Raw genomic sequence first — 70,861 nt, forward strand, 5'->3', positions numbered from 1 at the left:
TTTATAGGAAGCATTGATGATGAAAAATCCACTTCTGGATATATTTTTACTTTGAAAGGTGTCATTGTTTTTTGGTCTTGAAAGGAACAAGGTTGTATGACATTGCATACTCAAGAAGCTAAATATATAGCTTGTAACATGACTACGACTTTCAAGGTCTAGATTGGTTGCTTCTTGAATGAGTTGAGACTGCATATCTCGAATAAATCAGTCCAAATATTTTGAAATAATAAAGTTGCAACAAGCCTAATGAACTCTGGAGCTGATAACTCTAAGAGTAAACATATCAAGGTAAAACATAATAAAGAAAAATGAAATATCAGTTGATTATTTACCCTCGTTGGACATGGTAGTCGATCCATTGACAAAGGCAGTTACTAAGGATGACTTTGCAAGACATGTGAGTCAAATGAGACTCAGATATGTGTAAATTATCATGAGTGAATAGTTCACTTAGTGTGAAAAAAAAATCATGATGCTCATATTGAAGTTTGCAATATGCGTGAATAGAATACAAGGTGGTGAGTCTACAAATGCAAAAAGTACAGAAGAGGGAGTAGGATTTATGACTCTAAACGCTCCTAAATGCTTTATGGCCAAGTGGGAGATGTAAGGATCTGTGACCATAAAGGAAATGATCCATAAATAAGGGAGGAGTAAATTCTCCTTAATTAGGGGATCCAGGACCATTGAGAGAGGGCGATATCAATGGACTGGAATCCTATATGTGCATGGAAAGTCGGCCCACCTCTCATACACATATGGAAACTAACAAAAGCATAATATTATAAACAGAAATTAAATCTAATATATTTAATATATTATAATAAAAGAAATAAATTACATGCATGGCAGGCGTTTCACCAAGGAAGGGAAACGACTCCATCCCTAGATTGGTATATGAGGATCTCTCATTCTCTAGACAAATACAAGAAAATATATGCAAGAAGAAAAAGTGAGGCATTGCTTGACTTGTAGAGGCTGTGACTATTCCCAACCTCGGAGAGAAAGAGTGTATTAGCATGCTCTTTCTTGATCCATTCTCTTCCGGTCCTCGAACAACTACGATCTAAAAAATCAATTTTGGACTTGATCTTGACCTGACTCCAGCTATTGCCACATATATAATGACAAACTTTTAAAACTAACAATAGCCAAATTCTTGTAAGAAATCTCTTTTTTTCTCATGTTTTATCATCAAAATATTGAAAAGGAAAAATAAATTGAAACATACAAACAATAGTGTGTAGGAAACAAAAAATACATAATTATAATAATCAAATCATTTTTCTTGAGATATAGTTGATATTGACACAAATATCATGACAAAATCACAAAATTTTTATTAAAATAGTAATATTATAACTTTTAAAAATGTCATGATATTTTAACACTTATTTAAATAGAAACTAAACACTTTTAATGGAGATATGCAGGTATCAAGCATTATGAAGGAGCTCGTAGAGATAGTGCCAAGGGACGGTTTTAATGAAGATGAAATGACTTGGACCAAAGATAAGGCCTACTCACTACAAAGAAAAAAGGTCGTTAGCAGCATTAATATCTACCGCTAATTGTCATTAAAAGCATTTTGCAGCAATAACGTTTATGCCATGACGATGTCGCTAGCGCTTTAGCATGGGAGATTGTGAGAAAAGAAGGGGAGACTTGTCAGCATCACAAGTATATCTAGTGCAAGAATAATGCCTAATGAGGCTAAGATTCACAATCACGAATGCATTATTAATGCAAGATGGTTTGAAAAAGAAAAGGGATGCCATTAGCAAATAGATGTGCTCAGCAAGAAAGAAAAAGAATTGCATATTCATTTCTTTACAGAAAATGATTGTATTGTATGAGTAATTTGACTTGATTCTCCAAAAACCCTACAATTTTTTATATTCTCTTGATGTCCAAAATCACAAATATACGACATCGTTAAGAACCTTTTACCCTTCGCAACTGCAAATTTAGGCCTTTTGCAATAAAATTGAACTGCCTATCGACTATTTCCAATATCCCCTTAAATTCAGAATTGTAGGTTTTTTTATGCAAATTTAGACCTCACAGACTTGCATAAATTTATTTGCGAAATTTTGGTGAAACTGAAACCACTAAAATTGCAAATATTCTAATATTTTGCATAAATATATTTGTAAAACATCTCTTGCAAATATCCTATTGTTTCACATATACTTCCCGAAATCACATAAATTTATGTGTAAAACACTTACCACTAATTTCGCAAATAGCTTACTTTTTTGCATATATTTCATGCTCTCACATGAAGTTACTTGCAAATCTCTAATATCACTCATAAATATCATGCTTAAATATTTGCAAAATTATGACAAATATGCATTTTTTTTTTAATTTCTTGAATCATATATAAACCCGTTGTGGTATCCAACATGATTATTTTTGCATAATCTAAGGTTTTTTTCTTTTGTCTTTAACCTGCTTCCCTTTCAACAACTAAATCTGCTAAATGTTTTTGGAAAATATTTTCGATAACTATTCGTTAGAGGCATTTCATCATTGTTGAACCATTGATGGCATATTTTTTTGTCAAGCACAATGTTTCCTTTTGTTTAATGGCTGAATTAAACACTATTCCATTCCGTTTAATGGCTTAATCAAACGTTGCTTCATTTTTTTTAACGGTTGAATGAAATAGTGATCACTTTTTTTTTGCTTGAAATAAAATATATTTTTATTATGTTTGGTAAGCATAGTGTTCCTTTTTTTTAATGCAAATATGTTGTTTGTTTTTTGCAATGCTCGTTTGATATTCTATGTATTGTTGTTGTAGAAAAAATTGAATTTGTTTATTAATACAATATAGCCAATAAGAAGAGGGAGACTACACTCACATCATCTGAAATTTCTCAAGGTCAACTAAGAACTATGAATTGGGTCACTCTGATGACTTAAAATCATGACTTAGTATGCATAAGTGGGTAGAGAGGGAGCTACATCTATTACCAAAAATATGGGTGTTCGACGTTTTTCACAAAAAATGCACCATCAATAATAACATATAGTTGTGTTCAAGCAATGAGCTGGATGCACAACATGAATTGTTGTACAATAAACAACTACAAGTTTCGAAGTGGCCCATATCTAAAGCAGAATGTGCAGAAAAAGTGGAGCAATTTGTAGGCACAATTTTGTCTCCCATCTCGGAAGCATCTAAGGAGGGGGAGGGTGACCCATTGGCTAGCTATGAGGTTGTTGCTAACCTCAATGCTTGGATAAATGAAATCAGAGATGTGACCACATGTAATGGTAGTGGTGAGAGGGCGGAAGAAGTACCTAACCAAGGAGAAAGTGCATACTCTGATAAAGAGGTCGCAGCAGAGAAGAAGGTCAGGTGCTTGTGAATAGGTAAAAATTCATTGCAATTAATTGATTTCATTGATTAAATTTATATATATATATATATTGCTATTATACATTAATGAAATTGATTAGTTTATCATGTATGTGTATAACATGTAGAAATTCATTGCAAATGATTGATTTCATTGATTATATATATATATATATATATATATATATATATATATATATATATATATATATATATATATATATATATATTACTACTTTACATGAATGCAATTGATTAGTTTGTCATGTATGTGTGCAACATGTAGAAATTATTGGTTGGTATTACACCAATTAGTCACCCAATGTAATCAGAAATATTTGGAGTTTTTAAGGATTGCAATTGACTGATTTCATTGATAAAATTGAGATATATATTACTACTATACATGAATGCAATTTGATTAGTTTGTCATGTATATGTGGAATATGTAGAAATTCATTGAAATTGATTTATTTCATTGATAAAAATGAGATATATATATTTATTGTTGCTATACATTGCAATTAATTAGTTTGTCATGTATGTATGAAATATGTAGAAATTCACTACAATTAACTTATTTCATTGATAAAATTGAAATATATATATATATATATATATATATATATATATATATATATATATATATATATATATATACATATATATTGCTACTATACATGAATGCAATTGATTTGTTTGTCATGTATGTATGCAATATGTCTAAATCCATTGCAATTGACTGATTTTATTGATTAAATTGATATATATATATATATATATTGCTACTATACATGAATTCATTGCAAATTGACTTATTTAAGTAAAATTAATTTTGATTGTAGGATTCTTTGTCAATTCATTTAGGAGAGCCAACATCCTGCATGCACCGATTCTACTAGAACCAAGCACCCCAATGGTTTTTAAAACTAATGGAAGAAGCGAAGGAGTTGTTGGATCAAGTGTATTTTCACAAATTCTTAAAGATCACACCATGGAACATCAATCACCTCCTCTTAAAGGTCGTTGTGTGGTTTTAGAATCCGATAATGAACACATTCCAATTGGAAGATCTTGAGATGAACATCACGTTAGAGGACATGGTACAAATAACCAGAATGAAGTGCCATGGGAATCCAGTGAGTGGCACGAGGTGGAGAGATTTCAAGTAGTTGTGTAATATTTATTGACAAGCAGATGATAATGCGTTCAAAGCCGATAAGTTCAAGTTTTTATGGCTTAGGAGAAATTATAACCCTAGTAAAACAACGAGGATGAAGGCAAAACTATCGTGTGTTAGAGGGAAGGGCGATCAATATGCATAGGGTGCAACCACACTTTCACACATGTATACAAGTTTGAGTAGCACAAGGAGTAGAAGAAAAAACCTTACCGAGATGTTGATATTGTTAGAGGTATTTATTACTTCATCGCACTTAAACTTTTGATTTATAGTTATTCTTATACTTATGTAACGTCCCTTAAAAATCTAACTTTTTTCAAAACTCAAAATTTCAAGAAAATTTAAAAAATTTCATTCAAATAAAGTTTTACATGACTAACAAAAGTAATGTGTCAATGAGTTTATTTAGGCCATGTTTCAACAATTCTAAATATTGAATGACCTGCCTAAATGCAAGCACAAACGTATATTAGCCTTTCATTAGATCATAGACACAACCCGATTGAGGTTATTACTTTATTGGAATTTATATATATTGAATGCAAAAGATGAAATGTATTTAAGAGTTATGACTTTTGAGGAGTTACGTAAAAGTTGAGTTTTGCAATCACATTTTTATTCTTGCATAAAAGAAATGGCATCCATAAATTCATCTCATTCCAAAATTTTTACAAGTCCTTAAACAAATAATGATCCAAAATAGTAAGGTTTAATGTTTTATAAGTCTATAAAAATAATAATGTCTAGATCATACAGAGATCGTAATTGGTAAAAGTGTCCTTTCAAGTGCAGATAACTCATCCTTCACTTTAATCCTCTAGGATGATATCTGTAATGTTGTAAGGCATTAACAATGTGCCCGTAGAAAACCCAAAATCAAACTTGAAGAATACAAATCAAGTTTGTAATGGTACAACCATAGTGTGATTCTTATCATTTATAAAATGAAAGTTAAGAGAATCTACATCTATAACATCCAATCACTTTGCATTGCATTGCATTGCATTGCATTGCATTCATTCATTCATAACTATGACATTTATATATTTGTTCATTTTCATGACAATCATTTTCATCAATGAATAAGTAATCAAGCAATTCCACATTTAATTGTATAAGGTAAATTGGTCAAATCTCATTGACCGTATTAAGTGTGAGACACACGCACATGATTTTCAAATAAGCCAAGACATAAGAGTCCTTCACAAATATAATATATGTATTAACATATTGCATATTATAAGCAGGTCAAATCCCATTTGATGGTCCTAGTGTATAACATATGTGCATGCTTTTCAAGTCAAATAAGACATATCAGTCTAGGCAAATAAAACTATTCACATTCTTTTTCTCAAATAAGCATAACATGTTCATCTCATGACTATGACATGCACTCTTACATTTATGTAATCATTAGACTCATTCTTATGACCACATTATGCCCTTTGGCATTTTTCTTTCTGTATAGGAATAAGTCATTTCTTTTGATCTTTCTAGTGTGTCACAAGTACATGTATACCCTTTGGCATTTTTATCAAGTCCATGACTTGATTTATCTAATCAATCACATGACCCAATACATGTCATTTTCGTTCATATGTATATATTCACATGTCTTTTTTATTTAAATATACGTTAAAATGCAATAATATATGTAAACATTAGAAATTCTACATGTCTATATTGGTATGTTTATGCACATGATAAAAGTGATTCTGTAAATCTAATGCATTGTTTCTCTTGATTATTTTAGACCAATCTAATACAAAAAGAGGGTATAGTCACCTAGAAATAACCAATGAGATATTTATTATTCTATGTATTTAAATTCTCCTCGAGGGCTTAACTGGGTCTCTTCATACGATTCAACCCTGTAGCGAAGCGGTTGAGAGGACCCATGGTTCAGGTATTGGCCTATGTCAAGCCAAAATCAACGGACATTCAAATGGGCATGCATCCCTAACTCTGCAGATCTGTGATACTACCACCTAGGACTCATTGGTAGACTTGTTTCTTAACCTTCGTGTGATAGGGACAATAGGGGCCTCCAACCCTCATACATATTTTTTCATGTCTCACGCAACTTATACCATCTTTCTATTTTCAAAGAAGACAAGAGATTGGGATGGATCCAACCATCTCATTCAAATCAGAATGGATCCAGCCATCTCAGAGAGTCTGGTTTCACCAACACCTCATAAGGACCCGTGGCCCTAGTATTATCTTTATTTATAAGTCATGGGTCATATTTTAGTATCATTATTTCATAGTATAACCCTATCATGCCCTTATGCATGATTCATTAACAAGATGATTTTATGCATAATACATGTCATATTTCATTCATGCTTACATGCACATTCAACTATGCTTTTAGGCATGATACATGTTATAATTTATTATGCTCACCTACATGATTCATTCATTTCATATTCATATACATGATATATTCATTGTATACATGACATACTGTACATACAAACAATTTGCAAAAGCATTCAATTTAGGCATGCATTCATATCATTCATGCATACATTTATAGCAGACATGCATAAGCAAACATGTACCTACAAAAAGTACTTCATATTTTGTTATACTACAATCATGTCAAGCATGATCTCTGTACCACAACAAGAAAAACGCTTCTATTCTCATACATTTAAATCATGCTTCGCATGATCACCGAACTTCATTCAATATTTTGCATAAAACTTTGCATCATGTTAACTTACCATGGATAATTGCCCAATTCCTTAAGCAATTTCATTCACTTGAATGTGCTTTGTCTTTTAACCGCTTGTGATACTTAGTATTAAGTGTCATATTATTTGTGGTACCCACATAACAATTCATGCATTTGCATGGTATGAACATTTAAGCATTTAATACATGTCTAAACTGAGTTAACACATGCATCTATGCATAGTCAATTGTAATCATAAACAATGCATGAGCATTTGCACAAAACTAATTTTATGATATGTGTCTTAACATAGTTAACTATGCACATTCGCGCTTGCTCGTATGCATCTTTATGGTGCATTTTACACATAATCAAAACCAGAACTCAAATATATATAAAATCACTTCAAAACTGAGTTCTAAATACACATGATCAACATTTAAAAACTGATTTTAAATCTCATTCAAAACCATATCTAAATCTGGAATTTTCTTTCTCTTAAGCATTTTACCGAACACTTTGTGTGTGGCACAATTCTTATGGTAAAACTGAAATTCTAGAATTGATAACATGTAAAACCTAATGAAATATATTAATTAAATAATTCTAATTACATGCTTGCATCACTTAATTAATTGAAAATTTACATAATCAACTATTAGGCATGTCAAAAACCTAATTATGCAAATATGATACTATACTACAAGCATAGACTAACTTAACATTAAAACACACTAAAATGTAACAAAACCACTTAAATGAGCATTCTAAAAATTTAGTTGAGGTTCTTACCCTCATAGATCTGGTAAATAAGTGTAATGAAACCCAAAAATACAAGGAGTTTCTCAAACTCCACAACGAATCACCTCTTTGGCAATTCACCGAACAATTAGTGTGTCTTTTAAACACTAAAGAAAAACATCAAGGTAGGCTCTTCTAGGGCACTCTTCCACTGACGGAGAGTGCCATAATACTTCACAAAAACTGTGGTGGTGTGGGAAGGTAGATTCACACCCAAATCAACCTGTAATAGAGATCAAGTAGAGTGATTTTCTCAAAATCGACCCGAACAACTTTAAAAATGACAATGCATGGGCTGGATGATTGTGACTGGGCATTCTCCACAGTCTGCATGCACTCCAAGAATCCCCCATGATGATGCATAATTTGCAAGGAGCTCGATTCCCAAGGTGAGAACCAATTTTCTTAAGAAAATTAATCCCAAAGAGAAAATAAAAGGAGATGAAGTTTATGATTTCAATGATGATGTTGATGTAGGGGATGACATCAATTCTGCTGGGACATGATTCTTAAGGATGGAAATGACACATTCAAAGAAACTTCATTTTAGGAAAATCGGCCAAGAGAAAAATGCTCAAAAAGAGAAAGAAATAGGTAGAGAAGAAAGAGATGGAGGAGAAGAAACTCACCTATGTGTCAATGGAATTATGGGTGGCACCAATCCCAAGGCAAATGGGTGACGCAGATCCCTATGTTGGTCGGCTAGGGTGAGAGAAGAAGAGGATAGGTTTTTTCTTCTCAAAACCAAAAGAGGAAAAAATATAAGGGAAGGGGTGTCGACCTTAAGGGATTGAAAATAAGAGAAAGAAAGGGGGTCGGGTTCCCTAGTGGGCCTCACCCAGTGTCTTTTAAGTATTTTTGTGTGCCCCTTCAAAACCGGGTCCCAATCGAATCTAGTTTGGATCCATTTTTCTCCAAAAGCGTAAATCGGGTAAAAAAAATCCTATACTTTAAATGAAATTATAAAATTTTATATATGTGTATTATCATTTCAAATTCCCAAAATAGAAATAAATGTAAATCTTTTTACTTATTCAAAATCCCTAAAAACCTTAAATTGGGTCGACCCATTGGGTCCAAACCCATATGGACTACGAGTCCATATGAAATTCTATTTCTTACTAAACCAACCCCTAAGTTTTGCTAAAACAAAATGAACTACTCTAACTCTAACTAAATTATTATTTTAAATATTTTTTAATTAATCATTATCAACATTTAAAATCCTCTTGATAAAAATCCTTTTATAAGATACCAAAATTAATCTAGTTAAGCTCAAAACACTTTGATAAGTCATAGACACACTTAAATATATAATTTTAATTATAAATTAAATATCTTTAATAGTTAGTTGTCTGAAAAAATTCTAAAAATGGTAGTTATGCCCTTATTGGCCAGAAATGAGTAAATAAACATGTAATATAATAATAAATAAAATTTAAAAGCCAGAAACACATGTCTAACTTGAGGATAAAGATGTTTACTTTATTTATTTATAATTCTAAAAAGATATAGGTTTTACATTATACTTCCTAAAAGAAATTTCGTCATCAAAATTTTTACTCACTCATAAATAACTGGGGGTAATTTTTCTATATTTCTGATTTGGTTCCCATGTACACACTTCGATACCATGGTGTTGCCAACACACTTCAACAAGCGATATGACTTTGGTTTGCAAAACTTGCTCCTTTTTGTTAACAATCTCAAGCAATCTCTTATCAAAAGTCAGGTCCTCCTAAACATCCACATTCTCGAACTAAATAACATGCGTAAGGTCGTGGATATACTTTCACAATATAGATACGTAGAACACATCATGAATCTGAGAGTACCGAGGAGGTAATGCCACATGGTATGCTATCTCACCAATCCTCTCCAAGATCTTGAAAGAACCTAAGTACCTCAGACTAAGCTTATCCTTCTTGCCAAAGTGAAACACGCTCTTAGTAGTAGAAATCTTGATAAACACAAAGTCATTTACCTCAAAAGTAAGTTCTCTAAGACAATATTTTGCATAACTCTTCTGACAGCTTTATACCGTGCATAAACAATCATGAATAATCTAAACATGATTTGTGTAGTGTGGAACCGCAATAGGTGAATCAATGCTATAATTGTCAATGTGATGTTAGTAGATATAAGATATATATGGTCTCCTATAGAGTGCCTTATATGGAGTCATATTGATGCTCACATGATAACTATTGTTATATGCGAACTTTGCAACAATCACGTGAACACCCCACTTGCCTTTCCAATCCAAGGTGCAAGCTTGAAGCATATCCTCGAGAGTCTAAATAGTCCTCTTAGACTAACCATCTATCTGAGGGTAAAAAGTTGTGTTGAACTTCAACTTCGTACCAAAGGCCTGCTGAAACTAGCCCCAAAACTGTGAAGTAAAGTGAGTGCTACAATCAGATATGATCGAGACAAGCACACCATGCAATCGAACAACTTCCTTGATATAAAAATCTACAAGACTCTTAGGGGTTTGAGGAACTTGGATAGTTAAGAAATGTATTGATTTGGTCAATATATCCATGATTACCCATATGGCATCATGCTGGCAATGAGTCTTGGGAAACCCCACAAAAAAATCTATAGTGATTTCTTCCTACTTTCACTGAAGAATCTCGATAGACTGTAATAGACCATTAGGTCTTCAATGCTCGATCTTGACTTTTTGGTAAGTTAAACACTTAGAAACATAAACTGCAACATCTTTCTTCATGTCATTCCGCCAGTACCTTTGTTAAAGGTCTTTAAACATCTTGGTGCTGCTAAGATAATTGGTATATCGAAATTTATAAGCCTCATCTAGAAATTCATGCTTCAAATCAAGATCATTAATTTCCCAAATACGGCCCTTCATATAAATACCTTTGTCCTCTCTAAGGTGAAAAGTGGTATCGCTCACCTGAGTAATGGCCTTCAACTTCTCAAACTTAGGGTTCTTCTGTTATGCTATAATGATCCTGATGAAGATATCGGGTTGCACAACTTGGCTAGCTAGTTTGATTGTGCCTTAACCCACAACAAAAGGCCTCTTAGCAATGAAAATCTCTAGCAGTTTTCATCCTCCACTAAGGCAACTAGATAGAACACTACTTGACTTCCTTCTAAGTGCATCAACTACAATATTAGCCTTACCCGGATGGTAGGATAGAAAAAGTCATAATCTTTAATGAACTTTAATCATCTACATTGTTGCATATTCAACTCTTTTTGGAAAAACAAGTATTTTAAACTCTTGTGATCTGTGAACACTTTGAACTACTCACCATACAAATAATGTTGTCATATCTTCAATGCAAAGAGTACAACGGCTAACTCAAGATTGTATGTTAGATAGTTGCGCTCATTAATCTTCAACTAATGTAATGTGTAAGCTAATAACTTTGTCATTTTGCATCAAACCATACCCTAAACTCGTGCCTAAAGCATCAAAATAGATCATGAAACCACCTTTGCTTGGAGGCAAAGACAAAACTGAAGCTAATGTGAGTTTCTGCTTAAGCATCTGAAAGCTTTCTTCACACTTATCTAACCACTCAAACTTGACTCCTTTCTTCAGAAGTTTTATCATAGGCAAAGCGATACGAGAGAAGTCCTAAATAAATCATCGATAATACCTAGCCAAACCAAGAAAGTTCCTAATCTCTCGAATATTTTACGGTTACTTTCAATTCAAAACTATATCAACCTTGGCAGGATCCATGACCATGCCATCTGACGATATAACATGGTCAAGCAGAGAAACCTCTTTGAGCCAAAACTCTCACTTTAAGAACTTAGCATAGAGTTGATGCTCCCTAAGAATCTCTAAAATAATATGCAAATGCTCTTGATGCTAACCCTCATTCTTTGAATAAATCAAGATGTCATCGATAAAGATGATCACAAACGAGTCTAAGAATAGCTGATAAATATGATTCATCACATTCATGAATGCAGCTGGAGCATTCGTGAGTCCAAATGTCACTACCACAAACTCATAGTGCCCATAACGTGTCCTCAAAGCAATCTTGGATATATCATATGCCTTAATTCACAACTGATGGTACCTAGATCTTTGATCAATCTTTGAAAAGACCTTAAAAGATCATCAATAAAATTAGTATCACAACAAAAGTAATAAAATAATATATATCTTGTAAAAGATACAAGCACGATGGTTTAAAATGAAGCTTTATCATAGTCTTCTGCAACTGATCGAATAGGTCTTTGATATGAGGCAATGGGTATTTATTTTTAATGGTGACTTGGTTAATCATACGACAATTGATGCATAACTTTATCGATCCATCTTTCTTCTTTATGAAGAGAATGAGCGCTCTCCACGGTGATACACTCAATTGAATATATTTGCAATCTATAATGTCTTGGAGTTGTTTTTTCAGCTCCTCCAACTTACTTGATACCATATGGTATAAAGCTTTGGAGACTGGTGCAGTCCCCGACAAAAGCTCAATATCAAACTCTACTGCTCAAAGTGGCAGAAGTTATGGTAACTCATATGAAACAACATATGGGTAGTCTCGCACTACCACTAGCTTCTCTAAGGATGAAACTTCAGGTCCCTCTGAAGTTAGACTCATAAAAAATGCAATATTCTCTGTTCACATACTTCTGAGCCATAAGAAATGAAACAACACGGTGTCCCAGAGAAGGTCTAGACACACGATAGAAAATTTCAGGATAATCGAGTTGTGATAAGAGTACCCTTCTCTCTCGGCATCGAATAATGGCATAATGTTTATATAACCAATCCATGTGGAGGATGACATCGAACTCGATCATCTTGAGCAATACAAGACTGATAGGTAAATTTTGCCCATCCAACTCAACAAATACATTTGATAAATATGAAGCATAAATATAGTTATCACCTACATGATTGCTAACATCTAGCACATGCTTTAAGTATTCAACAGGCAACTGTAACTGACCAGCAAATCGAGTAGAGATAAAAGAGTGAGTAGCATCACTATCAAACAATACCAAAGTGACTCAACCCCCTACCAGAATAGTATCTTGGACCATATCATTGTCCTATTGGTCACTCCTAGAAGCTGCATAAACACAGTCAGATGTCTTCTTCTGGTGCTTACCCTTCACTTTCTGCTCGGTTGCTCTCCTCTCATCATTTTGTTTTTTAAAGCAAGCTTGAACAAAGTGCCCACCTTTGCCATAGTAATGACAGGTGACAAATGCGGCAGGGAAAGGCTTGCTGCTATGGACATGAGTACATCTCGTATAATGCTTTTCCTCAATCGTCAATCGCTTGGGTTGTTGCTTGCCTTCTGCACACACGAATGGCTTCTTGGTAGGCGGGGTGAACTTCTGCATACCATGAAACTTCCTTTTTTCTGCCCCCTCCAGACTGTTGCCCAAAAGACTTTCCTTGAGCCTTCACATTAGAAGTTCAATCATCTTCTAGAACTATGACGACTTCTATAGCCTTCACAAGAGTCTCAGGTCCTCGAATCATAACCTTGGTTCGAAGCACAAGCTTCAAACCTTGGTAAATTTCATCACCCTTTTATCATCGGTGACATACACATTCGGGCAAAAGCGCTCAAGTCCTCTAAAGTTGGCAATATAATTGGGCAGTGACATGGCTCCCTGCTGAAGCTCCAGAAACTCTTATATCTTTTTAGCCTTCTCGTGCTTCAAAAGTAGGCTTCAAAGAATACCTTTATGAACTGAGCCCATAAAACCATCTATCCCTTGTATTTGACTTGGTGGGCTGTCTCTCACCACCTTAGAGCTTGTTCCTTTAGTCGATATATGGCAAAGTCCACCTTTTGATCTTCGAGAATACAGAGCATGCACTTAATCTCCTTGACCCAGTTCTCTACCTCAATCGAGTCAACCTTGCCTTTGAATGCAAAATGGTCTATATTCATGAACTTTTTATACCCAATGTCTCTCTCTGCATTATGTCAATGATCTATCATATTCTGCAGGTTAGCCTCCATGGCTTTCATAGTAGTCGAATGTCTCTATATCACCCCAACCACGGTGGCCTTGGTGGCTAAGGTGTCTAATAGATCATTTACTCTCCCTGCCTACGCCATCTGGCCAGAAAAAGCAACACCATAGAAAAAATTGTCAGTCTTAGCATATTTCTAGGTTCAATCATGCAATATCACATATAACAATGTGTTTCACATTTAATATCAAAACATTAAGTGTGAGTGTATATACACAACATTAGCAGAACAAATATCATACTGACGAAAGCAATCTTACTCACATCTTGAGGTCACTTTTATCCTTCCTCTAATATCAATTATAAAATTCCTAAAAAATTCAACCTTTTTAAACTTTTCTCAAAACCCAAAATTTCAAGAAAATTTTAATTTTTTTATTTGAATAAAGTTTTACGTGACTTTCAAAAGTAATGTGTCAATGAGTTTATCTAGGGCCATGTTTCAATCATTCCAAATATCGGATGACCTACCTAAGCACAACTACAAGCATATATTAGCCTCCTAGTATCAGATACAGTACAAAACCATCCGTAGACATAACCCGATTGAGGTTATTACTCTATAGGAATTTATATATATTAAATATAGAAGATAAATTTTATTTAAGGGTTAAGACATTTGAGGAGTTACATAAAAATTGAGATTTGCAATCATATTTTAATTTTTGCATAGAAGAAAAGACATCCACAAATTCATCTCATTTCAAAATATTTATAAGTCCTTAAACGAGTAATGATCAATGGTGTGAGTTTTATGAAAATGTTTTTTAAAATAATATTTTTAAGGAAAACAAGTGTGAAAGCCAGACACCAAATAATAAAAATCGGCTTGCACGAGTGGTGGAGTCCGGGTCAATCTCAAGGAACGGGAAATACTTTGTATTCAACACACAATTTACACTACTCTTTATTGCCAAAATAAAAAAATTAAATAAATAAATAACTACAAGTGCTGCCCTACTCAAAGGGCTTAAACAAAAGAATAAAGTGCCTTATTACAACCCAAATAATTAAATAAAAGAAATAAAATCCTAATCTAAAAAAAAAGAAAGGACTTCAGTGCTTCTAGTCTTTTTGTCCCTTCTTGATTGATTTGCTTCCCTTTATCCTTCTCTCTGTGTACCCTTTAGGTACTTAGGTTGAACACTTTTGTATGGTTTGCTAAAGGGCTCTCTGAGGGCTCCTTGAAGGCACTTCTGAGGGATTGAGGGGACCTCAAAGGGTACTTTGAGGACACAAAAAGGGCTCTACTGCACGCCTAACGCTTCCTTGCAAAACACAAAGACAAAAAACAAAGCAGTACGTGGAAAACGAACAAGAAATTGACTAACTAATGACTAACAAATTTAGCAAAAACAAGATTTGAATTAACTAACTAAACTAAGCATGAACTAAACTATGAACTAACTACTAACAAACTATCACTACAAGACAAAATAGCAAAACAACTTAACTAGCAATCAAGAAACTAAATTGAAACAAACTAATGACTAAATTAATTCAAGAAATCAAGAATTCAAGAAACTAAAGTAAACTAAGGATTAAGAACATAATCAACTGAACATGACAAACTAATTAATTAAACTAATATTAACAAATTGATAAAGAAAATAATTAACAAGAACTAAAAAAAATAGCTAAGAAGAAACTATGCTAGTCGGCTAACCTAAATTCTCATTACATAGACTAAAACATTGGCAAATAGCAACTAATCATCAAACAAGAAAAATAAAATAAAATAAAATATTAGCAACATCAACTAACATTAAACCAGAAAGCAAAATTATAATAAATAGCAAAGTATAATAACCTAACCTATATAAAATATATTAATCAATAACCTATGTAAATTACCTTGACTATACTATATGAAATTGATTAACTAAATAACTAATATAAAATCAATTAACTAACCTATATCAACTAAACGTGAGTCAACTCAGATCTTGACTAAGTAATGTATGTTGGAAACAATAAAACTAAACTACCGCACCTCTAATTAGTTATCAATGCAAATGCATGCAAAGAAAAAAACAAGAACCGACTAATATTTAGTAAACTAGCTATGCACTATTTAAGGTAATGACTAAAAAAAACTGAATGCAAGTGACGTGACTAACCTTAAATCTAACTAACAGAATTAAGTTAATGTTAATCCAAAACACAAAGAAAGAAATTAATAATAGTAATCTGACCTATTCTCAAGAAAGTGCTAAAAAAAATTATCGGCTATGGTTTACTTTCCTAATTCAACAAGAATGAAATCAAAAGCTAGTTGAATTAATTGACCAAAATAATCCTGAACTTAACTAATCTACTTTCTGGAAATAAATCACTAATCTACATTTGTCTAAATTAAAAATAATCAATTAAAAATTGAAAACTTGGCTAACCTTGTTTGCTATGCTATGCTCGACATTAATAAAACATACACTGACTAGATATATGTCAAAAGATAGAAAAAAAAACATGACCCAGTGTCTAATAGCTAAACTGATCAACATAGCTCAATGGTCTGTATTGACCAGCAACTAAAGCTAAATATGATCTATTTGATAAAAAAAATCAAAAACACGCTGCAAGAAGCTAGATCGGTAAAAAAAAGAAGCTATTATTTATGTGATAAAAAAACAAAAACAAAACCCGAACTTAAAATGTGCTAGAGACTATTCTAACCTAAATCTAATCCTAAACTCATCAAGAAAAAAAATATGCAAACTTATGTTGGAACTAACGATTTAACTAAAATAAAGTTGTTCTATGCAAAGAATCAAGAACGGCTAAACTCAATAAACATGAAATCTATATATATATATATATATATATATTTTATTTTTGGATAAAATAAACTAAGCTAGATGGATGAGATCATATGAATATGCAGATGATGCGATGATCTATGAAACTATATGTGATGCAATGCAGTATGCTATGCAAAACCTAAATCTACGGTGAAAAAAAGGGAGAAAGAAATGACATGTCACGGATCGCCTCCGATGGAAGGGTTGAGAAGAGAAGATGGTTGATCCAGCTGCATCCACACTGCCCTGACGAAGAAGAAGAAGTTGTCGATGACGAAAGGGTTCGAAGCTTGAAGAAAAAGAGGAAGAAAAAGAAGAAATGGAGAACAAGGAGAGAAAGAAATCTGCACAAGAGCGAGGGAGAGAGACAAGAGAGGGGCAAGAAGGAGGAGGCATGTTTTTCAATATGGAAAAACATCTCCTCTTGCTGGGAAATATGTATTTATAATGCTCTAATTAGGTTAAAATAGATTTTTCAAAAAGAGTTCAACGATTTTCAATAATTTTCAAAATAGGGTCTCTTATGAAAAATGTGTTTTTTCTAAAAACCAAAACTTCTTAAACTAATTAATATTAGCTAATTCAAACCTAACCTAATTACAATATAATTAAGAAAATTCCTAACTAATAAAAACACTAAAAATGCATGGCAAAGCTTGAAATTCATGATTTTTCGATAAATTCAATTTCAATGCGGTTTCTCAAAACTAACGATAAAAAATGGGTTTTTAAATCGATTTTCACATGGATCATGCATAAAATAATATGCATAAAATGCATAAATGTATGCATGATCAATCAAGAATAGTAAGGTTTAATGTTTTATAAGTTTATAAAAGTAATAAAGTCTGGATCCTCCAAGAATTGTAATAAGTAAAAGTGTCCCTTCAAGTGTGCAACAACTCATCCTTCACTTTAATTCTTCAGGATGATATTTGTAATGTTATAGGGCATTAACAATGTACCCATAGAAAATCCAAAACCAAACTTAAAGAATACAAATCAAGTTTATAATGGTACAACCATAGTGTGATTCTTGTCATTTATAAAATGAGAGTTAAGGAAATCTATATCCATAACATTTAATTACATTGCATTTATTCATTCATCCATAACCATGACATTCATATATTCATTCATTTTCATGATAATCATTCGCATAAATGAATAAGTAATCAAGCAATTTCACATTTAATTTCATAAGATAAGTAGGTCAAATCCCAATGATCGTATTCAACGTGAAACACACATACATGATTTTCAAACAAGTCAGGACATAAGAGTCCCTCACAAATATAATATATGCAATCACATATTGCACATTATAAACAAGTCAAATTCTATTTGACCATCCCAACATATAATATATGTGCATGCTTTTCAAGTCTAATAAGATATACTAGTCTAGGCAAATGAAAGTATTCACATTCTTTTTCATAAACAAGCATAACATGTTCATCTCATGACTATGATATACACTCTTGCATTTATGTAAGCATTAGGCCCATTCTTATGACCACATTATGCCCTTTGGCATTTTACTTTTCATATAAGAATTGGTTCATTCTTTCGACCTTTCAAGTGTGTCACAAGTATATGTATGCCCTTTGTCATTTATATCAACTACGTGACTTAATTTATCTGATTAATCACATGACCCAACACATATCTTTTTCATTTACATGTATGTATTCACATATCTTTTTCATTCACATGTATGCTCATATACAATGACATATGTAAACATTAGAAATTTTATATGTCTATATCTGTATGTTTATGTATATTATAAAAGTGATTCCATAAATCTAATGCTTTGTTTTTCTTGATTATTTTAGACATATCTGGTACAAAAAGAGGGTATAACCACCTAGAAATAATTGATGGGGTATTTATTATTCTATATATTTTAATTTCTCCTAAGGGCTTAACTGTGTCTTCCCGTGTAATTCAACTCTGCAGTGCAGCGGTTAAGAGGACCCATGGTTCAAGTATTGGTATACACCAAATCAAAATTGTCGGGCATGCATCCCTAACTCTGCAGAGTTGTGATACTACCACTTAGGACTTATTGGTAGACCTGTTCCCTAACTTTCGTGGCATAAGGACAAGAAGGGTCTCTAGCCCTCATACACATCTTTTTAGGTTCCATGAGACTTATATCATAGTTTTCTTTCTAAAGAAGACAAGAGATAGGGACGTAGCCAACCATCTCATTCAAATCTGAACAGATCTAGCCATCTTAGAGCATCTGATTTTATCGACGCCTTATAAGGACCCATGGCCTCAGTGTTATCATTATTTATAAGTCATAGGTCACATTCTAGTGTCATTATCTCACAGGTTAATCCTGTCATGTTGTTATGCATGATTCATTTACAACATGCTTTTATATATGATGCATATATTTCATTCATGCTCACATACACATTCAACTATACTTTTATGCATGATACATATCATAATTCATTCATGTTCACCTACATGATTCATTCATTTCATATTCATATGCATGATACATTCATTGCATACATGGCATGCTTCACATAAAGACAATTTATACAAACATTCATGCATACATTCATATCAAACATGAATTAGCAAACATGTACTTACAAAAAACACTCCATATTCTGTTATACTACAATCATGCCAAACATGATCGTCGTACCACAACAAGAAAAATGCTTTCATTCTCATACATTCAAATTATGCTTTGCATGATCTCTGAATTTTATTAAATATTTTTTATGAGGCTTTGCATCATATTAACTTACCACGGATAATTAGTCGATTTCTTAAGCAATTGCATTCACTTGAATGTGCTTTGACTTTTAGCCGCTTGCGATACTTAGCATTAAGTATTGTATTATTTGTGGTACCCACATAACAATTCATATATTCGTATGGTATGAATATTTAAGTATTTAATACATGTCTAAACTAATTAACAGGTGCATCTATGTATACTCAATTACGAACATAAATAATGCATGAGCACTTGCACAAATTGATTTTACAATGTGTGTGTTAACATAGTTAACTACGCATATGAGGTTGTTATATTCCAAAAATAGATTACAAAATTACAAATAATTTGTGAAACTCGTGATGAGCGCCAATTAAGGTAGCATAGCGACCTAAAGTAAAGAGACGGAGAACAAAATACAAGAAGATGGTGCCATACAAGTGTAGTGTATATCATGAGCTTTACCATAATATATATGCGAAAACACGATTAGGAAGTAATGTGTGAGTATTCGATGCATTTTAAAAGTAATATATGATATGCTTCTTTGTAGTTTACATATTGTTCAAGTGCTCATTTGGTTTAATGTTGTTTTGCAAGTTTATTTTTTAATATGAATTGATTATGATGTTTACGAATAATGGTCGGTCCTTTTGTAAATGTTTGTTCACATGTATGATTATAGAATATATGTCATTTTGTATATGCAATACTTGATATTGGGTGAACTAGAAAATAAGGGATGAGTTTGCGGGAATAAAAGCTAATGAAGAGTAAGTTAGAGGTTACACTTGCTTTTGTGTATGAAAGTTGCCCTTTTGTATATGCAATATTTGGGATTAGGCAAACCATAAAATAAGGGATGAGCTTATAGCAATGAAAGCTGATGAAGAGTAAGTTGGAGGATGCACTTGCTTTTGTGGATGAAAGCTGATGAAGATGACCATTGCGCTTGCAGGAATAAAGTTCTTTGATTTTGTTTTTTGAAGAGAATGAATTGTGTATATAACAGAAAATGAAATTGTTTGATTCTTGTTTTTGAAGAGAATGAATTATGTATATAATGGAAAATGAAGTTATTTGATCTTGTTTTTTGTTTAATATGTGTTGTTTATGTAAAAGGTGATTGATTTGTTTATGGGAATCAATTATGTATAATGTGTATATAACAAGGAATGAACATGTGTTTCACAAAGTACATGTAGATTGTTCGCATCATAAAGAAATTTTGTAAGGAACATGTAAATTTTAGTTTATTCTTTTTAAATTATGAACGAATTTTGCAAGGTACATGAGAATTTCAGTTCATTTCTTTTAAATCGGGAAGAAATTTCACAAGGCATGTGTAACAATTTGTGAAAGTCCGATATTGTAAAATTTCTTATTCTTGTGAAAGTCCAATTAGCATTGCACCAGTATTGCAAAATTTCTTTTTCTTGCAAATTTTTTTATTCACCTTCACTATTCATAGGAGATTCACCGAAAAAATAGTTGGAGGGAGGCCAAAATTCGGGATTTGCAAAAATAGGCCATCCATATACAAAAAAGAAGTTGAGAAATGAAGCGTCATTCTTTCACAAAATAAAGTCACTCATATATTGCATTTATTTCATTCTTTTACAAAATAAAGATTCTCACACTTTGTATTTATTCTATTCTTTTATAAAGCAAAGTCGTTCATACATTGCATTCATTTTATTCTTTTACAAAAGGAAGTTGCTTATACATTACATTCATTCCATTCATAAAAATGTTGTTTCTCACTGCCTCTTTGATGGAAAGAAAACAGAGTATGTGCAAAGGTACTTTAAAAAAATTATTGTATATCACCGCATCTTTGATGGAGAAAAAACACTACATTATGTGTTGTTCTCCAGATTTTTCCTGTCCTACCCATAGAGTGTGATCGAACATTGATTGTGAGATACATCAACGTTGTGTTAATGAGGGAAAAACACATACATCCCACCCATACCATAAGATTTGTTTACCAAAAAAACTTATAGTTTATTAGAGCAGAGGCCCCAAGAATGTTGCATATTTCACTCATACCACTTGATCTAACGCTGACTGTGAGATATGTCAACCTTGTATTGATGGAGAGATACATCATCATTGTTCTCATTCTCTATGATGAGAACATGTTGTAGATTGCATTTTCAATGCCACCCATGCCATAAGATGCTCTTACTGAAAAAACTTGACATCATGATTTTTCATCGACGAAACATTGTCGATCTTCTCACCACTGATGCTTGGCTCTGAGAAAATGGTCATAATTTTTCACTGGTTGAAGACCACAGAAAACCTAGTTTTTGTGAAATCCTAGCTTTGCTTTTATACTATTCTCGTATGAAATTTTATAAGAAAAAAAATTGTATTACTTCATGCAATACTCGTCTGTAATTTCGCAATTATCGAACTTTCATCAATTTTATGATTTTTGCAAGTGATCACACGAAACTCATCACGAGTTCCATAAATTGTTTGAAATTTTGCAATCTTTTTTTAAATATCGTAACATCATGATGTGCAAAAATCTGAAATTCGCATATGCAAGGGGTAAAAACATTAAAAATTTTGGGAACCTGCAATATTGTCCATTCGATGAATTTGATCAATTGGGGGGAATTTTTGAAAATACATCATTTTTTGTAATTTATATTTCTCAATTCTCAGGATTCAAATGCATCCATATGAGGCGTTTGTCTAAGATATGAGAAAGAGAAACATAAAAACTCCTTGAATTGTGTTTCATATGATAGTGGAATCATGTGAAATAGTTTTCATAAGAAAACATATCATGTTGTGTTTGTTTTATTTAAAGTGAGAAAGTCAAAAAACTTGGTTTCCCACTTTTTAGAGAGCTGTCATTGCATCACCTTGTGTTGGGACGTTGCAAGTTCAAAACCCAATGGGTATATAATTGGTGGGGGTATGCCTAACCCCAGCTTGCATTTAAAAAAAAAGTACCTTTTCAACATTTATTAAGAGGGTCGATCAAGGGGAAAGAAAGTGAGAAAGCTCTTTTTCATAAGGACTATGTTCCCATTTTCATATTAATCATGTGGTCAAAGCAAAAATTGCTTTTCCTTTGACTTCTATCTCACCAAATTGGCATGCTTGTTTCACCCTCTTGAGATGGCCCATTTCTCACCAAAATGGGTGAAACAAACGCACCCATAGTCCATCTTTACATTGTTTTGTAAAGTTTGCTGACCATTTTTTGTGTATATTCTTCTTTGGCTGTACATATCTTTTTAATAAAGATAGGAAATCTATCCCAGCATTCTTAAAACACAAGCGCCCCGGCCTTTCCACAATTTACATCAAGTAGCCGTTGAAGTGGGGCTGGTAAACAAGCTGAACGAGAAGAGCTTAAAGAGTTGAAGCTTGGCCCATTCTTGTTGCGAGTTTGTGCTCATAATCAACCCGAGTTAAACAATGAGTTTGGGCTGGCTTGTTTATAGAAAAATACATTGTTTCAAGAAATAAGATTACAAATATATATATATATATATATATATATATATATATATATATATATATATAATATTTCTTACTGCCTAACGTGCTTATACAAGTCAAGCGAAGCCGAGTACTTATTGTTTATATTAAGCTTGCCAAGCCTATTTTACGAGTTTGAACCAGTTCTTTACAAGTAGAACATGAGTCAAGACAGGAGTGACTCGGCTGGTCCTACTCATGATGGCATAAAAGCCATAATTTCAAAATATCTCTTATCTTATTTTGAAAGTATTAAGCTTTTTTCATAAGAAAATATTATGTTTTTATTGCTACAACGATATAAAACAATTTTTGTAATTTCTAACATTCCTTACACTTTTATTTATCTGTCTACATGTTTTTACATTTTATATTTTTCAGTAGGCCGATATTTCCCCAGATTTCTTCAAAAAAATAGTTTTTCCAAAATATCGAAACATTTACACCCCCAAAATCCCCCCCATAAAACGAGATTTACAGCAACGGTGCCAAACACTAACATTTATAACCCAATTTCTACGTTGTATGTGTATATTATTATTATTATGTCTTTATTTTTGTTGGCTACTTATGTAATTTTGTTTCACGAAAATAGAGTTGTTTCTCTCTCTCTCTCTCTCTCTCTCTCTCTCTCAATTCCCTTCTTTGTGATGGCGGAAGCTCAAATTTACCCGTCGGACGCCGCATCTGCACCGGCCACATCCTCAAACGACGACCCGAAACCTTCTTCGGTGAGTAATTCCTGATTCGTAGAGTTTTAGGCTTGAATCTCATTCGTTTTTTCCCATCATTTTCTCAACGAACCACATTATTTTTAGTTCTCGTTTGGCTTGTATCCGCTCTTCCCGACTCTTATTTCTTGATTTTGGTTGTAAAATGAGTTATGGTTTCTATTTCTCAGGTGCCCACAAATAAATATTTCCCGGGATTCCCTTACCACCCTCTAACCTCATGGCCTAATCCCAACCTCTCCATGTTCCCAACGATGTACCCTCAGACTCTGCCGGGGTTCTTTCCCCCCCAAAATCTAGATCAGAATAGTCACGGTGGCGGCCTTTATGCAGTTTCCACGATACCATTTACACCGCCGGCCGCCGGAGTTCCTCTTCTCGTGACGCTTACACCTCTTACCTACAGCATTCCAACGTGAGTTAGTTTTGGCGGTTGTATTTGGTGAATCAAGATCTTGGTTCTGTAAAACTGGGTGTTCTTGTTTGCAGATTTTCTTATTGCTTTTTAGTGGGTTGGATTGTTATGTTTTGGTAATAGAGAACTTTTGAGTTTTCTTTTAATTGATAGTAACATTATGCTGGATCGTGCGGATTTGTTGGGATGAATTTATATCATCAAACTGCATGGTGTTTGATCTTAGATCATTCTTTGTCTGTATCTTTGTGAATTGGTAAGGGTTCCTTTTGATACTTCTGTTATGATTCGTGGCTTGATATTTCTGAAATTGTGTATACAATCTTTTATGATGGTTTTTTAGGGGTTCATATTCTTCAGGTTGATGCTTACTAGGATTCTAATTTTATGTGGTGGTGTATGGTAGATAGGTCCATTAAGTGCAAGATTTCTCAATCTCATGGGCTTCTTTTCTCAGTTAGACAATTAAGACGTGTAGTGTTAATAAAATGGTATGAATGTTTTCAAGTTTTAGTCCTTTTATCTCTACTATGGTACGTAGTGTTGTCTATAAAAAATATTTGAATTGGGAAGATGGGACTTACTTCTATTCACGAAATCCTCTTTGAAATTGTAGGGGATGCTGTTGCAAGCTTCGCTTGACGGGAAGGTAAAGACGGGGTAGATTTCTCAATCTCCGTAGCTCGAATCGTGCCGCAATATGCAAGTCAAAGATAAAAATGTATATAAATACCTAATTCAAAGACTAGATAAGATTGGAATAAACAGATTAAGGATATGGGAAAATACCCTTTTTCGAACTCTGGGGTCCGTTTTATCGTTCAAGCTATTTTTCGTTAGTATGTAGATATGATCGTTCTTCAATGGCATCCGAACAACGTACCGTCTGGGCTTGGGGTAGGCTTGGTTTTGCAGGGCCAGCACTTGGGTGTCTTGTTTCTAGATTTTTCGATAATTTTCCAATGTTAAGGTATAGGGGTGAGCCCCTATTTATAAAGTTTAACATGAGATATGGATGACTCATCCAGGAGAGTCTTCTGATACGTAAACTCGTCCAAGAAGAGTCCTCCCACCCTGGAAGACGTGCAGGGCGGTTGAGATGAGATAGGGATAAGCCTCGAAGCTTATCCAAGTGTTCAGTACAACAAACGACGAAAGGACTGTGTCATCCAATAGCGGATTGTTCTGCTATCTTGTGACGGACGACATTCACGTTCTTTCATCTTGTGACAGACGACATTCACGTTATGTTGTCCAGTAATAGACGGCGGTCCGTTCTGTCGTCCTATGACGAACGGCGGTTCATTATGCCGTCCCGTGATAGACGTCTAATTCTTGTTGGGTACCTGTAAACAATTGTTTTTAAAAGATGTTAGCAATTGTGCATCATAAAATTTTAGTGTCTACAGATGCCCCTCTTTGTCATTAATCGATGTGATTCGGTTTATGACAAAAAAGTAGACATCAAGGCTTGGAACACTAGGTTGTCAGGACTGAATTCAATCCTGCCGAGCAAGGTCAAGCTAGTGTTTGAGGAAAAATAGATTGCCAAGACCGTGATTGGTTTGGCCAAACGAGGTCGGTGCCAGCATCTAAAGGAAGGAGTTGGACTGTTGAGACCGTTATAGGTCTTATCGAGTGAGGTCGGATTTGTCCGAGGACAACTGGATTGCTAAGACTATTTTGGTTGTCTTGCCGAGCGAGGTCGGTACCTGTGTCAAAATTTGAACCAGGTTTTTGAAACTGTTTGTGGTCTCGCCGAGCAAGGTCGGGCCGGTTTGTAGATGACTGGATTGCCAAGACCATTTGATGGTCTTGCCGAACGAGGTTGGTGCCAGTGCTAGGAAAACATTTTATTTGTAGTATAAAGAGAAAATGTCAGGCTTTAGGTAGGGATAACATAAGAGAAATGTGGCTCTCTTTCATGCCTTTTAAGCCTGTTTTGATTTTTTATGCCTTTTATGAACTATTTTCTTTTTGAGGATCTGTAGGGGCAAACGTCAGGAGTCTTACACCTCTTGTGGATTCATGGATAGGGTGAAGTTGCCCTAGTAAGGCCTTAGAGTGGAGATACCCTTTCTAAGATAATCAATTTAGACATAAGACTTTCTGCTCCAGTGAAGAGAGTCAAGCATACTTTGGTTAGGTAGCACCAAAAAGAGGGCAGATCTTTTTGTGTATTCCTCAGACTCAAGATCCCTAAGACCAAACTCTTTGATGCATGCAATGAACTTTTATGATATGTAGTGGGACTCATGCATTTATAGTAGTCATGAATGATTGATTATATAAGGTCAGAGATTTTTGTTCTTTTCTCCCTTTTCTAAATTAGAACCTTCCTAACAAGTTGATTTCTGCACTTGAGATTCCTACGCTTTAGACTTTCCTCCTCTTAGGTTGGTCTAAGATAGTGACACTCAACTTCACTGATATTTTTTTTCTCCAATTCTGCCTTGGTTTTTAAGTGAATAGTTATAGGAATATGAGATTAAGTCTCAAGGCATTCATGTTAAGTCTAATGGTCCTCACTAAAGCTTGAACTCTGAAGTACTACAGTTTGATGACAATGCATTCAAGTGCACCTCTTGCCCTTGGGTGAATTCCTTAGAGTTTTTGTTGTTAGCTCGTAGGGGCTTTATTCCTCACTTTTGCCATTCTTTGACCTGAGACCTGACGACTATAGATCTTATGGTTTCCCGGTCCAGGAAGGATGCCCCCCTAGTTGTTCAACCTCTACCTTCAAAGGCCATATGACTGAAGTCTGCCACCTTGCCATAGGTATAGAGGTAAGTATTAGCTTTCTCGTAGTTCTCATTCATTTTGTTTTATTCCATTCCAACCTCTGCCTCTGAGGCAATCGTATGACCGGAGCCTACCACCACGCCATAGATCCAGAGGTAAGTATTAGTTTTTTTTTCCTTCTTTTTTGTTTTTGCTTTTTCCCATCGGGATAAAAGAAAAGGCTCCTCAGGAAACCAACCTATGAAGCTTATTAGCATTGAATGTATTCAACATCCAACACTTTTCCTGGAGAGTTGGTTATCTAGGTGGGTTCCATAGGCTTGACACTCATGCATTGATAATGATCTCATATCCCTATAATTCATCCTTATAGACTCATAGGCTGGAATTATTGGACTAAAATACCTTAGCCTCATTGTATCGTTGTATTATCTCTTCTTAAGACTTGGATGTCTTATATGGTAGACTCTCGGATGCATGGACATACTTGAAACTCTATCCTCCTCCTATAAATGTTGGAGTCAAGGTGAGCTGGATTGTTAAGACCGTTATGAGTCCTGCCAAATAAGGTCGAATCAGTTCGAGGACAACTGGGATGTGAAGATCGTTTTGTGGTCTCGTTTAACGAGGTCGGGCTAGCGTCCGGGATAGTTGGGATATGGAGACCGTTGTGAGTCTCGCCGAACGAGGTCTAGCCAGTTTGAGATCTGTATGCTTGGCTGCTAAAGGTTCCTTCTTGCCTAAGAGATTTAGACTTTGAATGATTTTATGATATCCTATCCCTAGGTTTTAGATAGGTTCAGACTTCTTTGACATACTCCCACATGGTTTTGTCTAAAAGGCATCATTGAGAAAGGTCTCAAAAAACAAGGAAAGGGGTTTGACAAAAGCTTTCTTAGTCTTGTCAATAATAATAGTATGTTCCTTTTGAATTTTCTTGGCTTTTCTCTTTTTCTTTTGCAATATTCAGATTTTTTTGGATTTTCAAAATTCATTTGTTTGAGATTTTTTGGTTTTTTTGATTTTTTTATTCTAGTTTTTCAAAAGACTATTTTACAGGATCCAAGTTTTGAAGGCTTACTTGGGGTCATGGGATGATGACTCATGTATGATATTTTTTCTTCTCCATACCATGGTAGTTCTGCCCTGACCTGTGGGAACCTTGTTCTGAGCAGGGTGTCTTCCTTTTGCTGAAGGAGAGATAGAAGAGTCCAGGCTGCCTTATAGTTTTTTTTGTCCCAGGTTGAGTCCTTGTAGGGGGAGAGTCAGTCCCGTATTCTCTGATATGGTCGTACCTCCTACTGAGCTGATGATGGTGGCCCTTTTTGTGAAACACTTCTTCATGACCGAGAAGAGTTTTTCCTTTTTGCCCCTTTTTTGTTCATGCCTTTTGTGGTTGAGACTCTGGGTTTTCCTTCTGTGTACTGTTGGGAGAGGTTCTCTTATGATCTTAGGCCTTTTGGAGAAGTTTTTGATTTACACTTGGCTTGAATTGGATAATGCCTCACTTACAACTAAGCTTGTTGACGGGGTCATTTCTTTTTTTGACCGAACGATTGCCATGTCCCTTTGAGTTTGGCCAATGGAGACTATACAGGGAGGTCGTCCTTTTCTATGATGGACTTTCGGTGCTGGGATGCTGGGGGAGTAACCTTGGTATGATTGTTGTCTGGTGAGGCCAGATCAATCACGTTTATTTGATTGGCTTCCTAGTTTGCCCATAGAATTCCTCTTCCTTGAACCTTTCGCCCTCATTGATAACAAATCTGGGATACTGGAGGCATTGGGCAGGAACAATTGTTGTAGGTGAGAACTCGTGGAGCACAGATTACCGCATTGTCATATGGCCCTTGCTTCATACCTTTTCCCAAGAACCAGTTTTCACTCGTTTCACATGCATGAACCATTTTTTCTGTGATACAGTTGTTGTTGCTAACTCTGGTTGTTCTTCATTCACCAACAACTCCCCACTGTCTATATGGTCTTGGATGATGTGCCTGAGGATAAAGCAGTCTTCAGTGTCGTGGCTCACAACTCTATGGTATTTATAGTATTTGGTTGGGTCCTTGCCCTTTATTTGTGGTGGATCTGACACCTCAGGTGACTTGATTAGGCCATCCTGTAATTGTAGATCCAGGACCTGTGACAAATGCTGCTCAAACTTGGTGAATGTTCGGTCTCTGGTCCACTTGGGATTGTCCCCTTATTCATTCTCATTTTGCTACTTTGGGGAAGCCCTCTGGTTATCTACATTTTGTCTTTGACTATCATTTTTCTTGACCTTTTGCCTCATGGTCTGCAATGTGTTAACCTGACTTTTAGATGGGTTCGACTTCCTATATATGTTCTCTTTGCTGCTTTTCAGGAGCCCATCATATACTCCTCTCTTGATGCATACCTCGAAGGTTGTAGCCTTCTTGATGAGTTCGACATAGGTTTCAACCTAAGCTAGAGGCTGGGAGAAGTTGTCCATAATTATGACCAAGGCATGAGAGTCGGAGATCGGCTACTTCATTCTGCTGGCCATGAACCACCATCGGTTTATTAACTCATGAGCATTTTCATCTCTCCTCTTCTTCAAGTCATACAACTGGCTGATGGTAGGAAGTGCCTCGACATTAAATATAAACCATTTCATGAATAAATTTATGATCTACTTGAATTCTCTTATATTCTGGAAGTTCAGGGTGGCAAAACATTACAATGCCTCTCATTTCAGACTCTTGGGGAACAAATTGATTAACCTCCTATCATTGTTTTGATATTTGGCAATGCTTCCCATGAATAAGGAAAAGTGAGTCCTTGGTCTCTCTTTCCACTGAACTTTAGGAATTTTGGAGGGGTTTTATTATCGTCAACATCGTATCCCTCCTACAGGAAGTCATCTATGGAATATTCTCTTTGATCCATGTCCATGTATCTCATGCTCGATGTTAGGCTGTGAACCATGTCTTTCAATGATTTGATCTTTCTGTCTGACTCAGACGACATGGTTTGGACTAGATGGGTTGGCTTGGATTTGTGGACTCTCGGGACCCTCCCCACTGACTGTACTTTCTGTCCTCTTGCAGCTCCGGAGTCCGTTCGGTCTTTCTTATCTCTCTGTTGGACCGTGCCCTCTCAAATTCTGACTCGTGGGCTCTTCAGACTCTTCTTTCAGCTCTTGCATGTTCCTGTCCCAACTGTTCTTGGATCTCTCTCATTTTCTCCTCCATCCTTTTCATGTTCTGTCTGACCTGTGCTAGCACATCCTCTTTCTTGGACCAGGCTTTGAAATGCAAGATCTTAAAGGTTCGTCTCCTGATGGGCTCACCTGTGCTAGAACTATTCGTCTCGTAACTTGTACGAGGGACTTTACGAGACTGATGGGAGTGTCGTTCTTCAGACCAAGCTTTGAAATGCTAGGACTTGGGGATTCGTCTTTTGGTAGACTCATCCGTGCTAGAACTACCCGTCTTGTCCCTCACATGAGGGACTTTACGAGATCGATGAGAGTACCGATGTGAGTTGGACTCAGGAAACATCGAGGCCTTTCCCCTTTTTCCGTCGTCCATAGACTCATAAGGAATGTTCGTGTGGATCATTTCTTCAGGATCCTCATCGAATATGATGTTTTGCATCATATGGGGTGACATCTCATATATGGGATTCTCCAGAGGTGGTTCCTTTAGGATGGATTGAATTTGGAGATTTCAGGTTTTAAATCAGGTATGCATTATACCCCAAACAGTGATTCACACAAGCCCAAACAAGTAACGAGAGTTTTTAAAAACAATGGGTACCCTAGTTCTCTTTGAAAGTTATATTTGCGAGGTTTCTTCGGGTTCTAGGGTTTTAGGGCTCCCTTCCGGGTCCGCACCGATATACCCAAGTTAACAACTTAAAGGTACTAGTGTGGAGAATCTGACTCTAATGGCACCGCCACCGATATACCTAGCTAACAACTTAAGGGTACTAGTTGGGGAAACCGATGATCCAAATGATATGACAAGAGATTTTTGAAAAATTCGCAATAAAAAAATGGTTCTTTTCTTAAGAGAGGAGGAAGATAAAAATAAGGAGTACACAATAAGATCAAACATTGTCTCAAATAAAACCCTAACTTGCTGGAGGTTGTGTTTTTTTATTTTCTAAGTAATCATGTATTTTCTCCAGCAAGTGTTCCTAAAATTGTCAGAAAACCTAAGTCTAATATTTATGCATGCCACTAATGCAAAAGCAACTTATACGCGTTAATTTTTTAGGGCAACCTAGTTATAAGGTATACTGCAGTAAGAGTTGCTTCTACCCAAAAATATTTGGGAACACTTTTAGATATTAGAAGAGTTCTAGTGGTCTCTATTATGTGCCAATGCTTTCTTTTGGCTAAACCATTTTGATGTAGTGTATTAGCACATGACCTTTGATGAAGTATTCCATTTTCTCTTAGATATTGCTGAAAGTCATTAGACATGTATTTTCCCCTGAATCAGAATGAAAAATAGATATAATGGTCTTTAAAAGATTTATCACTGACTTATGAACATTTTTAAAATTCTCAAATACTTTATATTTATGTTTGATAAAATATATCTAAGTATAGCAAGAGTAATCAATATACATGAGATTTGTTCATTACAAAAAGTCCTCAGACGAGGAACATTTAATAATTTATATATACTAGGATGTCTTAGTCTTTGATGCCATAAAAATTTATCCAATTTTTGAACATTAAGGCAAAAAATCTTGATAAGGATTTTCAACTGATCCATATAATACAAGTCTCCTTCTCTATGCCCTTCCCCAATCTGCTTCCCAAACTGCAAATCTTGTATTAAGCATTAGTTATAAGTGAATGAGACTCTACATCCTTGATGTGATTTGAGAAACATAAAGCAAATTTAAATTTAGTTTTGGAACAACTTATTTGTAGAATACTAAAACTACGACATTTTTCAAAATTTCCAATTCCACTAATATCAAGAGATGTTTCATTAGCACTAAAAACATTTTTTTTACTAGTGGAGTTACTATATTTGGAAAGTATAGATTCATCATACCTCATATGAAATAAAGCACCCAAGTCTAAAAGCTAAGGAGCCATACCTAGAGGAGAAGAGGTAGAGATGACACCGGTCAAGGATTGTCCTTTGAGAAGAAGTTGCAATGTCTCCACGAGTTGAGAAATAGACATGTTCGAAATTGATTTTCTTGAAGAGTCTTGGTCAACTTGTAAAGACCAATCGAAGAAACCTTTTTTTCATCTTTGTTCTTGAATTTCGGACAAAATAGCTTAATATATCCTGATTCTCCACAATTATGGCAAAAAATACCTCATCTTTTCTTTCCATCCCCTTTTCCTTCGGATACACGATTCTTCCCATAGTTGTTATTATTATAAAAGTGTGGGGTTTGTATGTATGAGTGTTGGCTCCCAGTTTTGAAATGGCCAATAGATTGTCATTACTTTCTCTTGGTTCATTTTGAGACCTTAGTCTAGTCTCTTCTATGCAAACTTGAGCTAAAACCTCTTAGATAAGAAGAAGCTCATCTTGTCTTCTATGAATAATATTGCTTCTCATTTGTTCAAACTCGGGCCTCAAACCCCTCATGAATTAAAAAAATTGTTCGTTATTTATTTGTTTGTTTTTTCTAAGTTGAGCATCATTGGGAGTTTCCCAAATGGGCTCTAACTTAGCCACTTGATCCCAGAACTTCTTTAGAGAGCCAAAATATTCTCTAACACTCATGTCCTCTAGTTTACAATTGTGAATTTTATCTTGAAGCTCCCATCTAAATGCAATATCACATTGAGTATATGTTTGTTTAATAAAGAGTCATGCTTCATTGGCTCTTTCAAATTCCAAAATAGTCTCACATGTATCTTTATTCATGCTTCCCACGGATAGGAAAAGTACCTTAGCATGAGCAATTTGTCACTCTTTCAAGGTTTTCTTGTAACCCACAAGAGCTTTTTCATTTTCTTCTCCTTTGAGAACTTATTCCTTAATCGTTTCATCATTTTCTTTAATAGATTTTGTGAGAGTGAGTTGTTGTTCAATTGCGGAACCATCAACATACTCGGCACAATCCTTTTCTAACAACAATTTCTTCTAATGGCGATAGCCCATAAATTATAGTTATTTTCATCAAATTTGATTGGAACTATTGTCACCACTTCTTTGTCGGCCATGAAACCAAAGAACATAAAGAGAGAAGAGAGAGGAAGAAGAATAAATACTTGGAACAACTTTCAACTCTTTTTGAAGCATCAATGTCTCTATGCATTCATGTGAAGACCAATCAAAGTTGGTAGGCATGCTTCCCAAGGCAAGGCATATCATGTCATGAACCGATGTGTATGCTTTAGTGAGCCACTTATGGACAAGAGAACACTTTGAGAATGTGACCTTTTATGGGTCAACACAAGAACATACAAGGATAAGCCACTTATGGGCCGAAACACTCATAAAAAATATCAAATATTAGTAGAGAACACTCTTTAGAAAACCCATATAAAGTGAGAGGGAGGCTCTTAGAGTCACTCTCTAGATATTCCCAAAAAGCCCATGATGGCTGGGAATTATTACAATAAAAGAAATAAAATAAAATAAAATAAAATATATAAATACAAATACACTTATTTTTGTCATACATGTGAAAAGACCAAAATACCCCTAAACTATAAATATATACATAAATGAATATGTTTACATTTAACAATTATATGTTATGCATTTTACTGATGCATATTTGGTGAATAAAGCCTATATTTTTTAAGTGTGTTCTCTTGAGTTGGCCTTGTGAGTGCCCCTTTGTGGGTTGTTCTTGTGCTCTTGCCCATAATAGGAATTCTATATTTGAATCCTTAGTATTCATTATACTCCTAGCTATGGGAGAGGTTTGAGAGTTAGAAGCCTCTGGTGATGTCTCGAGTTCGAACCTTAGAGGGCATGCCCATGACTTGTTGTGGGGCCTATTTCACTCGTAGGGTTTACAGTATGGTTGCCAGTTGAGGAAGCGGGAGCGGGAAGCGATACGGGAAGCGGGAGCGAGAAGCGAAGCACTTTCAAAATTTTAGGAAGCGGGAAGCGTGGGACCACTTAGGAGCAAGTCGGGAATCGTCTCAGAAGCGACCTAGGAAGCGAAAAAAAAAAATAAAAAATAAAAAATACAAAAAAATGAAAAATTTAGGGAAGCGTGCTTCCCATTTAAAAGTGGCGCTTCCCCGCACGCTTCGGGGAAGCGCACTTCCCCTTTTACCTAGGCGCTTCCGGTAACTCTGGTTTACGGCCCATGGTAGATGTCAATGTGTTTCTTCATCATAAGAAAAGAATATATATATATATACCAAGGTTGTAAGTAGCATATCATTACCCATATCGATCGGGCCAATAGTAACACCATATTGTATCGTATTTTAAACATATCATAAATTTTTAATAAAAAAAAATTAAAATAAAAAAAAATAGTAAAAATTTTAAAAAAATCATATCACATCAAATAATGATGAATTGCACAAAATACAACCATAAAATCACATATGAAACATTTTTCTCTATGAGTTGCATAAGACATCATCAAATATCAACTATCTCACAAGAACAATGCATAATATTAAATATCTTGCGATTATGAACATGCCACAAGACTCATACTTTCATATTACAACAACAACAACAACTACGCCTTCATCCCAAAACAATTGGGGTCAGCGATATGAACCAAAAAAGAAATTCATTTTGGGTCTTCCACATGAATCCTTTTCCTCCAATCATTTCTATCCAATGCCATGTCCTCGGTGAGGTTCAAAGCATTCATATCCTTTCCTATCATCTCCATCCAAGTCTTCCTAGGCCTACCCCGACCTCTTTTAACTAATATATTTTCCCATTTCTCCAACCTTCTAACTGGAGCATCATTAGGCCTTCGCCGAATATGTCCAAACCACCGTAAACGATTCTCTCGCATCTTATTCTCAATGGGTGCAACACCTACCTTCTTACGTATCTCCTTGTTCTGAATCTTATCTTTTATTGTATTTCCACACATCCATCTAAGCATCCGCATCTCAGCTACACTCATTTTTTGAATATGATGTCTCTTGGCAGCCCAACATTCCGTACCATATAGTAAAGCAGGTCTAATAGTCGTCCTATAAAACTTTCCCTTCAACCGCAATGGCATTCTACGATCGCACAGCACTCCAGTTGCACTTTTCCATTTCATCCACCCAACCTTTATCCTATGATTTACATCTCCATCAATTTCTCCATACTTTTGAATAATGGATCCCAAATATTTGAAATAATCCTTCACCGGTATTTCTTGCTCACCAAGCTTCACTACACTCCCATCACTACTTCGTTGCTTACTAAACCGACATTCCATATATTCAGTCTTACTCTTACTCAACTTAAAACCTCTAGCTTCCAATGTCTGTCTCCATAATTCTAACTTAGCATTAACCCCAGCTCTAGACTCATCAATCAAAACAATATCATCAGCAAACAACATACACCACGGTACATTTTCTTGAATTGATCTCGTAAGCTCATCCATCACTATCGCAAATAGGAAAAGGCTTAAAGCAGATCCTTGATGTAACCCAACCGTTATCGGAAAATTGGTTGTCACCCCTCCACAAGTGCGGACATTGGTTACTACTCCTTCATACATATCTTTAATTATACTAATGTACTTGAGAGAAACACCTTTCTTCATCATTGTCCACCAGAGAACGTCCCTAGGTACTCTATCGTATGCCTTCTCTAAATCAATAAAAACCATATGCAAATCTTTGTTCCTCTCTCTATATCTTTCAATAAGTTGTGTAAGAAGATGTATAGCTTCCATAGTTGATCTTCCAGGCATAAAACCAAATTGATTCTCCGATATCGTGACAACCTTCCTCAACCTAGACTCAATCACCCTCTCCCAAAGTTTCATAGTATGACTCATGAGTTTTATACCACGGTAGTTTGTGCAATCTTGTATATCACCCTTATTCTTATATAAAGGCACCAAAGTACTCTTCCTCCACTCATTAGGCATCTTATTTGTTCGTCAAATCAAGTTAAAAAGATTTGTCAACCATTCTAAACCTTTCTCTCCCAATCATTTCCAAGCCTCGATAGGTATACCATCTGGGCCAACTGCCCTTCTTGATTTCATTTTCTTCAAATCCTCTGCAATTTCTTTCTTTTGAATCTTGCGCATGAAGTCACGATTTATCTCATGAAAAGGAATGGAGAAGTCTCCAAGATCTTGAGCATGACTATCATTAAATAGCTTATCAAAATAATCTTTTCATCTCTCCTTAATCTCCTCATCTTTGACTAAAACCCTTTGCGTTTCATCTTTGATACATCTAACCATACCCAAATCCTTCGATTTCCTATCTCTCATCTTTGCAAGCCTATAAATATCCTTCTCGCCTTCTTTGGTATCCAACTTGTCATAAACCTCCTTATATACCTTAGCCCTCGCGTTTCGAACAACTTTTTTAGTTTCCTTCTTTGCTATCATATACTTCTCCAAATTCTCATTATCACGACTCTTACTTAGATTTCTATAACACTCTCTTTTAACCTTAATAGCTAATTTGACATCCTCGTTCCACCACGATGTATCCTTACCTAGTGGTGCACCGCCTTTAGACTCACCCAATACCTCCTTAGCCACTTTTCTCATGCCACCCGCTATCTTATTCCACATTGATTCTGAATCCTCCTCGAGACACCAATCAGCTTCCTTAACTACCTGCTCTACAAACATTCCTTGTTTAGCTCCTTTCAGTGCCCACCACTTAATTCTAGGATCTATCTTATGTCTATCCCTTTTGCGGCATTGTCTAATTGTAAGATCTAAAATTAAGACTCTATGTTGTGTAGCTACACTTTCTCCTGGTATAACCTTACAATCGATGCAACAACCCCTATCTCTCTTTCTAAGTAGGAAAAAATCTATCTCACTCGTATTAACCTCACTTTTAAATGTTACTAGGTGAGACTCTCTCTTCCTAAACCAAGTGTTTGCTAAGATCATATCATAGGACAAACAAAAATCTAAAATCCTTTCTCCACTTTCATTTCTTTCTCCTATACCATAGCCTCCATGGATACTCTCAAATCCATCCCTACTAATGCCTACATGTCCATTAAGGTCACCGCCGATGAAAAGCTTTTCTCCATAAGATATCCCTTGTACTACTCCATCTAAATCTTCCCAAAATTGATGCTTAATGGAATCATCTAAACCTACTTGAGGTGCATAAACACTAATAATATTAACAATATTCGTACCTAATACTAATTTAATAAGTAAAATTCTATCACCCTTCCTACGGACCTCAACTACATTATCTATAAACTGACGACTCATAACAATCCCTACTCCATTCCTATTCCTATTTATTCCTGTATATCAAATCTTATATCCCCAAGGTTCTATCACTTTTGCTTTCTCACCTACCCATTTGGTCTCTTGAAGACATAAAATATCAATCTTTCTCCTACACATAACATCTACTAACTCTACCAACTTACCAGTTAAAGACCCTATGTTCCAAGTGGCTAACCTAATTTTATGGTCTTTGACTAACTTCTTTACCCCCACCCGTCCAACAAAGTGAGGGAACCCTTGCCTATTTGACACCACACCCGGGCGCCAGTGTGACGTGTCGCTTCTAGGCGACGACCTAGCAACCCTTGCCTATTTATCACTGCCTCCGGGCCTAGAGAGTACAGCGTGTCGCTCAGTAGGGAACGCCCCCAACGAAATTCTCATATTGGTTCATTTTCATAGGGTATGACAAAGTTTTTATGCTGGCTGTCACAGGCCTACCGCAACCCTCCTCCTTTATCCGGGCTTGGGACCGGCGGTGTATAACTAAACAGTTATACACAGGCGGAGTTTCATACTTTCATATTACATAAACAAAAATATTATGACAGTAGTTGCACTCGATTTTCAATCGGTTTTCACGCATTACTTGAGTGTCCCATTGCTATGCCGGATCATCTGATGTCATCTTTGTTGGAGGAATGTGGAGCCTAATTTCTACCTTGATATAAATCAGCGGCAATTTTTTTTTTGGAGAGTAGCTTTAGAATTTTACTCATAATAAAGTTTTTTTTATCTTAATCCATTTTCTTGAGTGAAAAATAGTGAAATGCATTTTTTATCTTAACCCACTGCTTTGGGTGAAAAACAGTGAAATTGCACCTCTAATGGCCTCTAGACAAATGGAGAAGTTGGCCCTCAAAAGGTACCCAAAATGAAAAAAATATAATTTTTAGCATTTTTAAAGTGCACTGAAGGTGTATCGTACGATACAACACGATACAGGGGTGTATTGTACAATACACCTGATACAGATACGATACACACTTGTATCACGATACGAGTGTGTATTGTATCATAAACCCCAAAAGTAACAATACGTATCATATCGTATCGTACGATACCACACTATACAGACAACCTTGATATATACAATGATTACTTTGAGGACACTACTTTAGTGATTTTCATCCATGTTTGCACATTTCTTTGCATAATTCATGGTTTTGATGCCAAGTACAGTATTATGAAAGTACTATACATACCATGGTTTTAGAGGACATTTTTGGAGGCCTTAAAGGGGCATAAGTCCTAATGCCTCCTCTCCATTTATGCCCTAAAGGCTTAGCCCTCTTTGGTGAAAAGTTTTGTTTCTTTCCTCAAGAGGCATTAGCCTTTATGAGATGCCCACGCTTCTCTCAAAAGTCAAAAGGGTTTGACTATAACTACTTACCAATAGTAGTTATAATCAATACTTTTATGAGAATGGAAATGCTTATAGCAGTAGCTCCATGACAAATCTATCTATAACAGAAATCAAAATGAAATTTATGAACTAAATCAGTAGTTGTGTGCAATAAGTCAGGGGAATCGTAAGTTCCTTACCATGTTTGTGTTGTGGATCCAAGCCTAACCTTAGGAAGTATGTTGCTTGTCATGAACCAATATATGATACATGATGACTGTTTTTTACACTATGTCACATGCATATTCAATTTTTACTCCCGTTTCATATCCTTTTATACTGGTAATATTGAAAACTTCATAAACATGGCTGTATCCTTGTAGCCGCAGTCATATCCATTTGACATAGGTTTTACATGACATTGATCCAGCTTTAAGTGTACAAGTTCAACCTCATTGTGCATGAAATCCCTACCAAGGGAATTCACGGATCCAACTGTAGTCCTGTAATCCTGTGGTCCATTTCATTTCATCATAATTTGCAACTTAGATTTGTTATTCTTTGGTTATTTGCAATGATTACTATGTATTTAGTAAATGAAGTACTTCACTTTTAGTAGTTGTATATTTTTTATATTCACCTCTAGAAAATTATTGAGGCTTATGCCTCATTCATATTTTTGAAAAGCACCTTATTATGCCTCACACCTTTAAAAACCTTGATATGTACACATGCATGTGAGTGCATTCATTCACATCTATCTGCATAAACAAGAGGAGGGGAGGGAAGGGTTGTTTTGGGGTTGTCTGTAATGATTGTATCAGTTCAATGACTGATTCAGTTAGTTTTCCAGGAGAGCAAATCCTGCTGATGGGAGCAATAATGAGGAACAGAGGCAAGAAGTTCCACAGCAACATGCACCACAACGACAAATTGTGGTTAGAAGATTTCAGATTGGGTTTCAGCTTGACCTGTTGCTTATAATAAAGTTGGCTGCTGTAGTTTTTGTATTCAGCCAAGATGGATCAAAAGAAAGGCTCTTCTTTCTTCTGATGTTTGCTTCTATTATTTATCTGTAAGTAGCATGAATGTACTTTTCTTGGAGGTTGCCTTCTCATGGTTATGATGCATGTGATGGTATGGGTATTGGATATTTTCGATGATGATGAACTTGTGTTCGTAAAGCTGTATTGTACTAAGGAAATTCACTTCTCTTTGCTTTTCTTTGACTTCATTATTTTCAGGTATCAAACCGGGGCTCTCACTCCAGTTATACGATGGCTTTCACAATGGGTGCAGCAGGCCATAGCACCACAACAACCACCTGCTGTTAGGCCAGGGGATGAACAAGGTCCTGCCCCAGGTACCAACATACTTGTAAAATGATCTCTTTGAAAACTTAAGAACTTCCCTTTGTTCTCTAATTCCCATTCAAATACAATTTTGTGAAAAGGATGTTTTTCTTTGCCTCTCTCTCTCCATATATATATATATATATATATATATATATATATATATATATATATATATATATATATATATATATATATATATTAAGCGCACGTCTGCGTGTGTGTTTGCATAATGTTGGGCCCTAATCAGTTCTACCAATCACATCCTTAGGCATCAAACTGCTGTTTGGCGCAACAAAGATGGTATGTTTTGAAGTGTGCCACATAAATGGGTCTATTAGAATATACTAAACACATACAGTTGGATATCTTTGTATGTTATTTGTGTTTTGACTCTATGCACATTGAGAAATAAAGAACTTGAAAGATGATTTTTTTGACAGTAAGGATTCCCCTTAGTTGGATGACATTATCCACGAACATACCTTAGAAATTATTGTTGAATAAAAAAAAATAAAGGAATGTCTTGTTTGCAGTCAGCTAGTTTGCTAGACATTTCTGCTAATTTTACATTTTTCCTTTGTTTCTTAAAGAGTTTAGAACAGTATACGGCTGACAGTTTATTGATGTACTACTATTTATCTGTTGTTTTGGTATGATTTCGGATCATGTACTGTACATTCTTGGATTTAAGAGGCAGAACCTGTTGTGGTTTTTACAAATCCTTTGTTCTTCCAGGAGACATTACATTCAGGGTCCGTTTTCGGCAAATAATGAACGTCTTCACCAAGAAACAACCCAATTGTTGTTTTTTACCCTTTCTATTCTCATTTCTGGAAGCAGGTTGTTTTCTCCCATGCATGTTGCTAGAGTCCATCTTGCAAAAAGTTCCTGAAGCTTAAAATTGTTCCCAAATTTGAGTGGAACTAGTGGGAGCTGAATGTGAAGTCAAGAAATCATAGCCACAAATATCACTGACATTTGGTAAATATTGTGATAAACGAGAAAAGGAGGTCAGCAGATATTAAAGGATATATATTGCTATATTTTCAAGATATCAGCTATAAGATAATTCTCATGATAATATCGTGATATTTTTACAAAAAAATTCTGACTGTTTCTCTATTTTTTATAAAAAATATCCTGTTAAAAACCTACTATTTGTTATCCATTTAAATTTTTCTATACATTTTTTAATTTCTTATAAGCATTCAAGATTTTCCCAAAAAACGGTCACTTTTTGAAAGAAAGTCCCAGGAAATTGCCAAGAACAATATTTGTGGCCATGGAAGAAGGTCATATTCATGAAAATCTTTATTATAACGTGATTCCATTATTGAGAACGATTTTCTACATATCCCTTTTGGTGGTTATCTTTTAAAGTTCAGGCTTAAATGTAATTGCTGCTCTAATGTCTAAACTCATCTCCTCAGTGGGATTTATCGCGATATCTGATCACCTTCTTCATTATCTTCTATTTCTTTTTTTTCTCTGGCACCTTTTATTGTCATTATTGTTTTCAGTGATTGAGTTGGCGTGAGCTTATAAATCTATAAGCTGAACTGCGTCATGTTAAAAGCATGTATCTGAATGATCATCATCACCCACTGCAAAGCCAATGGCACCAAACTTATTCATCATAGGACTTGTTGTACTTGAGAAGTTATTAATTTTCTATACAGAAATGAGCAGCAGACACTTCCAAGTTTTAGAGACTTGGTTTTGGATGATCTTTTGTCTAATGGTTGCCTTTATTTTTATTTGTATAGGCCTTCTAATTTTTAGTCTGTCATACTTCATGGATTTTTCTGCAGAGGGAAATGCAGGAGCTGATAATGAGAACCGGCCAAATGCTGATGGAGCTAATGGTGTTAACTGGTGGGGCATTATAAAGGAGATCCAAATGATTATTGTTGGCTTTGTAACTTCTCTTCTACCTGGATTCCACAATGTTGATTAGAGAGAGTGTGTAGTTGCTTTTGATTTTTTTTTCTTTTTGCCTTGGCTTTAATCTTACCGTCAATCAAAACATGTATGGCCATATATATTCGCCTCAAGTTCTGATACGCATTCATATATAGAGTAATGAACGATAATGCAACATGCAGTTCCAGGGGTTTCTTTTGTGAAAAGATCAGGTGAAATATGATTGCACAAATATTTGTGCATTAAGCACCTGATCACCCTCCATCTTGGGGACAGGGCCTGTCAGTTGTGGGGACCAAGGCCTGATGGGGGGCAATCAGGTACTTAATGCACAAATATTTGTGCAATCATATTGCACCCGATCCGGACTCGTTTCTTTTAGCAATTACATTGAACTTTGAAGATTAAAAAAAAAAGTTTTATTAAAGTTCTTAACAGAGGAAAACTTCAACAACACAGAACATATAGGAACATCTTTGACTTAGATCATACATTTTAAAAAAAATAGAACATGAGAGCTGATTTATTTAACTTTTAATCGAACAAAAATATTTTTGATGTTTTAATATAAAAATCTATTTTCATTAAAATGATTTAAAAAGCATGTTGTGTCATGGCGTGACCAAATTAGCATGTCCCTCTAACATAGTGCCCAAGTAATCAAACTTTTTTTGTTATGCTTGGATGTGGTAAATTGGAGTTAGCATTGCCACAAGGTGTAAGTGACAATTAGAGAACATTTGCTAATCATGTCTAGCCAAAACATTGTAATAGAAGGCTGTCAGTTTTCTCCACAGGCACGCAAAAGCTGGAAGAATGGCAACTGAACGTTTTCAAGCCTACAAAGGTTCTGCTCATCTGGTAGCGTGGCTTGTGAACATCAAGTCGGAGGTGGAGCAAGAAATCTAAATTAGGGCGAGCACAAATGTGTGATCTCTCTCTCTCTTTATATATATATATATATATATATATATATATATATATATATATATATAAGAGAGAGTGTGGGGGCACTGCCCACCCTGACCCAAACCAACTTATTGGGGATTTCACGGACATGATGGCCACTTGCCCACCCTGGCCGGTATGTGGCTCTGCCACTGTATCAAGTTGATGGAACATCACAAGTTTGAAACTCACAGGGGGCATCCTTTGCCACAAGGCTGAAACTAGGTGTACTCTTCGATGACCAAGGGGGACCTCAAGGGTTTTACCAATCAGAGGCCTGCCAATGCGTTTCCTGTAATGTATGTGCCTGTGTATGCGAGAGAGCAATGAATCATGAACTCAACTTCCGGTTTATATTCCTAGTACTTTGGAAATACCAAACTCCATCCTCAGGGCCTATAAAAAAAAATCCGTTTTTGAGGCCATGTATTTCTGTAACTTGAACGGTTTTTATTTAATTCCCATTTCTCTGCATAATCAGCCTCTCCGTGATAACGATTAGAATTTCTTTTTCAATTCCATGAATGCACCTAATTCCTTTGATTTTGCATGCATGGAAATACAGCAATTTGGCCTTATAGATTCTACAAACAGTCACATGGCAATGCTCCATGCATGCGAGGGTTCAAGAAACACTGAGAAGAGAAGCAAACACTACAGCCGCTTGAAACATAACATGTAAAATTATCACCATGACTTTCCCTAAAAAAATCACCATTACAAAATAAATAAAGGACATTTCTTTCCATCTGCTGAAGAGGGTTCAGTTAAGAAATCAAAAGCATTTTCTCCTCTCTATAAGCGTGTAAAAAGTAAAAAAAAAAAAAGAGGGGAAAGGAAAAGATGAAATTTCAACCACCCCTCAAGAAAAGATTAAGCAGCCTTCCGCACACGAGGATGAAGAACTGAAATATTCTAAAACACAAAAAATAGATTTCATCCAATTCATAATTGAAGTAAAAAGGAACCCTCCAAAAACAAAAGCCAATCTCATTCATGAAAGAATATAATTACAAAAATGTATTCACAATGCCACAACTACATTTCTGACAAGAGATTGCTGATTTTCCTCAGCTCCTTGAGAGCTGCTAAGGCTGTGACTTGCCCTTTTCCCCCAAGAATGTTTCTTGGTAGGTTCAGGGGTCCAACCTGACTTCTTTCAGGCTGGAAAGCGGACTCGATCACCTGCAAATGATAAGATGCTAAACTATTAGTTCATCACTGAACAAAATGATCAAAACTATAGTATAGAGGTGCCTTATGGAACTTGCATGGTTTCAGTCATTGTGTTGAGCAAGTACTGAGCCAACTCAGGGTCCAGTTCACTTAGTTGGGCAAAGCTGCCCCAAACCAGAATCAGACTGTCAGGTCACAAACACAGTGAAACTATGACAGCAGTTACATTAACAGGGATATTACAAATAGAAAAGGAATGTGGAACTGGGCAACCAAAATTTCTAGTTATCCAATTCACAGGCCAGACAGTGTCCCCAAATGCCCAAGTAAAGAATTGTGATCACAAAGTCCCAAAGGCACTGACAAGTCATTAGATGAAATGGAAACAACATTAACTTCCAAAAGAGACTAGCAAAACTGGCCAGAGTTGTATAAGTTGATCAGGTTGATACTTGATAGAGAAACATCAACTCTAACGAGTGCATGGATCCAATTAGCAGAAACCATTTGCAGCATAGGTTGACAGGCCTTCAATAGGAGCTATGAGTGCTAAAAGTAGATTTTCAATATCCAAACCTACCCTACATGGGAATGAACCCACAGTGCTGCGTTAATGACAGGACACATGCAGATTTGGAAAGGTGAATCAGCTATGGAATATGTAGAAAAACTTGACCTGGATAAAAGATTCATCCAGGGGCTGGCATGAGTGTGCCACATCTAGGTTAAACTCAACTGGACTCTGTCCCTTTTTTTTGGCTCATGTTGAAAGCTTGGACAAAATGACAATCTTGCCTGTTTTTTTACAAGCACGATAAAGACCATACCCAGAACTGAATTGGAATGCCAGACATACAGATCTAGGTCTACTGTGAAACCTACAAACCATCAGTTCTGAACCTGGTTTAGTTGGAACCAATCCACAACCATAAACTACAGAGCCCACTCATGAAAATTATAATTGTTAGCCAAAAGTATGTCTCTCACCTGAATATTTTCTAGCATAGATTGGCCAAGATTTCTCAAAGTGGCAAGCAAATTCTTGTCTGCACCATCTGTTCCGCTGCTAGATGGGGATGAATTAGTGCAACCTTCCGCAGTTGAGGAACCAGACTGGTCCTGACACATGCTGCTTTCTTCTTTTAGTGACTTTTTGGGCTCAACGCCACCTCCCTTATCAGGGTTATCTTCACCATTGTTTCGACCAAACTTCCAAAACCATTGGAACTTACCTGATAAAGACTTGCGCTCCTTGAATGATGTTGTTTTATTTTCAGTAGCTATGTTATTAACATTTTGAGCATTAGACTCAATTTTCCCTCTACTCTGTTCCATGGAGACAATAGCTGAGGATGGTTGAGAAGTTGAAGAGGCACACGATTCCTCCACATTACTGGTCCTAACATCTTCAATTTCATCAGAAAGAGCCGTATCAATGCTGCTCTTCTCAGAATCGTTATCACGGTCAGCATCTCGGCCAAGAGAACAAGTGGAAGTAGAGAAGAGTGGAGAGTTCTCCTCACTAGTCAAAACCCCGTCAAAACATGTATCGTCAGCCAGACAAGCAAAATTCCTCTTTTCACCAATGTCTTCAATCTGACCTTCAGAATCCTTTTGAACTTCCAAGTTTGGTCCTGAACCTCCAGCAACAGAAACTCCTTGCGGATTACTTTCTTCCAAGTTCCTACTGGATCCAACCTCTTGTGTTAGTTCATCTAATAAACTCCTCCTTACAGGCCCACCAGGGATGCTTTTCCCATTTTTCAAATTAATTGGAGAAGGGTCTGATTCTGCTCTTACTAAATTGATTTGTGCTTTTCTAAGTGCCTTGCTTTCTGCCGCTGATCGATCACTTACATCTCCTTTCTGATTATCTGGTTTCTGCAACACAGAGATCCTCCATTTCTCTTCCCAATAACTCTCACGCACATGACCCATTTGTGCACCAGGAGAACCAGAAACCTTAAGAGGAGAGGTAAGGCTGCGAGTTCTTCCAGTTGATGATCTGCTCCTATCATAAAAACCAGACGAAGGAGACTGCAAGATACTTGTGTCAAGAGCAAGAACTTGCAAAGATCTTGCCTTGTCAATCAGTTTCCTGACATCAACATTCTGGGGGAAGTTCAACAATCTCTGAAGACAGGAAGTGGCATTTTCAGTCGACAATAAGGAAGATCTCAGTTGAAGTAGCATGGAAACAGCCATTGCTGCAATAAATACACCACAATAAGAACTTGCAACTCCAAACTCGTAATCATCGATTTCGTTAGAATCAAGGCGTCCATTAGGTGATTCAAATATAGCATCCCAAACAACTAAAAGGTCTTCAAGCAAGAATTCTCGTCCAAATAGCACACGCAACCAACGCAATGCAAAATATTGAGGCTCAACACCAAGCTCCACCAGATGACAATGCAATGATGAGTCAACAATTGACAACAAACTGTAGAGAAAAGAAGACACTTCAATAACTGGAGGCAACCCTGTATGAGATTCAGCAGAGGGTGAAATAGAAAAGAAGTCTGCCATAGCTACCACACCACTTGCTCCACTCATCAATGCATCAAACATGCAATAAGCATCATGTTCTATAAACCTCTCTGACAAAAGAATACCAAGCTCCCCTTCTGCACCATATGCATCACTTACTAGGATAATGGTCCTCGCAGCAGGATCTAGCTCATCCAGACTTCTAAGCTTTCCAAAACTTCCTGAAAGACTATCACCATCCTCATTCCGCAGTATCCGTTTTGTAAAAAGATGAGAACCATTGCTTGAAAGCTTATCCCATTCCAAACTACTCTCTGTGAAAGACAGACCATCAAACCTGTCATTGAAGTGATTTTCGTGGAGCTTCCTTACTTGAAGTAGATGTTGCACATCAACATGAAGTACATACAACAAGGGTGCCAGAAGTTCATGCATCCCTACAATACAGTAAAATAAAACAAAACATCACACCTGTCAGCCAAGGGATACTTTCTGAAAGAGTATGAGAACATATTCATCCACATACTTTTTAAATATATGGAAGAAAAAAACCATGGCATTTTTCCTTAAAAAAACAGAGAAGACCCTGTGGCTGATTTTGTTGATTAATCAACAGGTGGCTTTTGCCATTGGTTAGAAAAATGTAAAGTGCATGACATAATTCAATATATAAAATTTCTCCAATTGAAAACAAATCCTGGACTGCATAAGAATCTCAAGAAAAGCGAGTACCAATGGAAAGATCTCCCTGTGTTGGTCTTGGCAGATTTAACCATAAAATTTGGTTTTTCCTATAAGAATCATATGTTTAGTAGAAAAATCCAGAAAAAAAAAGAAATAATCAGAACAAAATCTCACATCTGAATAAAATAAAGGATGTTCAAGTTATGTTCCCCTTTTTGGTGTAAAAAACTAGCGGTCAGAAAATCTACATTCATGAAACCAGTATGACTGAAAATCAGATAGGGTAAAAGAGAGGGGGGAAAAAGAGAGACAAACATCTAAGAATTGCTCACAAATTGAATTTATGAAACATATCCAAGAAAATCAAGGGACAAAAGAAGCCAAGCTTATCCTCCACAAGATGAAAACTCATGATATTAAAAAACACTGCATGAATTCGAGGGAGAACCAGGCGACATCACAACCTGATCAACAAAATAATGCCAACATCAAATTAGAATATACGAAGAACCTTACCTTGTCTATAACAAGTTTCTGGGTATTTAAGACACCAAAGCAGCAATATCCGCCGTAGCATTGCTTGGCAAGCTGGTGTCTGGAAGTAACTACCATGTTCTGGATACAGCCTTGACAAATCCTGATCTAACATTTTCTCCAGCTCAGCATTTCGAAAAAAGCGCCCCCACATGCTATCTGCTTGAGAAAAAAGAACAAAAATAGAATTACTACATGAACAGATAAGCAAACCAAATTAAAACAAAAAATAGGAGCTTTTATCTGTGGGTCAGAAGTGAGAAGCTTCAGAACATTTATCCTCAGTCAAACAACTGCTGTTTCAGTGGCTCAAACTAATCAGGCATGGGTTTGAGTCAAGAAACAGAATGCATTCAGTAGGGTGACTCAATCAGCCTAATGAAGATCAACTTCGCATGATTCCAAGAAACCTCCTACCAGAAGATTAAGTGTATCTTTTCAACAGATAGAGCTAATATGAACTCATTATCGTCTCAATGGTTACAAAGTACAATAACAACTTGACACGGCCTAAGGGTCCATACTTCTTCAAGCAATCTATTTTTGAATTTTCAGTAAGGAACAAAGACCTAGAACTACTCATATATTGATACTTCCAAATCAGTCCAACCACGTACCTGGACTTTGTGATAATGGATTGTCCATGACAAGGTTCGAAGCTTCAAAGGCATTCTTGGCAACATACGGATCGACAAGAAGGTGTCTCCTTAACTCAGCATACCTGCCAAGGCAATGATGTGACTTAACTCGAAGCACAAAAGCTGTTTAATGAAATAAACTGTCGCAAAAATCGAAAGCAGAGAAACAATCAGAACAAATATTTACGGCAGAAATGATATAAACAAACGATGAGATCTTCTGATATACTTCCTGAACAAAATAAGAACATGCAACTCAGAAAACTACTCAAACAGGGTAACAAAATTCAGCAATAGACACCCACACAAGAAGAAAAAGTAAACAATGAAAACATAATTGCTATCCTCCAATAGAAAAAAGAAAAGACAAATTAGAAACACCCACCACCTCTAAAAGGTCGTCTACAAGTTTTGATGACACGAATCTTCAAGTTCTCTGAGTCATGAACTGTGAAATAAGGAGAATTTAGTTTTCATCCTCTACGGAAACATAATCTCATATTTGAAGCTTTGATAATGGGATCCAGTTTTTAAAGAAAGACTCAACACTTACAGTACATCCGTTTCACCAAGCATCCTGAAGATCTAAAAATTGCAAAATTCAAATGCATGGAATAATAACAAAAGGTAAATCAATAAGAACATAAATCACATCTTTATATAGAAGTATGCATCTTCTGATTGAAAAAAAAAAAACGTTCCTCCATTAGACGTCGAGCATTCTAAAGTATCTAAACCCCATTTACAAAAAAAAATCCATAAATCTCTCCAAAAAAATTACATAAAATTCACACCCAACATCCGCAAACAAATTAGTCATTCTTCCAAACGCATGAACAAAAGTATCCACTAACAAAACTTTAATTTACCCCCCCCCCGCCCGCCCCCATTAAAGAAAGCACAGAATCCAACTTTCACATACATCGAAGACCAACGAATATAATGCACCAATCATTAAGTAAAAAAGAAAAAAAACTCGAAACGCAAACAAAGAATCCGTAGTTCGTATCTCCTTAGAATGTTTCCAACATTAACATCAACGGAAAGAAGAACTCAAATCTCCATCGAAAACCCAAAATTCGGGCTTCCCCGTCTCAACCCCTCAAAAAAAAAACGAAAACCAATTTTCCAATTATCGTCCAATTCAACGGAACGTCATCTAAGAGGAAGGGATGAAACTCATTCGTTAGATTTACCTCCTCCGAGAATCCGCAGCCACCCGACGAAGATCTTCAATCGGGGAAGAACCAGATGGCAAAATCCCCAGATTTATACGCCACTGGACGCCTCTCAGATTACAGAAGCGAGATGTAGAAGATGACCCACCAGCGGAATTGGGGTCTTTGGGAGACGATGATCCCGAAACCTTCAACTCTTCTTGGCCTAAAGACATTCCTTACCCTCTCCTTTGTTTGTAGAGATTCTAACTACACCCAAGTGCTCAAAAGAGCGAAAAATCAAACAGAAGATCCGCAAAATGATTACTAAATCGAATGTTTGAATGGATGAATTGTGAAGCAAGAAATCTCTCTCTCTCTCTCTCTCTCTCTCTCTTAAAAGAGACCCCACGGGTTAAAGTGGAATATAAAGAAACGGAAAAGTCAAATTAACTATTTTATTTAAAAGTTTTCCTTTCATAATATTTGCTTATGCTGCGTTATTAGTTTAATGTGTTTTATTGGCAAAATCTATCTTATTAGATTGTCGCTTGTTTCGATAAAGACTAACTTTATTTATTTATTTATTTCATCACATCTTAAAATGAGTAACATGCATCCAAAGCGATAGCCATTTGTTAAAATGGCAATGGTAGGGACACGCCTGTCATTTTCAAAAGAGCGATAAGGTTAGCTTGCAATGAATTGGGATAAGAGTTAATGCATTTGGCAAAAAGCTGGTCAAATTTACCGCACTTGGTATAGGTGGGTAATTGGAAGTGGCATTGTATTTACACTAAGGGCCACAGAAAAAGCCGTTGAACATTTTAGACAATTTGCACAAGCAAATAAAGGGGTGGGGTTGGTTGGGACAAGTTCAATGATGGGTTCCATTATATTAAAGCTTGTTTTGGTTTGGTAGAGTTTTTAAACTCTTCATATTTTGAGTATATGCCAAAGTTCATATCTCTCTCTCTCTCTCTATATATATATATATATATAGAGAGAGAGAGAGAGAGAGATAGATAGATAGATGAACGAAAACCTTAATGGAAATCCTCCCAAATATCTTTAATGAAATTTTTTTGGTATTTTTTTTTTCAAAATTCTCACCATACAAATGTGTTCAGCATGACAATTGCATCATGAATTTTAGATAGAAAAAATGGTATTTGGAGCCTCAAAAAATTATGAAAATTGTATGCCATTGATTTTGAAACTTATGAAAACCTATTAATACATCCGAATCAAATGCTCCAAAAACTAATTCTTATATAAAAAAACATATAGATCACACATGTATGGTCAAAATTTTGAAAAAAAACACCCAAAATCCCATAAAACGTGTTTGAAAGGATTTACCATTGAGGAGGTTTTCATTTCCCATATATATATATATATATATATATATATATATATATCAAAATAATCGGCGAGCAATTTGCATGAACGAAAAGGTTGCTAGCTAAATGGGCAGTTGCCTCCAATCCACTATGTACACTGTGTAGTAGTAGACTGTACGTACTATTTAATTGAAAAAACTAAAGTGCAAGCTGCATATAACCATCAAAGTACGTTTCCCAGGGATTACACCCAAAATCATGTCTTTCTATACGTGGAAAGTCATTTTTTTTTTAATTGTAAAGTTTTGGCATATATGGGCTGTTGATTTTTTAAGCTCTTATAAATAAGGATGGCAGTGGACCGCGCGGGGGATAAGGTCTCCACCCCTGCCCCGTTTCAAAATTTGAACCTTCATCCCGGCACGGGGATGGATTTGAACCTCCACCCCCGCCTCCATCCCCGGTCCAAATGGGGGTTGAGGCAGGGGAAAAAGTAAGTCCATCCCCGCCTCCATCTCTGCATGGAGATAGATTTTAACCTTCATCCCCGCCTCCATCCCCGTTTCATGCCCTTCATTCCCGGTCCAAACAGGGCGGGGTGGGCCCATCATCCACCCGTCCACTGCCATCCCTACTTATAAAACTTGAATAAAAGTCACAGCCTTATGATCCGAAACCCATTTGTTGTGAAAAAAAAATCATGTAAATCATAAATCCACCAAAAAAAAGTTTTTGTTTTTTTAAATATAGCGTTTTACATCGAGGACTCGCTATGGCTTAGTAGGAATGGGTTTTGGATAGTGTAAGTACGACTGACAAGCAAAGCCGCTTCTCAAGAGCCTTAAAGATTAAAGGCTTCCAATAATGCACTGATTAAAAATTGAGTTTTAGTCAAATTAAAGAATCACAATCCAAAGTTTAACCACTTTCACGCTTAACACATCCATGAGTAGGGCTGGTAAACAAGCCGAACGAACCCAATAAGGCATGTTCGGTTTTGGCTCGTTTATTAGTGGATTCAGCTCATGACGACTAGGCTCATGTTCATGTTTAGCCAAATCAATCATGAGCTTCGCTCGTCCCTAAATTATGAGACGAGAACACAAGCTGGCTCATGTAAAAACATTCCATGTTATTCATACATGCATGGAATATATATTTTATATATTACACTTAATGAATCATATATTATATATTCCATGCATCCTTCTCTTTGTATATATATTTAAGTATTTTGTATATATATTACACTGAAATATATATTATACCTAAATTATGTATATTTTATCTATACGAGCTCTCTCGAGCCAAGACGCTAATGTTTGGGCTTGATTCATTTAAGTTAAATGATCTGCTCGTGACTCGGCTCACCAGCTATAACAAGCCGAGTCAAGCTGAGTCACGTTCAGTTTGCTAATTACCAGCCTTAAGGTTAGATTGAGTAATTAATACAACTTGTACCTGTGGGTTCTAATTAGATAGGACAGTAGCAGTATACCGATACACGCATACACGTGTTAATTTGTTGCGTAAGGGGTAAGTCATGAAATAATTTTGTAGTGATGACCAAGAAGACAAAAACAATGAAGAGGACGTGCTTATTAATTATCAGTTGGAGGCAAATCAAACACCCGGACAGACGATCCTGATCATGTGAAGGTAGTGATCACATGCAGTGGTTGACGATCAAAAGAGAGAGAGAGAGAGAGAGGTTCATGTCATGTGATGTGCATGCTGAAAACCTGGAACCATTTCTCTGAGATGGGATAATCTCAAGATGAACGACATTTAAACATATACGAATATGTTTACACTGCTCTTGTGACTATCCAAAAAAACAACTTTGGAACCATTTACACTGCTCTTGTGAGATGAATTCCTCATAAAATTCTTTCTATTTTCATTGTAAAATCATCAATTTTGAATAGAGATGGCAGTGGATCGGGGCGGGGGCGGAGGATAAGCTCTCCACCCCCTGTGCCCTCTCAAAATCCTGTTCTCCATAACCTACATCCCCATTTCATGTCCTCCATCCCCGGTTCAAATGGGGCGATTCAGGACGAGGCCTTATTTTTTCTCAGTCCATTGTCATCTCTAAAAAAGGATTGGGGACGGGGCGGGGCAGAGTAAGGCAGTGATCGGGATGGGAACGCGGCGGGGCAGGGCAAGGCGGGGATTGAGATAGGGCGGGGGAAAGCGTAAGTCCATCCCCACCTCCATTCCGGCACGGGTTTTGATTTTAACCTCCATTTTCATTTTATGTCCTCCATCTCCAGTCCAAACAGGACTAGGTGGGGGCGGAGCCCCATTTTCCCCAAGTCCACTGCCATCCCTAATTTTGAAGGACTAACTAGTAATACCACTCCAAAAAGTGAAGAATAAAGTTTTAGATGGGGGCACGGTTGTAGCCAAGATGGGAATATTGCTTCATGATGATAATATTTTTTTCTTCATCTTGCTTTTTGGGATAGACCAAACTAACCCTATCTCATCTTCAGCTTGTGCTTTCCACTAGGGAAGATTCTCTCATAGTCTAATAATTATGTTTGCTTGAACATCATATGAAATGTGACAAAGTTCACGGGATCGTTGTTGCATAGATTTGATTGCAGGTAGAAACAAATTAGGAGATCATATATAAAATTTCTCATAGGCGGGCCATGACATGTTTTTCCAGTCTTTAATTTTCACTTTGCAATTGAATACTTAGTCAGGCTATAACATCTTCTTCTTAGTGATGAAAATTTAGTAGATTGTGAGCTATTGATTTTTCAAGCCCTTATAAAGACGACTTATGCTATACAGTCGCATGATCTAAAACTTGTTTTTCATACAAACTATGCAAATAACTTCTCGAAAGTTAGATTCGCAAAAAGAATAAAAAAAAGCGAAATACATGATGTTTTTCTATTAAATGGTACATACAAGAGCAACTATTTAACCCCTTTAAAGAAGTCCATAAAACATATGATTTGTTAAGGAATTACCAAATCACAAAAGCATAAAATGATCGTGATTTGGGTTTTAAAAACGAGACCACCCCAGGTGAGAGGCATCCCTCACACTCACAGTGATTTGGATATGCTACCCTATGACACATAGCATTGCACACTTTAAGTGTACCGTTGCACCTGACTACCCTCCATCTACTGTTGGCCCAGCCAAAGATGAAGGGTGACCAAGTAAAGCGGGTGACACACTCAAAGTGTGCAATCTCCCTTGCACCTGCTCTATAGTAGATGTTCAAGATGAAGTTCACGACGGCTGCAGTGAGTGCAATGATAGACCCAAGAAATTTACAAGAAGGTCGGATATTGGGCAGTTGAAGATCCTTGCAGCAGCCGATTGGAGGAGAGGGTCAGCATTGAGTAAGACCAGAGCGCACTTACTCTCGTTCAGCCGAAAGCCAGAAATTGCAGCAAATATTTTAATAATGAAGCACAACCTAGACATTTGATTAACATTTGCATGACCAAATATTATAGTATCATCTGCATATTGAATTGTGTAACCAACAAAATCAAGAATGCCCAATGAATTCAAGAAGCTTGTTTGTTCTGCCCTTTTCATAAGAATAGGTAAACTCTCTGCCGCGATATTAAAAAGGATGGGGGCTAGGGGACAACCCTGTCGCACACCTCTAGCCAACTTGAATTCTTCATCTCTCAATCCGTTGATGCACACCGACAACACGAATTTTGTGACCAGCTCCTTAACCCATGCTATAAACCGATTGTCGAACCCCATATTTGGTAGATATTCAAACAGAAAATCCCATGCCAAACTATCATAAGCCTTGTGAAAATCCAATTTTAACAAGAAGTACGGTGCTTCAGTCGAGAGCGAGTAATGGGTCCATGCTAAACCCATTTGGTGTTAAACCGTGTGCTAAATGAGTTTTTCAGCTTCTCTGATGCTTTTTATGCAATTCCGGCCCTATGCATGTGTTGGGCATGGTCGATTTACTAAGAATTCACACCTGGATCATGTGTTTTCGATAAAAAAAAATGACATTGGGAGCCTAAAAAATTTACAAAGATTTTGTTTTGGATCGTTGAATTTTTGAACTTTATAAAAATCCACCTATGTGTTGTAATCAAACTCTTCAAGAGCTAATCCCTATAAAATCAAGTACATAAATTACATTTGTATGGTCAGAATTTAAAAATAAAATGAAAAAAGCCCACAAAACCTATTTAGCATGCAATTTAGCATAAAATGGGTTTAGCACCGATCCATATATATATATATATATAGCAAGAACCAACATAAGACCTAGCTCCAAGTCTCAGCTCCTAAGATTTTTTTTCAATGACGAGGAACCCTTATTGAGAACCAGGTCGCCCTTGATTTTTTTTTGAAAGGCAAGCTGGAGTTAGGCTGACCTCTATACCAGTTATACAACTATACCGTTGGGTTTTAAACCTTCAGCGTCTCAACACAAGGTGACGTGCACTAGCTGCACCTACTAAACAAGCGGCGCTCCCTTTGGTAACCAGGTCACTTAATGGGCCTTCCCTCTTTGAGGCAGTAGTCCCTGTCACAGCTAGTCTTCCTCTCACCAAATGATGAGGATCGTATCGAACTGGCTCGATCACGAACCAACTGGATCGAGCCAACTAATGAAAACATCTTGGAGTTCAAGGAAGGCTTCCATGGATGGATAATGGAGAAGGCTAGGCTTGCATGGATTGAGAATGGTGAGTCAATTTTCAGAACTACCAACTCCAACCTACCATTAAAACTTTCCCTTGTATTGGTAGGTGGACTCAATCTAGAATATGGGGTGATGCTGAAAGTAAGCATCTTATCATGCCTATCATCACCACCCCACCCCAGCATGTGAACCTCAAATCGAAAAACAAAGAAGCAAAAACAAGTATTCAAGTGACTCTTATGATTTTCTCAAGGGTGTAAAATTAAAAATCTAATAAAGGATGTATCAACAATACGCCTTTGAGAGGTTGACAATGCACCAACATGCACCCAAGGTGGTTGGCCATGTGTATATATATATATATATATATATATATATATATATATATATATATATATATGACCATGCATAATTGGCCCCACTTTGAGCTGCACCATCTCTTTTTTATGTGGTTTGCGGTTACGTCTCTTGTTTGTTTTCTCACAATCTATTTCGTTTTCGATGTGGGGGTGATTGCTACATGAGCATGTCCATGAACCGCCCCCACAGGATAGGTGGGAGCTGCAGCCGGCTATTCCTTGCACCGACTTACAGACATATTTTTTTGAAAGGCACCCACCGGTTATTAATCAACGTACCACTGGGGTTTGAACCTGCAACTTCTCACCACAAGGAGGCGTGCTCTGACAGCTCCTACCAATCGTGCAGAGCCGCCCTTAAATCACTCAGCCCTTAAACTATAATTATTACAGACGGTGATATGGATGCTACTAATTTTTATCGCATTGACTGCAACTTATAAAATATAACAAACATTACTCATTTACAGTTTTTTTTTATAGTTTTGCTCTTTTGCTGCCTGATTGTTTAGACAACTCAGACAAGTAGTTTAATCAAAGTGCTTAATTTTTCAGGCAACAAAAGGTAAAACTATTGAGAAAAAAAACTCAATTAACCAGATTTTTCATATTTTTTTATCGTAAATTGGCCATGTTTGTTATATTTTTTGGTCTCAGCAAGGAAAGAATATGGTGACAAAAGTTATATCGTCATTTACAATTTTTTCAATAACTATTATCACTTAATGAGCCTATACGAGTAGTGCTGGTTGAACTGCCCGTTGTCATTAATCTTACTTTTATGAGGCGCCGGAGAGAGAGAGAGAGAGAGAGAGAGAAACTCGTAACCGTGACCGTGAATAATTTAGGAATCGATAAGGACAATAAACTTTAATAATTGAGCTCTGTGGTACATACAAGAAGCTTAAGGAATTGGCATGATTTGTAGGGCATACAATTAATCAAAGGTGGTTTGGAACAATGTTGTCAGTATCTGTATCGGCCCTGAATCGTTTGGCAGACAAATCAGGTGACTCCGACGATACCAATTCTCAAGTGAATAATTTTGAATCGGCTTAAAAAATAATTTAAAAATATTTCCTGTTGATCAAGAGTGTGTCGTGTTATCCCACGATTTGTTCTTTAGAGATACAACTGCTCCAATAAGTTTTTTACTCATAATTGAATTGAAACGTAAGTTACCCCGGCATAGACATAATAGATCGGGAACACGAGATTTGGAAGAAAAAAGGGAAGAGTCTTTTCACTATTCCTTGATCTCAAAGAGACATTATCAATCATGGATAAAAAATCGATAGAGAAAAGCCGGTTATTGGAGCCAAACTGATGACCATCCCATTACAAATGTGATGCTCTAACCTCAGAGCTAAGCGGGCTCAACTCACATAACATAAAATAGTGAGGCGTTGAGTTCAGGAAGCTGCTGGGATCTTAGCCTATTATAGTTATAGCTAAGCTAGTTTTTTTAGTTACAACGGATATGGCCTAAGAATGCAATCCGGATCGTAATGAGATTATGCTTCCTCTAATTTGATTTGATTTGATTTGATTCATAAAGATAGGAAAGAAGAAGAAGAATATTGATCGTTCCACTATTTCAGATCGAGCAGGAAAAATGCACGGAGGAGAGGCAAATATACGTGGGATATAGCTATCCATATTGAATTGTGGATACATCAATGATAGAATCATTTCTGGTTATGATTGGACCAAACACTGGTCTGATAGAGTTGAAAGAGGTAAAAAATAGGAGCATGCACTTTTTCGATATCGGATCAGTATTTAATGAATTGAATGGTTCCAACAGAAAGGAAAGAGGGGAATGAAATCACAAGGATCCCGACCTCAAAAGAAAGGGGGATATGGCAAAATTGGTAGATGCTACGAACTTGATTGAATTGAGCCTTGGTATGGAAACCTACTAAGTGGTAACTTCCAAATTCAGAGAAACCCTGAAATTAAAAATGGCCAATCCTGAGCCAAATCTTGTTTACAAAAAACAAGGGTTCCTTTCCTAGAAAGCGAGAATAAAAAAAGGATAGGTGCAGAGACTCAATAAAAGTTGTTCCAACGAATGAATGGGGTTGAGGGTTGGTAGAAGAATCTATCCATCGGAACTCTGGAGGGATAATCCTATGTATTGAAATATCAAATGATTAATCACAACTCGAATCATTATTTTTCTATTTTATATTTATATATTTTTTATAATATAATCAATAATAAAATATTATATTATAATAATATATTAATAAATTAGTATAATACTATGATAAATTATATTATAATAATGTTCATAACTCTTGTGTTGTGAATCGATCCCAAGTTGAAGGAAGAATCAAATATTCAGTGATGAAATCATTCACTCCAGAGTATGAGACTGGGAGAGAAATGATTGATCGAATGAGAATAAAGATAGAGTTACATTCTACCTGTCAATGCTGACAACAATGCAATTTGTTTTTAGTAAGAGGAAAATCCATCGACTTTATAAATCGTGAGGGTTTGAGTCCCTCTATCTCCAATAAATGCCTAGTTTACGAACTAAGCATTTATCCTCTTTTTTTCGCCAGTGGTTACAAATTAGATATAATATGTTTATCATTCGCTCGACTCTTTGACAAATGGACCCTAGCAGTTTCTCTCCTACTCCAGCAGCTAAATGTAGTATATATATGTCCAAACGAACATAACATATATACATATATTATTTATATACAAGGATATACAAGGAATCCCATGATTGAATCATTCATGGTTCATATCCCTTACAAAGAAAGGTTCTTTTAAAAATCCAAAGAAAAAGAAATCCTAAGACTTGTAATGTTTCTTTAGTACCTTTAAATGAATTGACACATATCCATGTCCTCCAATAGGATAATGTATAGCGAACGGTAGGGATAGATCAACTGGTAGAGCAGAGGACTGAAAATCCTCGTGTCACCAGTTCGAATCTTGTTCCTAGCATATCATATGGTTAATGTATCTAAATATATTGTATATATACAAAGAGAAAATGAATATGGATCAGGATACAATACATATTCGTTACGTTAATAGTCTATATCGTGTAGTTATTCATCAAGGTATCTAGAACATACATTCCGACCCTTGTGGATCGGCAAAGGAATAGAATATATTTCTTCTTCTTTTTTGTTTGTCCCTACTGCCCTTCCTTTCACTCATGTTAATACTCCATACATATTTGAAGTTGTCTGAAAGACACAGAAGTCTAGTCTGCCCAGAGGGTTGAGGGTAGGAATAGAAAAGATCATTTTTGATCCAGTACAAATCCAATCTGATCCTTTTTAATTTCTTAATTTTCAGATTTTTTTTTGCCCCTTCCCATATTTTTTGCTTTTCAAGGCACATCTAAGTGATGTGCGCGGTATATAGTTCATGATGTATCTTTTGATTCATCCTATTGGCTCCGCCCATCCCCCAATGGATATGATACCTTCTAGATTAGGTAATATTAATTTACTCAAATTAATTATATTATATATATATAAAGAATGACATGAGAGTCTAGTTACTCTATCTAGATGAGAAAGAATGTAAAAATATTCCTTGAATATCTCGAGTCGTTTAAGCTAAGATTAGTTTCTTATCATTGAATGAGCATCATGTAGTTCATAGAAATTAGGGGCAATATAATCCTTGCGTAGAGGCCAACCAACCCAACTTTCGGGCATCAAGATCTGTTTCATGCACGGATGATTATCATAAAAGATTCTCAACATATCATAAGATTCCCGTTCTTGAAAATCGACGCTTTTTCAAATCCAGAAAACAGACGAGATTCTAGGATTACTCCTTGAGACAAATACTTTTATGCATACCTCTTCCGGTTGGTCCACACTATATTGTATTCTCATTAGATGATACACACTAGCTAACAACCCACCCGCTGCTACATCATAGGCACACTGGGAACGTAGATAATTGTAACCATATATGTATGAAATGACAACAATGGAGTACCAATCCTCGGGCTTTATTTGTAATGATCAATGAACTAGCTCGTGTTTAACTAGCCAAGCGGATGAATGACCCTGCATCTTCTTGATCTCCCCCACATATTTGTATGAGTATTTTACATTAATGATAAAATTTATGAAGATTGATCCACTGCACCGTTTGTTATGTTATTCTGCACAAAAACATCATATCTAATTCACTAATTTGTGAGAAGATACTAAACTCTTGTATTTGAAAAATGCTTCAGAAGGTATCTCTGAAGTCGATGTCGATTGATAGAGTAATCCTTGATCATAATTTACAGCACAAGTACTGCGTCTAAGATGAAACTTGTGATTAGTAGTAAAACATCGATTTTCTTGTTGGGACTTCGTTCTATCTTCATAGATTTCTTGAGATACTTTCTTACGAAGTTTCATTATAGCGTCTATAATTGCCTCTAGTTTAGGTGGGCATCCTGAAAAATAGACATCAACGGGAATTAACTTATCGACTCCCCAAACAGTACTATAAGAATCAATATTGAACATTCCGCTTGTAATAGTGCAGGCTCCCATAGCAATTACATATTTTGGTTCAGGCATTTGTTCATATAGTCTTACTAAAGAAGGAGTCATTTTCATTGTTACTATATCGACTGTTAAAATAAGGTTGGCTTGCCTAGGACTTGATCTTGGCACCAGTCCATAACAATCAAAGTCGAATCGAGAGTCTATTAATGAAGCAAATTCAATAAAGCAACAACTGGTACCATAGAGAAGCGGCCATAAACTGGAAAGTCTTGACCAATTCGAGAGATCATTAAATGTAGTTGAAATAACTTAATTGGGGGTTGTTCGGTCAAGGAACGAAAACTCCATAGAATTCATAACTTTCTCAATGAAACCCTTTCCTTCTTTTTTATTGTCTGAATATTCAGGAGCTAAGACCATTCCAATGCTCCTTTTTGTCATGCATAAACTGAACCAACAACTGGGATAAGCATGAAAATCAAAGCTTCTATAAATACGGATATGCCCAATACATCGAAACTCACGGCCCATGGATAAAGAAAGACTGTTTCGACATCAAAAACAACAAAAATGAGAGCAAACATGTAATAGCGGATTCAGAATTGTATCCAAGCATCCCCTATTGGTTCTATACCCGACTTATAACTGGAGAGCTTCTCTGGTCCTTCAGTAATTAGGGCTAAAACCCCAGAAATTATAAATGCCAAAATAGGAATAACACTTGATATAATTAGAAATGCCCATAAAATATCATATTCATGAAGCAGAAACATAGATGTACTCCTATGAATGTAGAATATACCGAATTCATTGATTAATTAGAATTGTAATTGTCAAATTATCCATAACTCCATCTGCTTACTCAAAACAAGAATTGATTGTGATCGAACCAATAGTTTGTTTGATGTGGGTCATGTCTACTTAATTAACTTATTTATATTATATTTCTTGGTGTGGTGTAGGCATATCATTCTCTTATATTATACGAATAATTTTTTCTCAGGTTCTTTATAAAAACAAATGAAATTCATTCTAATGAATTGAAATTTATTTATTTTCATTAATCTGAAAAACAATTCATTTTCTAATTTTCTAAATATATCATACAATAACTTCATATAACTATAATAACTATAACTTATTGGTAATGGAATTTCTTTAGATAAAATAAAAGAGTTTTTTCTCTTTTATTTTTATTTAAGAGTTATAGTTATATAGTTAAGTTATTATTATGTATTAGTTTAGTATTATATTAATAGTTATTAGTGATTTTCCTTCTAGTATAATAGTGAGATGTAATAGAATGTCTAGGTTCAATATTTATGACTCCGCAATTACGACATAACATATGCGACTTAGCATTGGCAGATTCTTTTATTCTGTTCATTAACATTTCAGATCTGGATGTAGAATCTTCTATTGATTCAATATTGAATGCTTGGACCGATTAGATTCTCTCTTCTCTTTTCCTTGTACCAGATTCATACTTAATTGATTCAATCTGTTGAATTCCGAGGAACCCTTACATTTACATATAACATAAGAAAACAACTCATTATAGGCTTGAGGTCTGTACTATCCTGACCCCCAATCGAGTTATTTAGTTAAAGTTAGACGTCTTGAAAAAGTCACTCCATTTTGGACCAATTCCCAGTGATAGGCGATTTGGATTGATTCAAAATCCTTGTTTTGTTAATGGAGCCTAGTGACACCCAGGTGTTAGATTTCAGAACAATCAAAAGGGGGTTTGTTTTGAAGCATCTCTACACGGTGGAGCGTAGCCTAATAGTGGAATTGTTTAGTTTGAATTAATAAGATCATAAGTATAAGTGATCCCTATAAGATATTTATTTCTGGTCTAATCGTGTGTTATCGATATCGAATGATTGATTCTAATTCTATAAACTAAACCTATACCTACAGATACCTATAGCTATAGAAATAGAAGAGAGAACAAACGTCAATACATTTCTTTCATTAAGACTAAGACTAATTCATTATTTCAGAGATATGAATTTGGATTGTTGTTTTACCAACGGGTGATTGGTATAGGTCTAGAGATTCATAACTCTTCCAAGCCCAAAGGACCCTAATCTTCTTTCATAAAGTTTGAATTGGTAGAATTCAAATGGTGAGCAATTGGAGTAGATTCAAATACAAAAAAATTAATATTGTACAAAGAAAAATGACTACTTACTTTGCTAGTCCAGGTATATGAATACTCTATTTGACACCGAACTTACGAAAGACTTTCAGTTTCTTTTTTTTTTCAATTCTGGTTTTTCCACAAATACAAGAATAGGTCCTAAATCCGTGCCACTTACTACTAGATTTAGATTTTGTTGGGTTGGGGTGGAAGTTTTAGCCTCATGTCATTCATTATTTTGGTTGACTTCATCTATTGAATGAGATTAGGTATACCAAAGTCGCATCAATAACTCTTTCATCATGAGAAATAAAAGAGGAGAAAGGTGGTATGCAATTCATACAGGAGGATTGATGGTGAACAAGAATGACTTTGTTTATCCTATATTGGAAAAATGCCCATTGGATGGAATCCATTTTTTCACTTTTATGTCCCTGGCTAGGGATCTCTAGGACACACGGGAATGCCTTCTTTATATGGCTCAACCGGCCATAGGCGACACTAATGAGATGATAAAATGGGTACAAAACTCTACAAAAAACATGCAATCAATCAAATTATATTATTTATATATATAATAGGGCATAGGGCTATACGGACTTGAACCGTCAACCTTCTTGGTAAAACAGATCAAACTGATCATTATCTAAATGATTCGAACTGTTTCAAAGACCCAACGTGCATTTTTGTGCATTGGGCTCTTTCATCAATTGATGGATCAAACAGTTAGTCCACCATATTTTATCTTTATAGTAAGATAACGAGATGGCTCCATATGCTCTGATTCTTTATTTATATTTTGATCCAGGAGCAATACCAAAGTGTTTCAGAGGATTACCTTGACGTAGGTCTGTCTTAGGCCTAGATCAACCTCAATGGAGTCTTTGTCGTTCCGCTTCAAGCGTCAAATATGATACTTCATGCACCTCAAAGTTCATAGGACGAAAGGAGATTATTTTGAGGTCCCTATTATACTCATTAGGCTTAACATTGAATTAACTGGGTATTCCACCTTATCAATGATAAAATCAATGGTTGGTTCTATTTCATACCCGAATCGGAACTGAATCAAACCCAATACTTGTCAGGCTATTGTTCTCTTGTTCCCTCAAATCAATGGAGTAAGACATCAATCTTTCAATAAGAGAAGATCATTTTCTTTGATTGCATGATGAACTCCCCTGAAAAGCATTGGCGTGCGTGTAAACGAGGTGTTCTACCAACCAATTCAAGTTTAATTTGATTTTAAGCATTTTTTTATATTTATTAAAAAATAGCTGATTCAAGTTAGTATCGTAGCGATTTTCTGCCAATACTATATGTATCGGCCCATATGCACCGATACTGACAACATTGGGTTGGATACAAGCCCATCATGGGTCTCCACCCATAAAATCTTCTATGGGTAGGCATGGGGGCTTTTGTTGTACAAAATAATGTGCATGATGGTAGAGTGGTTAGGCAGCCCATAGTCTTCCCTATTATGTGGCAAAATTTCTTTGGTATTAACCACAGAGGTGGTATCCCTTGTGTTTAGCGGTTTCCTGTGCCAAGCTGCAGGCCTAGGATCGAATCTTTCTGCCACATGGGGCAACTGTTGTTCTTGTAGTGGTCTGTGTAACCCCAGCTTACCTTTCAAAAAAATCTTTGGTATTACAAAGCGTGTAAGATGCTCAACCGAGTTTAGTTTTTTTATAGGCAAGCTGGGGTTAGGCAGAGTCCTACCAGATATCTCTTAAGCTCCATGTTGCAGAGGGATTTGAACCTGGGCCTTAAGCTTGGCACAAGACCTCGCTTATCACATGGGATACCACCTAGATGGTTGGACCGACCGAGTTTAGTTTTGTCTTACAAAATCATGATTTGTTTGAGTCTCAAGAAAAAAACAATACATTTTATATATATAGAATGAATTTAAGTAAATTGCAAGGGTCCCTTATCACAATTTGGGCTACTAAACAATGACCAATGCAAAGAAAACATGCTCATTGAAGCCTAGGTATCCAACAAAAATCATGACCTAAACCTGGCCCACATATTGCTCGGGTTGGGTTTGGGTCGACCTGATTATTATACATGTCAGCACATTCCATGCCCATACTCGGAAATTCGGGTTCAGGTCTGATCGGGTACCCAATGCAAACTGGACCTATTGGCAGCCTTATTTGATATGGCTCCCTCAAGTTGTTTCTTGCTTTCCCCAAAATGACTTATATTTCCCAAATTGCCAAATCTCTCTCTCTCTCTCTCTCTCTCTCTCTCTCTATATATATATATATATATATATATATATATATATATATATATATATATATGTGTGTTTCTCTCATCCAATATGTAATGTTGAATGGTGAATGCTCTCTCTATCTATATATATATATATATATATATATATATATATATATATATATATATATATATATATATATATATTGAATACTTTGCCGAAGCAAAGTGAAACAAGGAAGCAATTAGATAAGCAAACGGTTCATTACATTCATAAATTTAACAAAAGAAAATGAATCCCACAAGCAAGAAATATGGCGATCATTGATATCATATGTAGTGAGGAGCCGTGCCATCCACAATGTGATGTTGGCTACATGTGATGCACAAGAAACAAATTTTGTTTTTCCCTTTCACGCAAAAAACACTACCGCCACTTTTTTTAATCATTCCAAGACCAACTTTGGCACCACTGTTTTTTTTAATCAATACAACGACCAACTTGGCACTGGTCCAAATCTTAGCATTTTGATTTGGAGCAGTCCTGTGGACCCACTACGTACTGCACCACAAACCCCAACAATCTGCACACAAAAAGAAAAAATTAAAATGACCCCCATGTCTTTTTTTTATGAAGAGGAATCCTCGCCAAGAATCCGGTCATTTAATGGGCCCACCACCTCCCTGTGAGGCAGTAGCCTAGCTAGGATTCATGTGTGTGTGGGGGGGGGGGGCAAACAGGGGTGTAGCAAAAAAAAAAATTTGGTGTGATAGTCGGGGGGGGGCAGGGCCCCCCGAAAAAAAAATTGAGATAAAATAAAAAATGGCTACAATTATTAATAAAAATCTATTTCATATGGACAAATCAAACTATTTGCTGCAGTCAGGGCTGGGCTAGGACTGGACTGGGCTAAAAAAATGGATAAAAATCTATTTCATATGGAATCAGGGCTGGGCTTTTAAAAATAAAAAAAAAATCTTTTAACTGTTTCGGGAGGCAGGACTGGGCTGTGAGGTAAACCCCCAGGTAGGATCACGGACACCCAAACCCTTACGGTATAAAACCCACTAGTTAAAGGTACCTGCAAACCTGGTGGCAGACAATCCTGGGGCAAAGGGATCAGCACCTTCTCGGGTGGGTGATCCGAGTGGGTGTAACCCCCATGTTTCCTTTCTATGATGTTTTTTGTGTTTGACCAGATCTAAAGATAGAACGCTAGATGTATTCTCAAATTGCTTCCTACCCATAATCCATGTTAGATGCAACTAATTATATAGAATTTATAGATTTTTATTTCCTATTATTAGTAGAAAACTGGGGATAAAATATTTCACCCTTTTCTTTTTTGAGAGAGAAACGTTAAACTCATATTTTTATTAATATGAAAAAGGGCATGATTAGGCCGATGAAATATCAACCTTCATCCTAGCCAAAACAGTCGGACAAGCCAGGAAGATACCCCGGCTCCAAGAGACATCCGTCCTAGGCCATTTCAGTATGCAGTACATCATTGAGAATGTGCAATAACAAAGCTTTTTTTTTTTGAAAGGCAAGCAGGGGTTAGGTAGACGGAAGCAGATCAGGTCATGCTGTTTTTTCTCATGCCCACATCGTGGCCATCCGATTTGCATTTTCAAAAGCTCAAAAGTCAACAAAACCACGTGGCATTCATCCAAAATGCAAACATACGGCCACGATGTCGGCATGAGAAAAAACGCTCATGTTCAGCATGACCTGATCTGCTTCCTAGGTAGACCCCTACCAGAACAACAGCCGTTCCATGTGGCAGATGGATTGATCCTGCTGGGCCTTCAGCTTGACACAGGACCCCACTTAACCGCATGGGATAATGCCGGGGTTGAGAGGCCCTCAAAATTCCTATGATTTCGCTCCTTCCAAACAGCTTACCATTCAGTCCAGCACCTCCACCGCTGCATATAGGCAGAAATGGTGGGTTGATAAACAAGTCCCTCGCGAAGGACTCTACCCGAACATGAAGGCACAAGTGCTACCAGGATGCCTCAAACATAGACTGGAAGTAATTGCAGAACCAGAGTAAATGCGATGAAGACTCAGCATTAGATCCACATAAGTCTTATTTTAGGAGAAGCTGCTCATTCACCCATACCACATCCATAAGCCTTCTCAAAAGTGAAATCCACGGTGGTTTAGTTTTCAGATATAAAGTTAAGATTTGGAGATGCTTTAGAGGGCATTGTCTTCGATTAAATGAGATGTTATTTCCTAGGATTGTGACCAACATAATAATGAAGCCTGCGAAAGCAAGTTAAATTGGTTTGGTTTTTTTGTAAATTGAGATTCTTTTTTTTTATGACGAGGAACCCTCACCGAGAACCAGAGCTCTTAATGGACCCGCCCTTGACGAGTCAAACCTCGGGTCAAAGCCGCCTTGAAGGGATGATGCCCAAAATCTTGGTTAAAAAGCTAGGTTAAATTTTAACATAAACCAAAATTTACCTCCAAAACCAGGTTTGAATCGTTTGATGACATGTTTGGATGGCAGCAAAGGGGCTCTGCTTGTCTGGCAGGAGCAGTTAGTGCACGTCACCTTGTGTTGGGAGGTTGCAAGTTCGAACCTAATTACAATGATTTACATTGAATCAATGTTACATTCAAATTATTTACAACACAATTCATTGTTAATGCAGCACAATGTTCTAATAATTTATAAGATAATTCACTGTTACATAACAAAATGATTTATAAAACAATGGAATATAGAAGTCACTGTTATGGATGCGTTAGGCGTGCTCGTAGGACCTCAATGACCATATAGTTGTGACAGATAGGTCAACCTCAGTATGTATAATTGACTCCTTTGCTTAAAGCAGCTACTTTAGGATGTAATTTTTAGCCAGTCCAAGAGGACAACTGGTCATCTGCTCCACTTTCAATGATTACGTGCTTCGGCTTCCTTGCCCCAAGTTTCTCTTTGTCAATGATCCTCTTTGCGGAAGGACTGCTTGCAAACTGGAGGTCGACAACAGCTATATCCTCGTCATTGTAGGCATATAACATGGATGACAAGTTAATATTTTTGCCGCCTTCGCACCGGTCTTCAGATTTAAAGAGGATCATCGTAGGGTAATCTTTTGTTTGGTCCTTCATTGTTCACGAGACTGTTTTGTTAATTGCATGTGAATAAAATGTTGTGTGAAAAGATTTGACTTACCCAGATATCGCAAAATCCTTTTGAAAAGCCTTTAGAAGATGTGGAGACACCTATTTCAAGCCCTGGTCATCCTTTTTTCAAGACAAATGTGAAGCAAAGGCATGTCTTTCGATTTTTGTAGTTTGATGCTCACCACAAGGGATTTAGATATGCAAATAATGATCAAAATGTGTATGAGTATCGATAAACAGATTAAATAAATCATAATAAATATGCAAAGAATCTAAAAAGTACCTCTTTCGGGCTTGGGAGTTTGTTTTGCTCTTGTGGAGCTTTCCTTCAATTGAACAACATCTCTGCATAGGTTCGATAATTCTTGCAGTAGCTTCAACAACACCTCCACATAGGTATGGTGGTTGAGGGCTTGTAGTAGGAAGGGTCTGAGCACAAGGAGGGCTAAGGTAGGATTTTTCTCTAGGGCCAACATTCAAGTATATGATTTTCATATCCTTTGACTCTGGGGTTAAGCTCCTATTTATAGGAATCCTAGATGGGATATGGATAAAGAGTTTTCTAGATAAAAATCCAACCCAAAAGGTTTCAGGCTTATCCCCAATGAGAATAAGGTCCATCTAGGGAAAGTATTTTATGAAACACATAGGAGTCTGAGTCCAACTAAGTTATGCCTCTTTAAAGGCTTATCCACACATTTGATGGAACCGAATAACATACTAGAGTGTCGTCCTAAGCAAGACCACACATTGGAGTGTCGGGAGATAGTACCTCAATAAGGGAAAAATGCAAACCCTAAGGTTGAGGTTAATGTAGAGGGTTTTTAGGAAGTAGAGGTGAGTGAGGGTATTTTGGGTGGTTCGAATGCTACACCGAAGGTTGAGGTTGCGGTGGAGAGTGCAAAGGATCAAATGCAGTGGATAACAAGGTTTAATGCTCCGATGAGGGGGTCATAGTGGGGAACAAGGTTTGGTGCTCATGGATGAGTACTTTGTTTATTTGTTATTTTGTATATAGATATTTGTGAGATATTTGTAATTATTATTAGTTTTATATTTAGTCAATTATTAAATTGTTTGTAATTAAATGATTAATTTGACTGATTCTAGCAAAATTAATTGTGATTGTATGATCCACAGTCTCAAGATTTAGAGGATCCAATAAGTTATATGTACTAGTTCTACTAGTTCCAAATATACAAGAGTGATTCATAGTACTAATAGATAAAGTGAAGGATTGGTTGGATTGAATGCATTTTCGATAATTGTTGAAAATCACATGGAATATCAATCACAATTACTTGAAGGTTGTTGTATAGTTCTGAAATCCAACAACTAACATATTTCAGTTCAAAGATATTGAGATGACCATCATGTTGAAATATATGATAAAATCATTAGATTTAAGTGTTATGGAGAGTTAGTTCAAACGCATTTATGATACTTATCTACAAATGAATGATAATGTATTCGAAGGTGAAATGTTGAAGTTATCATGGTTGAGAAACCACTATGACCCCAGCAGGGCAAAGAGAATGAAGAAAAAGCTACCATGTGTTGGAGGGAAGGACGGTGTTAGGGTGAACATGAAGGTGAGAGCATTCTTGCTCTACTTTGGTACATGTGTATTCATCAACATTAGTGTAAAATTAATTTGCATCTCATACATTCAATTGTTGTAAGGCCTTAATCACATTGATAAATATGCATGGAGCGCAATCTCACTTTCGCACCTATATGAAAGCTTGAGTAGCGTAAGGTATGGAAGAAGAAATATGGCTGACATGGTGTCATTGGGAATATTTATTTTTTCATTGTATTCAAACATTACTTAACATTGTTGATGTGTGCATTAATTTATAATAATCCTTATATTAATCTTTACAGGTTTGTATATGAGAGCACATATTCATTGGAAGGCCCTTAAGACAACCATTTTATTGAATTTTCATGTATTAAAATGTTGAGTTAGTCCCATAATGAACAAAAGGGTATGATTGAAGAGTCTTGGGTCCTCCCGTGAGAAGGAACCATTGTGTTGCATCATTGTACAGGTTGACTGAGTTACATAAAAATATTCTTCAAATAATGTCCTATATTTTTTTATAAATAATGTGATGTGGGACTAACCATGAATAAAACTTTAGTCGATAGGTAATATGATGTCCCAACGAGGACACAAAAGAAGAGGATCACTTGGATATAGTTGTACAAGCAAAGAACATCGCAATGAGAGACATTTGGTTACACAACATGAATGCAATTGTTCGCTAAATGGCCAGCTGAGTGATTTGACAGTTTAATTGGTTTTTTTTAACTACCACCTAGTCACCCTTGTGCAGTGTAAACACCCAAAATTTTCATGAGACAACACACTAGAGTATCATCGTGCCACTGTAGGTGGCCACGTTTCTAGCTTCTTCTATTCAAAGATTAAGGTTAGCAATAATCTCAGAGTTGGACAATGAGTGAAACTTTTTCACCATTGAGTCTTCTGGTAATGCCCTAAAAATTTAACCAAAAAATAATGATATTTTTTAATACGTAATTCGATATGAAATCTTCTCTATGGTATAAACTTAGTTGAACAAAGCTCTAAAGAGTCAGCCTACGCATGTGCTGATGTTTAATGGTCTCTTAAAACTAGGTTCAAGGAAAGACAACCATTGAGCTAAATCTCATTTCGAATACTTTAAATAATCACAACAAAAATCATTTACTAATGAGTTCAATTAAAGAGATGGGGTGGGTTACAAAACAATCAAGCTTTATAACTGAATTAAACAAAAGTGCCCAAAATAGAAAAAAACTTGGCTCTCGACTCACCACAAAATCCCATTATTGCAAGAATTCCTTAATCAGTACTTGCATGTAAT

General features: G+C 36.0%; 2 protein-coding genes across 3 annotated transcripts; one reads left to right on the plus strand and one right to left on the minus strand.

The window, feature by feature from the left end:
- Positions 1–23,675: 23,675 nt before the first annotated feature.
- Positions 23,676–42,164, plus strand: LOC149843359 (uncharacterized). Its single transcript, XM_090001796.1, has 5 exons — positions 23,676–23,826; positions 23,997–24,241; positions 39,565–39,786; positions 39,956–40,074; positions 41,878–42,164. The coding sequence occupies exons 1-5, from the start codon at positions 23,746–23,748 to the stop codon at positions 42,021–42,023; spliced, it is 813 nt and encodes a 270-aa protein (XP_089857922.1). The 5' UTR covers positions 23,676–23,745; the 3' UTR covers positions 42,024–42,164.
- A 1,738-nt stretch (positions 42,165–43,902) lies between these two features.
- Positions 43,903–50,008, minus strand: LOC149843360 (Ypt/Rab-GAP domain of gyp1p superfamily protein). 2 transcript variants are annotated; one of them, XM_090001797.1, is made up of 5 exons: positions 49,656–50,008; positions 48,439–48,542; positions 47,804–47,980; positions 45,101–47,040; positions 43,903–44,122 (listed from the first exon to the last, which is right to left on the minus strand). In XM_090001797.1, exons 1-5 carry the CDS (start codon positions 49,850–49,852, stop codon positions 43,976–43,978), a joined length of 2,565 nt encoding a protein of 854 aa, XP_089857923.1. In that variant the 5' UTR covers positions 49,853–50,008; the 3' UTR covers positions 43,903–43,975. The 2 variants fall into 2 exon arrangements, with proteins under 2 accessions (XP_089857923.1, XP_089857924.1); XM_090001798.1 differs by having other exon boundaries at positions 45,101–46,915; positions 49,656–49,984.
- Positions 50,009–70,861: the final 20,853 nt, after the last annotated feature.

Source organism: Nuphar pumila, chromosome 3, assembly GCF_984573655.1.
Source record: "Nuphar pumila chromosome 3, dmNupPumi1.hap1.1, whole genome shotgun sequence".
Taxonomy (NCBI): Eukaryota; Viridiplantae; Streptophyta; class Magnoliopsida; order Nymphaeales; family Nymphaeaceae; genus Nuphar; species Nuphar pumila.

Bases quoted from the DNA above. Each gene is read 5' to 3' on its own strand.
- LOC149843359 (XM_090001796.1), top strand. From the start codon at position 23,746: ATGGCGGAAGCTCAAATTTACCCGTCGGACGCCGCATCTGCACCGGCC. The intron at 23,827-23,996 runs GTGAGTAATTCC...TCTATTTCTCAG, and splicing joins ACGACCCGAAACCTTCTTCG to GTGCCCACAAATAAATATTT. The intron at 39,787-39,955 runs GTAAGTAGCATG...CATTATTTTCAG, and splicing joins TTTGCTTCTATTATTTATCT to GTATCAAACCGGGGCTCTCA.
- LOC149843360 (XM_090001797.1), bottom strand. From the start codon at position 49,852: ATGTCTTTAGGCCAAGAAGAGTTGAAGGTTTCGGGATCATCGTCTCCC. The intron at 47,041-47,803 runs GTAAGGTTCTTC...ACTGTATTGTAG, and splicing joins AGAAACTTGTTATAGACAAG to GGATGCATGAACTTCTGGCA. The intron at 44,123-45,100 runs GTGAGAGACATA...TATCATTTGCAG, and splicing joins CTATGCTAGAAAATATTCAG to GTGATCGAGTCCGCTTTCCA.